Source organism: Homo sapiens, chromosome 4, assembly GCF_000001405.40.
Source record: "Homo sapiens chromosome 4, GRCh38.p14 Primary Assembly".
In the NCBI taxonomy this organism is placed as follows: Eukaryota; Metazoa; Chordata; class Mammalia; order Primates; family Hominidae; genus Homo; species Homo sapiens.
The window spans coordinates 156,614,190-156,686,278 of record NC_000004.12 but is presented as its reverse complement, the minus strand read 5'-3'; the positions used below and the strand labels follow the sequence as shown (position 1 = coordinate 156,686,278).

Sequence of the window (72,089 nt, the reverse complement as noted above, 5' to 3'; positions counted from 1 at the left end):
TGTCTGCTGATGACATGGAGATTCCTTCAAGCTAAGGGCAGCTGGAGCTCTCATTTACACACACACACACACACACACACACACACATTCTCTTTAGTTGTACACATGTTAAGTATAAAGAATTTCTACAGCTTTTATTAAAGCAATAAGAAAAGCAATTGATTTTTCTACTGTATCTGCAGTGGTCTTCTGGATCTCAAACATTCAGTTTGTGCAAAGTAATAAATGTCAGTGCTTTAAAAAGGAAAGTATCATGCTTCTTACTGTGCTCTAGAAATAGTCAAATGCTATGGAAAAATTTATTGAAGACTTGTGACTTTCGTAGAAATTCTGACTTTTAAATGTTTAGAGGAGATGTGCTTTCTCATGCCTGCATGCTTAGCAGGTTACTACCCAGTCTTTCACGTTGTAGGTATGTGAATTGCTTCAAATAAATGGATGTCAGATTGCTAAAAACTTCTGAAACAAAGAAAATCAATGCATGCTATTTAGATGGTATTAGAGAAAATGGAAGGTGAGTAGGGAGGAAACTTTACAGGAAGAGGGAAGTTTTCATAAACAATCATGTTTAGATCTCTTATGTGGAAGATTAGCAAAAGCTTAGTGGCTTTGAAATCTAATAATCACATAAAGCTCCCCTCAAAGCAGTTGCAGCTTTTGGTGCCAGGTTTTCCTGTATAGATCAACTTAAAGTGATATATCAAGATCAAGGTACATTTCAAAGAGAAATTCTTTAAAAACAAATCATGGTCACTGCTGATTAATCATTCGAAATCATAAATCTTGTGTGGTGAGTTAACAGTGACCAGACGTAGTCACTGAACTAAAAATGTTTTTTCCTCCTCCTTGTACAGTAGGTAGTGATCACCATGAGGTTTTAAAATCAGCCCAGTCTCAGCGCAGCATCTTCTGTTGTCTATGGTTTAGACTAGAGCACTGAACTTCAAACTTTTATTCATTCACCCCTAAAGGAATTTCATAAAACTATGGATTACTTTACACATTTAGCTGATCATTTTAAAGGTAGAATGTAAATTTAAATATAGCAACTTAAAAAAAATTTCAGCATATTGTAAATGATTGCAACAAAATTAAAACTGTTAACTTCATCTTCTGAAATGTTGCTTAGAGAATTTAAATGCTATAGGAACTTGATATGCATCATCATCTATTTTAAAAATATATACATCCTGGCTAACATGGTGAAACCCCGTCTCTACTAAAAATATAAAAAATTAGCCGGGCGTGGTGGTGGGCACCTGTAGTCCCAGCTACTCGGGAGGCTGAGGCAGGAGAATGGTGTGAATCCGGGAGGCAGAGCTTGCAGTGAGCCGAGATTGCACCACTGCACTCCAGCCTGGGTGACAGAGCAAGACTCTATCTCAAACAAACAAACAAAAAAAGCATTTATTTTTGAATGTCTTCTATTGATAATCCTATCATACTTCTATGCAATAAGAAAGCATGTACGTGCATATGTATGATTGAAATGTAGTATTTTCAGGTTTCCTGTGATTACAAATCTGAATACTATTCTTCTCTGAACTGAGTTTTCGTTATAATTAATTGGTACACCTTTCATAAAAACTACCAAAATACATTAAAATTCTTAAAACTAAGGAAATGTAAAAATAAAAATTTTGGTAGTACATCTCTTAATGAGATGGATGTTGTTTAAAAAAACTAATTTATGTATCTAAGTATGACTTCTTGCTAGATTTAGACAGTGTTCAAATGATGTTCTAATTATGTTCTTTTTCTTCCCTTAGATGTACATATTCAGAAACTTTGATACATAATTAACTAGATAGGAATAGAAAAAGTTTTCTTATTAGAATTTGGCATAATTATTTGAAGTTTTTCCTATTTACTATTCCAAACTATGTGGATTATTAAAAATAATTTTGATAATCCATCACTACCAGTTAGGTTTTTTGATTTTGTGCAAAGCAAACAACTGGAAACTACCCGACTTACAAAAAGATTCTTTGCCTGTCATTATTTATTTCCTCTCTCAACACCAGCATAAACCTCTTTATACCACTTTTTGGCTTCTCAGAAACTTTTTTACCCTGCATTAATGTGTCAGTATCTTTGTGATGGGCACAGAACTATCTTGAAAGGGAAATGGAAATGAAGATCTTGTACCTCAATTGAAATTTTATTCTCAGCAGCATCAACTCAAGATAGTACATGTGGGAGTTTAAGAACATGGATGTTGAAAATCTGGAAGTTTGTTTTTATGTAGACTAGATGCATGGAAAGTCTTTACATAGACTAGGTTTATGCATACAACTCTTCTAAGACAGCTGATTTAGAGCATTTAACATACCATGAAGAATTTATCTTCTTTAATTTAGGTTAGGTAATTGTGTACTCATAATCAGAGTTTAGGTGGTTTTTATTTCTTTCTCCAGTACACATAACCTCTTCTCAAGGAGGTTAAGAGGAACTCAGAAAATATCAACTGCTCCTGTCAAGATATTATGGTACAATAAAACAGTACTACATCTCTAAAGAAATCTCATAGTTCCTGTCTACAATCTGTCTTTCAGGATAGCATTATATAAGAATTGTTAAAAAATAAATTTAATATTTAGAGAAAGAAATAATATTTATCGAAAGATTTGTTTATTCCAAGTATAAATGGAGGAAATACTGGAAAATATTTATCTTTAAATTTGCCAATAGCTTAAAATAAATTCTGTATGTGAAAAATCCAAGTAAATTAAACCCACTTATCTTTACTGTGGTGTTTATTTTGACCATATCTCTGGTCAATATTCATATTTCTAGATTAAATAACATTGTAAACCTTTATTCCCTCTCCGAAGTCTATTTATGTCTTTAAATTTTGGTTGCTAAACATTTTCCATCTCTTTGAAGTTTTTGCTGCTTGTTAACAAAAACTTCCTAGCATACTCACATATTTATAATGAGAAGCATGTTATTTTTGTGCTATGATTGGCTGTTTCCATTTCCATTTGAAATGTACTTTCTAGTGATGTTTAATGTTTTGTTTTCTTTTGTGTGTGTGTTTATTCTTTTGGCTGCCATGGCACATGAAAACATTTTCTTCTTAGAAACTGTGACAAGAGCTGTTTTATTTTTTAGTGTCATAATCAAAATCCATGATTTTATTACTAAAATTAATGAACAACTAACATACCTATGCATGTTATTCTCTCTATACATATAATATTATGTAGACTTCTTCTCATATCTGTATCAGGAAAATATAGAGAAGTTGCACATTTTGCTCAAGACTATACTTCTAGATGATGGTTGAGATAGGATTCAAATCCAACTGAAGTGAGACAATCAAGATTCTAGGCCAGGTGTGGTGGCGCACGCCTGTTATCCCAACATTTTGGGAGGCTGAGGCGGGTGGATCACTTGAAGTCAGCAGTTCAAGACCAGCCTGGCCAAAGTGGTGAAACTTCATCTCTACTTAAAAATACAAAAATTAGCCAGGCGTGGTGGCGGGGGCCTGTAATCCCAGCTATGTGGGAGGCTGAGGCAGGAGAATCGCCTGAACCCCAGAGGCAGAGGTTGCAGTGAGTCGAGATTGTACCACTGCACTCCAGACTGGGTGACAGAGCAAGACCTCATCTCAAAAAAGAAAAGAAAAGTTAACTCCAAAGATCTTCTCTTTTTTTTTTTTTTTCGAGATGGAGTCTTGCTCTGTCTCCCAGGCTGGAGTGCAGTGGCGCCATCTCGGCTCACTGCCATCTCCGCCTCCCGGGTTCACGCCATTCTCCTGCCTCAGCCTCCCGAGTAGCTGGGACTACAGGCGCCCACCACCACGCCCGGCTAATTTTTTTGTATTTTTAGTAGAAACGGGGTTTCACCGTGTTAGTCAGGATGGTCTCAATCTCCTGACCTCGTGATCCGCCTGCCTCGGCCTCCCAAAGTGCTGGGATTACAGGCGTGAGCCACCGCGCCCACCACCAAAGATCTTCTCTTAATCATAAAACTGGAGTTAGAATTCTTACAGCTTTGGAGCCATTCTTCCATGTTTCTTAATTTATCCATGCTATGTCACTAGCATTGTGACTTTATCTGCAGACTGATAGTATCAAATAGTAAGAATACAATTTTCAGGTACGTCTAAAGCCATATCTTCACTAAAATAAAAATTATATATTTATTAGTTACATATTCTGATAGACTGGTAACTGAAATGTTGTTTTGTTTCTTTTTTCCTGAGTCTTTAACTTCATACCTGATTAATAGTTGAATCTCTTTAAGATTATGAACTTCATTTTTTATTTTTTATTTCCCTCTCATGACTCAAGTCCTACCCCTGAACTCTTGCTGGATTAAAAAGACTTTACAATTTTCAGATGTTGGGTTTTTTTTTTTTTTTAACTTTTTTTGGCCAAATGGTATCTGCTTCTAGGTGATCATTACTGTATTTCGGGTACCATTGTAATATCCATTTCTTTACTTTTTCTTTATTATGACTCCCTGTGTATTCCTGGGATTGCATGTTCCAAGTGCCCAGCTTCCTATTAGCATTCATAGATTTCTCTTGCTTCTTAATATCTGCTTTACCCAGTTATCACATATTGTTTCTGCTTCTAGTAGTTAGGTAATATCTCAGAATTTGTGAAAAGAACAGGGAGTAAAATAAATGCACAAAAGCTTTCAGTGTAGAATTGGCAGAATATAGGATAGAGATGCTGAAAAGCGTATATAAAAAGTAGAAATTCAAAGGCAGATGGCATCTGGTCGGGTATTACAATGTCTGTAATTTAACTTTAAAATATTTTAGCATAGATAGTGTAATGCTGGATTTTTCTTATTTAGGTTAAGTTAGAACTCAGTTGCTGAACTCTGAATTCTAATATGAATGTAAACTCCAGGTGTTGTCAGCTAGTGCTCTAATGAGAAAGCCCATGTTCCAGCTACTACACATGCTCTTATCTCTAGCTTGATCAACACATCAGGCTTTTCTAATCATGGTAAATGTCAGAAAGGTTTTTCATTTGTGGCTACAGTAAATGACCACAATAAGTGTTAAAATGTTCTCTTAGTGGTGAAACTAAAGGTATTCAACATATGTGGATGAGCTTAATAATTTTCAACACATGTTCACTCTTTTGAGAACAGTACATAAGAATCCACTAGGCTTACAGCCTTTATCATTAGACGGGAAGACCTAGCTCAGTGGATTATAATCTGTGTGGTCTCAACCCATTTATGCTCTTAAAATTTATTAAAACCTCTAAAGAACTTATATTATGAAATTAAAAATAAGAAATCAATAAAATATTTATTAGGTAATTCTTAAATATTGATAAGAAGTTTATTACCTGTTAAACATAAACATTTATGAAAAATAATTTTATTTAAAACCAAAAATATGGTAAAAGTGGCATTGTTTTATATTTTTGAAAAATCTCTTTAGTATCTGGATTAATAAAAGACATCTGGATTCCCCTGTGTTTCTGCCTTTAGTCTGTTAAGATATGTTGTTTTGGTTGAAGCATATGAAGAAAATCTGACCTCATATCTCAACTGACTTATGTCACTGGAAGAAAATGTGCTTTACTATCTTTGCAGATAATTTGGATGTTTTTTCCATTGATATTATATCACAATATAACACGTGGTATTTTACTGAAGATTAGTTACAATGTGGAATCTAAAACTATATCCATGAACATTGTGTATTCTGTTCCATTAAAATCCACTTGTCTATCTTGCACTTTGAGTGGGTCTTGTATCCACGCGTGATTTTGTAGCATCATGCATTGGTAATTAGGAAATGTTGGTTGACTGACTATCCAGATATTACAAATGTTAACATATTTCATTATGAATATAAAGAAAATCACAGTCATTAATATTTCCACTAATCTCATCAAAAAAATTTAAATATTGGGATACTGTCAGTATGGTGAAGAAGACAAGATTTTCAAAATGCTAAATTTTTCTTGAAGGCTCAAATTTTATCACTGGCAGCAAATGCTGTCAGTTGCTATCTTTGAAGCAACAGGCTCACTTCATTTTTGAGACTATGTCTGCCAAGTACCCAAGACTGAATAATCATACTTTGCCTTTCAGTTCTTTCAATAAAATATTCCCTGATTAAAACATCCAGTTCAGCTTTAGCTCAAGTACACATGTGCTTTTCCTTGAGGCAACCATTGTACTTCAGTGTGAAGCATAAAGTCTTTCTACACACTTTCCATTTTTCATTTAGAATGTTAAAAGACATGTACTCAAGGGCCTAGATTTCATAAAACTAATCAATTTCATTGTTTTCTTAAGGAAGCCCTCAAGGAGCCCTCTTGCCTCCTCCACCCCATGAATGCTATGGAGTCAAGAACACAAGACTTTCCAGCACAGTTCAGTGCTGTCTTGATTTGTATTAAGGCTCCAACACTTTTACTCACTGCTGCTTTTGCATCATCAATGTAAATGTTGAAACACTGAAAGAAAGCAAATAGCATCTCAATATTATCACAGAATAGTTTTGACCTTGAAGATTCCCCAAGAAACCCACAGGGATCACATTCTAACAACTCCTATCCTAGCTATAATTTTAAAATCGCATTGTGTCTAGCCAGCACCAGAGAAAATTCAGATTTCCAGTTGTTGGTATTAAGGTAAACATAATCTTGCTTCTGGACTCTCACTTTGGTTAAAGTGAAGGTTTCCTGCTTGGTGGTGCCTGAACCTCTAAGAAGACAGAGAGCTAGGCTTCACTGAGCTTACAGAAGTGTGAACAGCTAAAAATTGTTGGTGGCTGGTCATTTCTACCAAAAACAGCCGAAAAGAATTTTGCCTGACAAATCTGAATAAAGTCGGTTTATAACATTTGTGAAATCACTCATGAAAAAGAAAGTGTTTCCCATCTGCACTCGTTTACTTGTAAGGTATAGATCCCAGGTTCTTATAGCAACACAACCTACCACCTAGGGTTATCAAGAGGAATAAGAGAACTATGTCTTTTTATTCTTTTAAGCATGTAGAAACTGGTTATTTCAATGCTTGGCACATAATGAGCCCTCCCTAAGGCTGGCCACTACTCATATCATTATTGCCATCATCACTATTATTACATGTCACTTGGAAGGAATTTGAATTGGTCAATAATATTTTTTGCCTAGCATGAGAGCTATACAGAGGAAGGAAGAGGAATATTTTAGGAAGTCAAAAATAATTCACTTAGCTTGCAACCCAGGAATGCCCAAAGGAGAATGGTAAGAAATGAAGGTGGAGAAGTTGGCTAAAGAGTCCTTTGCAAGTTGGGATGAGGCTTTAGACTCCAATTTTGCAGGTGTAGGTAATTGGGAGGCCATTAAAGGCTTTTGAATGGTATGATTGGGGTCTGCTTTATCAGATTAATCTGGTAGCAAAATGCATCTTGCATTTCGTAGAGGTAATTCAAGATAGATACAGCACCTGGACACATGGAATGTACCTTGCCATTTTGACACAATTGTCTATCAGATTTCAATGTTAAAAACATAGTGTGAGTCAAAGTTTAGAAAGAGTAAGCCTCAAATTAAGGAATGTTGCCACTGAAAGATTAATGTGATTGGAAATTCTTTGGGTTATAGTTAGTTTTGAGCCAAAAAAATAAAAATAAATGTAAGGCAAACGTTGTCAAATTGTTTAAGTTTAGTGCCTACACAAGCTTTTCTCAGTACTATTTTAATATCCTAGAAGAGCTATAATAGTTGGTCACAAAATTATTTTTTAGGCCAGATACATATGAGTTGGGCAAGGGATTCCTTTGTTTATCATGGTGTCCATATAGTTTTCTGATGTCTAAGAGAAAGGGTTGGATTACATAAAAACAGAATGTTAGATTTGATTTTCTTTTTCCCTTTACTTATAGATATTTAATTACTAGTAACTAACCCCATATTGCCTATACCCAAGGAACACAGTGATAGTGAAATTTCAATGCTTGGCGATGAAGATGTATTTAAGTCATGACATAAAAATAGCCACGTGGTTTTACTCACTCTTCCTGAGTGAAAAAAGAAAGCAAAACAAAAGAATACTCCCCAAACTCACTAATTCGCCATTGTGATCCCCTAGAATATCCCCTTTCTAGATAACAGGTCTCAGTGAGGAAGACTGAGGTGATGAGGTGGCACATTTATTTTTTTTTCTAGCCACAGGAGAATCAACCACATAATTATGTCAACCTATTTGTCTTTCTCTAATATTTGTATTTAAACATAAATTTGTGTTCATCATGTGTGGCTGAAAACACTGCTATTTTCCAGTTCAAATATGGCTAACGTGATTAGAGTCGTCATGGAGAAGAAAAAGTACTCTAAATGTGACTGACTAATTAAGTCTGGTTTTCTAGTGTGGAACAAGAATGTACTTCCCAGCGGGCTCCATGTATTGGCATCACCCAGCTGTTTGAAGAATTTTCTTGATGAAAGCAAAAACCGAAGGAGAACAAGGAAAAACAGGTGGTGTGTCAACAGCAAAGTTTCAGTGTGACATCTGCAGGTGGCTCTGTGGATCCAGGGTCAGGGAAATTGACTTCAAAAGAGTCTTCCTTGGGATGCCAAGTCTTCAGAAACTAAATGAGAGTGGAGAGAGTTAAAAGAGCCTTAAAAATAGTAAAAAGGGGAAATAAGGCATATCAAGGCATTCATAAACTTTAGAAAAGGATTTCATTCTGTTCAAATACGTCTATTTATCTCTCATCTATCCAATATACATATCACTCTTCTTTTTGGTATAATATTAAAACTGCAGAATACTGTATGTTTCGCTATGTCCATAATCACACACGCACACACACACACACACACACACACACACCTCAAAACACCTATGAAACCTTTTATTGTCTTTTATTGTCATCTCACACCAAACCAGTAGGGTGTGCTCGTAACTCAACATTTTACTCGCCACAGCCCCACCCTGACCCTGTGGTGTTTTTACTAACGGTAAACAAAAATAGCATATGTTGTAAGAGACAAAACGCCCAATCTGCATGTTGCTCTTGCATTTGGTGTCATGGCTTATTAAAATGACATATTATGATATACTTGCTTTGGTTTCTCTGCTGAAATGTTGATCAATGTGTTCCTCAATGAAATGAAATGTTCATCAATGTCTTCTGGTGAGTAATCCCCCAGTCACCAAAATTTCTGTCTTGTCTCCTGAGTCTTTCTTTTGGACAGCTGGCATTATTCAGAATTGGTTATAGGAATCCTTCTCATAAGTAAATACTTACACAGAATGATGAGAAACTAAATTACACTGCTAAATCATGTCTATATTTCATCGCGTAGTACTTAAATGAACAATGCAGAAGCCATCTAGTAACATATTCCACTGCTTTTTACTTTTAAGAAGCAGACCTCATTTTTCTTGCTGGAAAGTGAAAAAATATAGTTTGACAAAAACTGACCTGGAGTAGAACTAAGAGACAAAAATTAAGCATGAATACAAACAGTTCTTTCCAGGATAAAAATAGCAGAACATTGCACTGGCTTTCCCATTTGACTTTGTAATTTGTGGATGTAGAACACACTTAGTGGCCTTCATGGGCTGTACATGTAAAAAAGTTGGCTGAAGGATGCAGACAAAATGGATAATATGAGCTCATCTGTCTCCAAACACTGTTTGGTTAATGACTGTGTAGACTACAATTGTTTAATTGTACCTGGAAAAGCTAAAAAATGACTAAGCTTAAAAATGTCAAAGCGTATTCGCATTTGGATTGGCCAATAGTATATTTGCCCATATTTCTATGCAAGGTCAAAGTTAGGAGAGGATATATCTAGATATTCTATGACACCCCACAGGTCTCATAGATGTAATTCTTCATTGGGAATATTTAATATGCCTTTTTAACAAGGTGAAAACAAAAGCACACAAAAAGAGGTTATACCAAATATGAGGCTTTTTAATTATTAAAACCTTTATTTAAAAATGAATTTGCTGCAGTGTGAAAAATGCAAGTCATGATATGCTATCCATGCTTTTCCTTTCACCTCCTTCCTTGCAGTTGTCAGGTGAGAACCATGCTAGTGGTTCTGGCCAATGGACTGTTAGCAGAAATGACTTGTGTCAGGTCTGGGTTGGGATAGTTTAGAATTGGTGAGTCTCTTTTAATGCAACCAGTCTTAAAGGCACATGTTCCGAATGGCTGGATATTACTTACATTAGGGCCATCCAACACATATCAGTCTCTATGGAGTGAGAAATAAACCCTGTGTCTCTTAAGCTTTGAGATTTTGGGGTTTGTCTGGTAGCAAGCATCAAGAATCCTGATTAAAATATAATGTTACTAGTTTTTAAATAAGTATGTAAACTATATTTTTATATAATTGTTACAAATAAAAGTGTTTAATTCAATTATTGCTTATTTATTTACAAATAGATAATGTATTAATAGAGTTCATGATTTAAAAGTGGAATGGGCTATAGAGTGAAAAAGCCCTTTTCAATTTCTGAACCCCTGATCACCGATTTCCAATCCGTAGGGACAGACAATGGCAATAGTTACTTATATCTATTTCCAGAGATATTCCACATATATTGTATTCTTTTTTGCACAGATGAAAGCATACTATATACTATTCTTTATTTTTCTTTTGGTTTACAAGAAGTCTTCATATATTAGGAGTATTGGCCTTTTGTCTATGATATGTATTGCAAATGATTTTTCTCACAATTTCATCTGTCTTATGACAAATGCTTTTCTAATGAAAAATCATTTATTTTAGTTGAATTTATGTATCAAACTTGGAAGATTTCTGAGATGATATTTTAAAGTGCTTACCTGCTTTTGTCTCTATCTTTTGTTGTTTTATTTCCTCACAGTTAAAATCTTGATAAACCTGAGGAGAGTTTCTAATTATGCATCCAACTTTAATGTTTTCCTAATAGCTACATAGTTGTCTCAATTCTATTAAATACTTTGCTCACTGATTTGAAATGCAACTTTTATCACATCTACTTTTCCATAACTTCTTGAAGCTATTTCTAGATTCATTAGGTCATTATATTGATGTGTCTCCCTATTTGTGTGCCAGCATCAGTCTTCAATTCATGCTAATAACTTCTACACTCATTGCTTCAGTGAAATTTCTCTTGTCCAAAGAAGATGTTTAATACACTGTGGAAGTCCTGGCCATATGTGGCAGTTGAGGAAAATGGGATGAGAGCTATCAAACAAGTAGCAGGTGGTGTGGAAAGGGAAGGCCTCTCAGAATCACTGTATTTTTATTTGTTTTTTGAGACAGGGTCTCACTCTGTCACCCAGGGTGGAATGCAGTGGTGCAATCTTGGCTCACTGCAAGCTCTGCCTCCTGGGTCCAAGCAATTCTCCCATCTCAACCTCCCGAGTAGCTGGGATTACAGGCGCCCGCCACCATGCCCAGCTAATTTTTGTATTTTTAGTGGAGACAGGGTTTCACCACATTGGCCAGGCTGGTCTCAAACTCCTGGCCTCACGTGATCCACCCGCCTCGGCCTCCCAAAGTGCTGGGATTGCAGTCGTGAGCCACCGTGCCCGGCCAGAATCACTGTATTTTTAAATAGTAAGCCTGAATTATTATTTTTTCTTCTTTTTAATACTTTGGGCTATAGAAGTGAGGTTATATAGAGCACTGGGAAGGTAAGCTCATTGGTAGGTACCTACATCTTCCTATATCTTCCCATTGCTGGTAATTTGAATCTGCTGATATCGCCAACTCAAGTTAGGAGTGGAAAGTGTCTGGTTAACCTTTTTTTTTTTTGGCTCAGAATGACTCATTTTCCCCCCAAAAAATTAATAAGAAATATTTCAGAGAGATTATAGTAATACACATTTTTAGTTGTTCAAAGTTCTCCTTGGAAACTGACTGAATCAGGGTAAAAATATAGACTCATAGTTTATCTGGTATAGTTTACATCACTCATTCAATATTTTGGATATCTCAAGTATGAGAAAGACTTTGAGAAAAGTAGATAATTTTAAATAAGAGCCTAAACAGGCTAGAAAATATTTTTAAAATAAGACCTAACTCCTAAAAAGGAAACTCAAACAAAGAAATATTGTTTCTTTATGATTTTCTGTATGGTTTAGAAAATGTTAAGGAAATTGCACTCAAGAGCTTGACTATAAAATTTTAGGCTTTAAAAATGAAGTTATTCTGAATCAGCTGTAAGTAGAGCTAGTGATCTTATTTTCCTTGTAAACAGGCCACTTATCATCAGTCTCTTACCTTGGACTTTGTCCTTGTTTTTGGCTGTTTGCTTTAATCTGACTGAAATATGACAGAATAAATTATTAGTGTATAAATGTTCACATAATTTCTTCTTTCCTCAACCCATTGAAGAGAATAGCAATCATCCCTGTTTTGCTCCTCTTGAAGAATAAGCCTATCAGTTCCCTGTTGTATAACAAACCATCTCAAATCTCAGGAACTTACCATAATAAGAATTCATTTAGCTCATCAATCTACGGCCAGATATTTAGGCTAGGCTTGGTGGGGATATTCTCATCTTGAGTGGTTTGATGTACAGGTCTGGTGTACACTGGCTGCCAGCTAGGTCAGCAGCCATATCTGAACTGACAATCTCCCATCCTCCAGCAGGCTAGCCTGGATGTATTCTTATAGTGCTGTCATAGAGCAAGAATGAGAACAAACCCAGTCGGTCAAACTATTTCCCAACCCTCTGCTTATGTCCCACTTTCCAAAATTTCAGTGGCTAAAGCAAATAACATGGCCAAGCTTAGGGTGAGGGTAGCGGGGGCTATAAAATTTCGTGCCAAAGAACATATTCATAGAGAGGAGTGAGCAACTGGGGTTGTTCATACATCAATTGATCACATTGAAAAATAACAATGTATTGAAGGAAGAGATGTTAATTAATAAGTAATCATAATTAATAGTTGATGCAAAATGATATAAGGAGCGGGAAAGAGAAGAAATGAAAGCATCATGAACTGGGAGTAGAGTACGATTTTTTTTTCTTTTTGGGCGGGGAGGGAGCATGCACGAGAAAGAAACCTGCCAGGAAAGTGGAATGGAAACAAAGGGTACTTTAATGGGTGTTTCTAAAGACTTTTTATTTGCAGTCACTTTAATGTCATCCAAGAGGTCATAAGAAGAAATTCCTCTTTAATCACTTTTGGCTCTTGAGCTGTAATTTGTATGTGTCACAGCTCCATGACTAAACTGCATTGATCTCTAGATTCAGAAGTGGTTACTGCAGACACTGCAGCTTGCATGCCCACAGTCATACTCCTCTTTTACATTTTTAACAGATACATTATTTTGGTCCCAACTGCAGTGTCATCTGGGAAGTCGAATGCCTCTTTGAATGTGCCGATTGTTAAGTACTATAAGCTCCAGACCTATCCTCTGTTCTTTTCTTTATGATTGTTATGGCTGGAATTCTGCAAGCCATTCTTTTCCTTTGCCCGCTGACTCCCTGTTAGGTCCTGCCAATAGGGAGCATTAAAGGAAGTGAAGAAGAGACAAGCACCTTCCAGATTGCTTGCTCTAATAATTCGCTCTTCATCTCAGCATTTGGTTTGAGTAACAGCAGTTGCTACCAGTTTCCAATCTTTTCTGTATTTCAAGAACTAGCTTCATCATGCCAGCTCAGAGGTATCAGTGCCAGATGGCTCAAGTTCCCTCTACAGAAGTCTGAGTCCCAGCTCTGTAGGATGTTCCTTTGAACTGTTAAGGCACTAGCACCAGCAGCAAACTTCTGTTTTAGGCTTGAACTGGTATCTGACCGAAAGCAATTTAATTAACCTCAAGGGGCCTTAGTTAAAGAGGTTCTAAGGTTGCTATGATTTCTAGTATTGTCTCAATATATTTGTCTATGCGATGCACTCCCCCTTCACGCACAAAACTGATTGAGAAGTGAAAATTTTGAAGTGTTTAATTTAGGAATTATTTCCTTTGTTTATGTTATTCTAGACAACTGATCTGATAGACTTCTTAGATTCACTAAATTATCAGGTTGCTAAGAAGAGGAACTCTTTAATAAAAAGTAAATGTAAAAGGTAGAACAGAACACATTAATTTGGAGTGAAGAGAGCTTGCCTATGTAAGAGTATATTGGAAATTAAAGACAACACTTGTAATAGAAGAGAAATTTTGATGAACACTAAATTCACTTTTTCCTCACAACTGCAAATAAGCCTTTTCTGTTTCTGATTCAAAAAGCTTCCAAGAGTTTAATTTTAACTTTATAACTTTCTAGATTTGTATTTCCCTAGTTAACAGTAAATCCTTTCCAATTGTCTTCCTTTTTACATAATCCTCTAACAAAATGTACTTATAACTGCAAAAATTTGCAGTAATGTTTCATGGTGGTATACATCCTGAGTAAAGTGGCTACTGCTGAATTTATTATTTATATTAAACCATGAATTGTTTTCCCAGTGCTTATGGGTAGCCCCTTTCCCTAGCAATTAACATAAATTTTTGGTGAACAAAGAGCTTATGGAAATGGAAAAAGCAAAATTCATATTTGCTGGACTTTCTAGAATGGCATGGGGATGTGGAAGGAAAGGAATGTGACTTTGCCTTTCTTTTGACTTATTAATGATTCTGCATAGTCTGTGTGCCTGGAGACTTTAATAGCAGACACATTTTTATAAGCAAAATAGCATGCTTTATATTGGCAATGCTATCATGCATCTCATGGGCTTTCAGCTGTATTTTTCATTAGAGAATTTCCAATAGATTTTATTTAAAACTCAGGGATAAATTGTCATATCAGTTTTAAAATAGGGAAAATTATTTGGAAAAAAACCAGTATAATCATAATATAAACAGCAGTTTAGTACTAGAAAGCCTTACATATTAGTAGCTTTTTGTTTTTTTCTTTGTGTTTTGTGAAAGTAATATTTGAAGTAATATATTGAATCTCAAAATAGGTATAATTAAAATTCTAGAATTTGCTTGTAGGCAGCTAAGTATAGTGAGATCTATGAAATTTATATAAAATGTCCAAAATGTAAAAAATGATGTTGAATCATTAATAATCCTATATGACTTTTAATCATTAACTTTAGGAATGATAATACATTCATCGAAGCACTTACATTTAACAATCACAAAGAACTCCAAAAAATAATAAATACATTATAATACTCTTAGTCTGTTTCCCTTTCTGAGAAAATGTACCACCTCTCGATTCTTCTTCATATCAGTTAAGGGCTCCATCAATCACTCAGTTTCTTTGCCTTGATCTTGGTGTTATCCTTATGCTTTCTCTTGCTATAATGGTCCATACCCAATGTAACTTAAACTTTTAACTAAACTACTTCCAAATATATCACAAAACTGATGAGTTTTCCCTGTCTTCCCATCTATTACTTCATATGTCACTTTGGGTTTGTCTGATGTTTCCTCACAGTGACATTCAGGTTATGCATTTTAGGCAGAAATATCACAGAAGTGAGAAGTGATTCTGTGTTCTTCCAAATGAGGCATAAGGTAGTATGGTGATTTGTTTGCCTTGTTTATTTTATTACTGAAGATTTAACTAAAATCATTTGATTAAAGTGGTTTCTTTCAGGTTTCTCCTTTGTAAATTTACTAATTCTCACTTGTAATTAATGTATATATTGTGGGGAGGTACTTTGAGACCATGTAAATATTGATTTTCTCACTAAATTTTTACTTGCTGCTTTTAGTGTTCATTGATATACACTGGATGAATGAAGTATTCCTGTGATTATCGGCACGTGATTATCTGGTTTCATCATGACTTCTGTATTTATTAGTTGACATTCTCTTCTAATAGGAAGCTTTCTTATCTCACTCACTTAAAAATTAATTAATTATTTCATTGGTTCATTAGTTAATAAAGTATGGGCAAAATAATTTCTATTTTATTCATTGGGTTTTCTGTTATTTTGATGTTAAAATGGCATAAGGGTATTGGAGCAAAGGAATGTGACGTCTTTCTTTTGGCATATTAATAATATCAGTTGTCTATGCACTTGGAAACTTAATAGCAAACATATTTATAAGCTAAATAACTGATACATTTATTTAAAAAGGCTAGAGGATAAATAATTTCACAAGATGATTTGAATATATAAGATTCATATGGAAGTTTTGGATCTAAAACTTACAGTAACTAATATTAAAATTTAAATGAATTGTGTTAAAAGCATATTAGCCAAAAAAGTAGAAATAACTAGTTAATTAGAAAACATGTCCATGTTTTCTATGAAGAATAAGAAAAAGTAATAATTAAAGATGGTGTTTAAAAAGAAAATGCAGAAGAAGGGAAAAGTAATGAGCTGGAAGTTACCTTAAAAGAAAATATATAAACTTAAGCCCAAATAGACAGAAGGGCAATTCGGAAAATAGCATGAGAGAAATGTGGGTGGGATAAGATGAAAAGTTTGCCTGTCTGTATACCTATATAGACATATTAATATCTCTCTCTCCATGTGACTGGCATATAGGAGAGAGGAGAACGAGATAAGAGACAGAAGCAGCATTTAAAGAAACACTGGTCAGGAAATCTTCAACTTTGAAAGAAAACATCAACCTACAGATTCAAGATGTACTTCAGACCTAAGCACCGTAAGTACAAAGAACATCAGACCAAGGCCTAGTCAAGACAATGAAACCCAGAAACATACAGCGCCTGTTAAAATAATACAGAGGAAAAGACAATAGCGTCTTCAAAGGAGCAACAACACTGGCAGCTTACCTTTCAACAAAATGATAAAATATAGAAGACAGTCAAATGCTATATTTAATTGGCTGAAATGAGACAAAAATGCCACTTGCAGAATTTTGCTCTCAGCAAAATATTCTTCAAAATTAAAAGTGAATGTTATTTTCATACCATATACATAATGGAATATTATTCAGCCTTTAAAAAGAATGAGATCTTGTCATTTGCCACAACATGGATGGAACCGGAGGACATTATGTTAAGTGAAATAAGCCGGGCACAGAAAAACAAATGCTGCATATTTTCACTCATACGTGGTGGCTAAAACAAATTTAACTCGGAGAGGGTAGAATGGTAGTTACCAGAGGCTGGGAAGGGTAGTGATAAAGAGGGGATGTTTAATAGGTACAAATAAAAAGTTGGATAGAAATAATGTGGTGTAGGGTTTGGTAGCACAATGGGGTGACTATAGCTAATCTATTATATATTTCAAAATAACTAAAAGAGAGGAATTGGAATATTCTCAACACCAAGAAACAATAAGTGCTTGAGGTAATGAACACCCCAATTACCCTGATTTGATCATTACACATTATATGCTTGTCTCAAAATGTCGCATGTACTCTGGAAATATGTACAACTAATATGTATCCATAACAATTAAAAATTTTAAAAAGAAACTTAAGGAATCATATCTGCTAAATTTCAAAATAATACTAGGAGATCCTCCTCTATTCTAACCTTTTGTGTTACCCATCCAGGCCTCAAAAGAGGTAAAATTAACATTTTCAGTGATATGATACTTTTCTGCTAGCAGACATTCACTAAAAGAAATGCTAAAGAAAAATTTCAGGCAGAAAGAAAACAATTGTAAACAAAAATTTAGATGAATTGCAAAAATGAACGAAGAAAAGGATGAATATAAGGGAGTAACTATATATTGATATTCTTTATTAAAAATGAATACTAATGCTATATGACACTTAATATGTGCAGGATTAAAACACATGGCAAAGTAGCACAGGTTAGAGAGGGTAACTGCAGACAAAGTATTACAGAGCCTGTTATGGACTACATCACATCACCTTCTCTTCCCCTACAAATTCCTATGTTGAAGCCGTAAACCTAAATGTAGCAGAATTTGGAGACAGCTTTTTAAGGATGAGGCATGTAAGTGAGGTCATAAAGGTCTTACAGGAATGGTGCCCTTATAAGAAGAGGAAGATACACCAGAACTGTCTCTTTACAAGCACAGAAGAAAGGTCATCTGCAACCAAAGGAGAGAGGAATCAACAGACCCTGACTATACTGGCCCTTGATCTTGCCTTCCAGTGCCCCACACATGAGAAAATGCATTTCTGCCATTTAAGCCACTTCCTCAGTGGTATTCTTTTATGACAGCCCAAGCAGACTACAACAGAACCCTTGCATTATCTGGGAATGGGAAAAAGTACTAATTAAAGTAGATATTAATAGATTAATGGTATACAGTGTAGCAGGCTAAGAATGAAAATAAATAAATAAGAATGTAATAACAGGTAAATATTGGGTAAAAATTGAAATTAAAGCCTGATTATTCTCAAAGAAGACAAGGCAGTGTAAAAACAGATCAAAGAATAGATGAAGCAACTTGAAAGATACTGAGATAATGATTTAAACCCAAATATATCACAATTTACATTAAAAACAATTGAATATGTCAATTAAAGACAACGATTATTAATGACATTTTCTATGTTCTTAAGAAGGACATAGGAAAGTTAAAACTAATGTTATAGGAGAAGATACATCATAGAAACACTAACAGCAGTTAGAAAACTTTTTTTTGTAATGGCCCAGATTGTAAATATTTTCAGCTTTGTGGGACACATATGGTCTTTGTTGCATGTTATTTTTGTGTGTTTTGTTAATCCCTTTAAGAATGTAGGAAACATTCCTAGCTTACAGGATGTACAAAATCAGGCTGTGTACCAGTCCATCTGCTATGGACTCAATGTTTGTGTCCCCACAAAATTCATATGTGGAAATATAATCCTTATTATGATGGTATTCAAAAATAGTGCCTTTGCAAGGTAATTAGGTCATAAAGATGGGACCCTCATAAATGGGATTGGTGCTCTTATAAGAAGAAGCAAGAAAGCTAGCTTACAGTCTTTCTGCCATGTGAGAATACAGCAAGAAGCTGACAGCCTGCACTCAGAAGAGGACCCTTATCAGAATCTGACCATGAACTTGGACTTCCCAGATGCCAGAAATGTGAGAACAAAATTTTGTTGTTTATAAGCCACACTGGCTATGGTACTTTGTTACAGCAGTCTGAACTAAGACACCATGCATTACTGATTCCTGATCTATAGACAAATTAGTGTAGCTATGTTAATAAATGAACAATATAGGCCCTAAGACACAAAGTATTACTAAATGTAATGGGCAACATTTCATAACAATATAAGGTTAATTTAACAAGAAGATATAGCAGTCTTAAGAATGACTATATGTAACTATTAATATTGTCTCAAAATATATAAAGGAAAAATGGACCGAACTAAGGAAAAATGGAAAATTCTACATCTTAGACAAATCGTTGTAGTAGCTATTAGAACACAAAACAAAAATCAATAGAAATATAGAAGACATAAACGGAATGTCTAACACACTTGATCTAAAACACAATTATAAAACACTGATTCCAACAATTTTATTTCAAAAAGATTATGTCAATGGAATTATACAGTATATAACCTTTTGGGACTGAATTTTTTCATTCAGACTACTTCCCTAGATGTTCATCTGAATTTCTGCCTGTGTTAATAATTTGTTCCTTTTTAATATGTAATTTTCAGTTACTTATATGTTTATTTTTATTGTGATAAAGAACACATAACATGAAATCTACGCTCCTGGCAAATTTTTAAGTATATAGCACATATTAACTCTAAGTACGTTGCTGTACAGCAGCTCTCCAGAACTTTCTCAACTTGTGTGACTGAAACTCTATACCCATTGAACAACCACTCCTCATTTCACACTGAAAACCATTTTACTTCCCGCTTCTGACTTTGACCATTATAGACACCTCATCTAAGTAAAACCATGCAATATGTGTCCTTTTGTGACTGATTTATTTCACTTAGTCCTCAAGGTTTATCCATGTTGTCGCAATTGTATTTTCTTCTTTTATGGCTGAATAATCTTCCATTGTATACATATACCACATTTGCTTTATCCATTCACCAATCAATGGATATTTAGGTTGTTTCTACCGCTTGGCTACTGTAAATAGTGCTGGAAAGAACCTGGGTGTGAAACACTGAAACGCTAGACAGAGGCTCCTCTCCCTCCCGAGGGAGAGGCTGCCCAGCTATATGGACCTCTAGCTGCTGCACCTCCTGTCCTCTGGAACAGCAGCAAGCCACAAGCCACCCAGCTCTCTTGTGTTCTCAGTGCTCTCCAGAAACCTAGAGCAAGCTGATCCCCAGCAGTGCTCTGAGACAGAGAAGATATAAACCAGTCTCTTGGGCAGCCCCAGGAAAAGTCCAAACTTTGCATACATGTTTCAATCTTCTCTTTCCCTCCCAGGGAGAAACCAGGAACTAAGAGTTTTCTCCTGATCATGCCATGCTGAGCTGGGAGGAGGGTGGGTGGGGAGACAGTATGGAGAGTGAGTGCCGGGGGTTTTCCTACTGCCTTTCATGTGGCTGCTTTCATGCTCCCCTGGGGTGCAGCTACCTCTTAACTGTTCTCTGGATTTCTCAAAAAGGGAATTGGTCTATGTATTTGTAGTTGATTCAGTGCCTTCTTGGTGGCAGGAGACTCCCAGCCTTTCTTTCTGCCATCTTTCTGATATCAATCCCAATTTTACCCTACTTTTACCCTAAAATGTTAGTCTGCCATGATTTTAGGGATGCTGGCAAAAAAAACCCTGAGAATCCTAAAGCAGAGACAATGAACTTTATTACCCACATTAAAGCAAGCTGCACAAGCATCAGCTCCCCAAGCAGCAATTCCTATAGGATGTCTTGAAGAGGGCCAGGCAGTGCTTGTACATTGACTGAATTGTGTTACAAAAGAAGATGGATGAGCTTGGAAAACCGGAGTTGTTCATACTAGATATTAAGAATGCCTACTTGCTTTTCTAGATGGAAACAGTCTTCCAAGACTTTAAGAAAACTTGCCTTTTGTTCTGGAGGAAGACAGCGTCTCTATCTTCCAAAGCTGTTTGCTTCACAAACATCCTTGAGAATGTAGTCCGGAAATAAAAGGAGTCAATACTTCTGTTCTTAAGATGTGAAGAAACATGAGAGGCCCATGGAGAATCATCATCCAATAATATTAGCCGAAATTGCAAATTGTAACACAATACAAAGGTGTGAAAATATTCAGAGGGTGTTTTCTGGCCATAGAAGAAATAATCTAGAAATCAGTAACAAAAGTACACCTAGATAATCCTTAAAATGTTTGGAAACTAAAATGTACTTTTCTAAATTAGATGTACGTTAAAGAGAAATCACAATATTAATTAAAATAACTTATTTTCATTTAGTTAAAAATATTAAAAGTTGTGGAATGCAACTGCAGAAGTACTTAGAAGGAAATTATAGCATTACATGCACATATTAAAATAATAACTGCTAACAATTATCTCAGTTCTATTCTCCAGGTCCAGCAGAAACCATGGCATATTAACGCCAAAAACCCTAAGATAATAGAAATGATAAGAAACAGAAATCAATAAGAACCAGAAGCAAATAGCAAAACCCAATAAACCAAAATATTATTGTTTGAAAAGGTTAATAAAATCAAAGAACTCCCTAGTGATATAAATTATGAAAAAAGTAACTCAAGTTACCAACATAAAGAATGCAAAGGTGATATCATTATAGATCCACAGACTTTAAAAGATAATAAACAAATGTCTTTAAGTTTAAATGAAAAAAATCTTGGAAAATACAACTTTCAAAAATAGACACAAAATCAAACTGAAAACCTCAATGGTCCTTTATCTATTAAAGAAATGGAGTTCACAATTAAGACCTTTCTACAATGCAATACCACATAGCAACGAAAGAGAATAAACTACTGCTACACACAATAGGGATGAATCTCATAGACATAATGATGAGAAAGAAAACGAAGCTAAAAATGTAAGAGTACAAAATGCATAGCATCATTTATATGAAGTTCAAAAACATGCAACACTAATCTCTAGTGATAAAATTAAATATGGTGGTTACTTTTGTGTATGTGGTAATGATTACATGGGGGCCTAAGGAAGGCTTCTGGCGAGCAGACAACGTTCTGTAGTTTGGCCTTTATCTTGGGTATGTGTGTGATGATCGGGCAAAAATTAATCAAACCTACCTTTAGGATTTGCATTCTTTCCTGTATATATTCTATAGCTCAATAAGCATTAAAGTCAAAATACAAACTACCAAAAAAGTATAGAGAGGAAATGGCCTGATTTCTTGAAGTTAATGTCTAAGATTACCAAAACGTTGTTCTACCTTGCTCTGTCTGTACTTTTTATATCAACACTGCATTAATCTTTTGGGGAAGATTATAAAATAGATAATCATTATTAAACTCCATTTGTGAGATTGGATTATGTCAGTAAAGACTTAAAACCCTAGTTTATTTTTAGTATTTAGGCCATCTAAATTCACTAGCTGACTTCAAGGAAGGAAAAAAAAATCAGGGTTTATGAGGAGTCTCAGCAGGGAGTGTTTATATCCTACTTAGCACTGTAGGATGCTGTGAGTTGGAAAACATAGGCAGATCCAATTAACAGATTCTGCACTGTGGCAACTGAACGATATTATGCTTTGGACAGCTTTATGTGTGAATGTGAGAACATATTCTTAAGAAATGCTGTAACTTTATCCCATATAACTTCATAAGAATTTCTCTATAGGCTTGGGATTTGCAATAAAAATAGAGATATGTTGGCTTCTTGTTTGTGGAATTTTCTAATAAAATTTATTGAGAATCATTATTTAAGGGGATAACACTGATTTGTTCTTACCTGATTTTGAAGAATGAGAAAGAGCCCATCCGCCTGTGTAGGACAAAGGAATGGAATGTGTTCTTTCACTGCTACTGTCCCTATCCTAATCATTTGGACCCCCAAACAATTGAGGGGCTTGCACTTATATGTGTGACAAATCAACAGAGACTGCTGCATGTGGCCAGCTGCTTTTGGATGAACTGTTGGGCTACTCATCTGACTTTCCTAAGTAATCCATTGTGTTTGAAAGGACTCATTCATAATGGCAGACTATAGATTACTGCAGAAGTGTGAGTTTTCAAAAGGAAATATAATCTACTTATGAGTCCCAGAGTTAAAATTTAACCAATGTTCTCTTCAGAGATTTGTGGAATTTGGATCAGAAACATTACTTCTAGAAACTTATCCTGATATTTCTGACTTTCTTCTTTATACAACATGTTTAGGAACGATGACTCTTAAATTGATATTTGTAGGTCTCTAGAGATTCAGAGCAAATGCCAAAAAAGATTGCACAAGCCAGAGGTATGGAAACCTCAAAAACTGTGTGGTGGCACTCATATCCATTATCTGATCACAAAATCTCCTACCACTACATTTGCTAGTTTTTCTCATTGGCTAACACATATTCAACAATGTTTGCTAATGTTTATTTTAGGGATTGAAATATAGCTATCCCTGCTTTTTTGTTTTATATATCATTATCTTCTCCAAAGGTTGTTAGTGAGGAAATCAAGATGTGTGTGTGTTTGTGTGTGTGTACACACAAATATGCTTGTGTGTATATGTATATGTCTTCTACGTTTTGCCTTGTAAAGGGGTTGAGGATAAAATGAGGGTGCAAGTAGGAAAAAGATTAAAGAATAATTGGAAAATTTGCTGGAGAGTATGGTATACAAAATGGAAGAACAATTTTTCCAGAGTAGTCATCCTTAGTAAATATATCTTGTGAAATTCAAAATGTCAGAGCTTATGCAAATGAAAAAGAACTCTTAATTATTATTTCTGGATCAATCACATTTAGGGTAAAGTATTTCAATGGAAATTCTGTGTGTGTTGGGATAGTCATTTTTTAACTCATATAATTTTGCAGAAAAATAACCTGTATTTAAATTACAAATAAAAATACAACAAAAATTATGAATAAGGCATTTAAATAAGAACAAAAGGGGAAACAATTGCTAGAGGGTAGTTTCTGATGTTGAATTTGGGTATCAGCTTTCTAAAACATTTGCTTTGATGAGAGAAGCTAATGTTTCTAGTGAAAAGTAGTTTAAATTTTATTCTCCAGAACCGCTAGTGCTTTCTGTAGGAGGCATGATAGGGGATGAGTGATTAAGCAAAAGAAGAAGAAAAGTACAGTGAATATATGGATCTTTTTGCCTTCTAAAAAGGTAATTGTATAGTTGACAGGATTTTTCCACACTCAATTGAAACAGGTATCCGTTTTCAAATAATATTACTTTAGATTCTTTGTGATTTGTTTAATTTCAGAATCTTAAAAGTAGGTTGTATTACCTAAGGAATACTCATCTCTCAAAAAATGTTATTTTAAAAACTGTCAGTAATTCTTCCTCAAGTTTTTTTTATTTATTCCAGAACAGGGCTGTGAACCAATTAAAAGTTTAAAGAGCTATCAAAACTGCAATATCCCAAACAGCTCAGATTCAATCTGCAGAAAGTAATTTCTTTGAGGGGAAATAATTGGAAAAATATTTCATATGCTACTGCATGGTTTTCATTGGTTTACCATGTAAATTTCCATAGACATTTTGTAACACAGAGTGGTGTTTTTAATGTGAAAGCAGGAGGGCTTTGTTTGCCAGGTGAATATTTCAGAGCTTGCAAAGCTCTGATAGAAAACAGCTTTAGATTTGGATAGCAGTATGTGTGAAAAGTTATGATGCAATCAGAGAGAGGCTTTCTGTGATAGCACTGATTTATACATAATGTTAGAGATGATCATACAACCTGTTGTTAACAATTGATTCCACGGTTGTCAACTCAGTAATTTTTAAGGAGGTGGGATGATGACATATGATGAGCCTTCTGATTTTGAACAATAAATACTGCTAAATAACCTGGACAAGGGGATTTTTATTTTAATGAAAAAAAAAGTAGAACTGCAACAGTGCTTAAACTCTCTGAGGATGTCAACAAACCAAATTCTACATTGTAGTCTCACCCTGGCCACCCTACTTACGAGTCTCACCATCCACTTGTAGGCATCCTTCCTCTCCTCTACTTTTTCTTTGTGCTATTCACCCTCTAACATTTTCCAAAATTTAGTGAATTTCTCATAGTCACTGTGGTTTTTTTGCAGTCTTTCTTCACTAGAAAGGGCAGGGATCTCTGTTATGTTCACTAATGTATCTCATACTTAGGATGGTGTCCACAACACAGTTGATTCTCAGTAAATATTTTTTGAAATTAAAGTGATTTTTGTACATACGTTGGTAGAGATGAAAATAATAGATAACATTTATTGAGCCATTTCTATGGGCCCGGTACCATGTGCCTTAACAAGGTATAAGTTAAGTCTTTTCTTTTGTTCCATTTTCTCATTTAATCCTCACAAATAACCTTATGAATTGAATTTAAGATGGGGGCTGAGGCTCAGTGAAGTTAAGATCAAATGGCCAGTAGGAAGCAGAATCTGGGATTGAACTCATTTGTCCAACCCTAGAGCTTTTGCTCTTCACCACGAAGTGTACTTCTTTAGATCATATTTCATTCTTTCCAATGCTTGAATTTAAATACCTATGTGTCAATTCTACTTAGATGTCAAGGACTTCCAAATCATAATGAACAATTCTAGCAACAATTGACAAATTTGTCTATGGAAAATTGGCATTCCATGGTAATTGAATTGTACCACTGGCTTTGTTTGCTAGTTCTCAGAGTACAGAATTTTGGCAATTTTACTTGGTGAGCACACACAGAGCCAGAATGTTGTCACCAACTGTTTTGTCTTGGCCAGGAGTGACTCTTCCAAAGACAGAGCTTCAGAAAAATGCAGGCCTGTAATTGCTACTAGAGTCACAGTCCTCTTCTGGGGATATATGTAAGTCTTCTTGTTTGGATGACATAAAATTCTGTAAATTGGCGGAGTGGTCTTTTTTTTTTTTTTCATTTTCACAGTTATTTCGACTAGGTAGTAAAGCCACAAGATTAAAGAATTAGATTTGCTTGGGATCTAAAATAATCTCTGAGTGTAGTGCCAATGTTTGCTGATTTTATGTGATGGGCAATGTAGCATTAAGGGCAAGTAAAAAAGAGAAAATCATTGCTAGTTTCAATATCCATTCACCATCAACAGCTGTTGGCTCTAGATTTTGTTAATATTTACATTGAAAATTGAAACACGGATGTGTTAATTACTTATTAATTTGGTCAGTGTCAAGATCAAAAACCAAGTAATTGATATATCACAATCACTGTAAAACAGAGAATCCAAGTCAGATTCTGAATCAGCTGGTTTTTGATCTTGATCTTGAGTAACTCGAAGACATTACTTTCATTTCTGATGTGCACTCAGCTTTTTACTTTACCAATCTAATTTATTTAATTGACAATGTGTCTATTACACTGACATGTTTAAAAGACTGGCTGATGCATAATCGTAAAAATATGACATATATGCTAATTGGCCATGATTTGGTGTCATAAACTGTGGAATGATATATATTAGAGAATGCTTTGTCCTTTTTGATGAAAAGATACTGATACATTTATAACATCACAACATGTGAAATTAAATAAGCAAGAGGTCATTGGCCTAAGACTGTCTCCGTGCTTTGAGTCTCTAACAAACTGCAATCTAACTTAGTATGTAAACAGACTGAAACCTAACTAGGAGCATATTTTTATAAGAACTAGCTGATTGCAGCCAATCATAAACAGCTGAGCTACAGCCAATCACAACAACGAATTGATCAGACCATGCCCAGATAAGACAGATGCCTCATCATCCCATGCCCAAATAAACCAAATGCTTGGCTGTAGCCAATGAGGTGATTTCTCTGCTTTGCTTCCCTGTTCCACCTGTCAAGGATTGCTGCTCACACTGCTGGGCAGAGATCTTTGAACCACTTCTGGTTCTGAGTGCTGCCCTATTTGTCAATCATTCTTTGCTCGAATAAACTCTTGTTAAATTTAAATTGCCTAAAGTTCTTCTTTTAACAAATACAACTATTTTTCACAGGAATATTTTTGAATATACCATTAAGTTCTTACAAATGACTAATAACTCTCTTATTAAATGAACATAAATTTTTAAAAGTTCTTAATAACATGACTAGCAACTAAGACAAAATTGGTTCCTGTCTAAGAAAGGAATGTATGACAGTTATTTTTAAGAAAGGCTGTAAGTGGCATTATATTACATCTTAATTATTTCATTATGTAACATTTGGATATGTTTTAATAATGGGAGTATATTTATGTAGACTTTATTTACTGTAGTCTGTTATGCCATAATATAGTACCATCAAATGAATTATATTTTAACTTTCACTTATGGCTTTTTCTTTCTATGTATGTATGTGTGTGTGTTTGTGTGTGTTTTTGTGTGTGTGAGACAGAGTCTCGCAATTACTGCAACCTCCGCCTCCCAGGTTCAAGCAATTCTTCTGTCTTGCCTCAGCCTCCAGAGTATCTGGGATTACAGGCATGTGCCACCACACCCAGCTAATTTTCATATTTTCAGTAGAGACGGGGTTGCTCCATGTTGGCCAAGTGGGTCTTGAACTCCGGACCTCAAGTAATCCACACACCTCGGCCTCCCAAAATGCTAGGATTAGAGGTGTGAGCCACTGTGCCCGGCTAATCTGTGTATTCTCTGAAACATACAAATCTCTGGTTGATTTTTAAAATAATTTTTAAAGATTTTTAAATGTGATTGACCTTTTCACTTATAATTATTGATAGTTAAAATACTCAAACTTTTCTATAACAATGTCAATTTCATTCATGTTCAAATTTGCTTTTTTGAGTAGGAAAGATGTATAGTTTTAGATAAGTCATAGGAAATGGCCTAAAATCCTTAGAATGTCCAGGAAATTTGTCATTACTCATGAATGTTAAATAATAATCAGAAGCCATGATCTTACCTATGCAAAATTTGTGTAATTACTCCTTTTGACTGCCCTCTGGGATTTCTCATAGCCGTGTAACTTTCTGGTCAAACACATCGGATATTTTTCTAGAACGTTTTGAGTGTCTTCTGAATATGAAATGAGATGCCTATAAAGTGCCTAATCTAAACTAAAGCAAACTCAGAATTTTAGTACATGGCTGGCAGGTTTAGGGTAGTAGAAATGGCAAGGGCTTGGAAATTGGCAAGGTGTAGGTGTATACTCTAACTTAGCTACTTACTAGCCATGTGACTGAGGGGAAGTAACCTTACCCTCTGTCAGCCTCATTTTCCTTATTTGTAAAAATGAGAATTATAGCACTTATTGTCTTATGTTGTAAAGATGAAGATGAACTGTTGACTTCATTTATTCATTCGATACTATAATTGAGGGCCTACCTTGAGCCCAGCGATGTTCTAGGTTCTTGGGATGGATGTAGAAGGTAAGTTGCTGCCATAAAGCTTCAAGTTTAGTTTATTAAAGTACCTATTACATAAAATCCTAATTGAATATTTTATTCATTCACTGTCTTGTCGAGGCATTCTTTCTTTTCTTCCTGTTTCTTAGACATATGCTTCTTTTTAAGCAATAAGAAATCATCTGTACTGTTTTTTTCTCAACCTCCAGGGGTTGGGGATTCCAACACCTAAGACTCCCTGAAACTCATAGTTCTATTTTGTGGCTTCTTTTTGTACTGTTTTTATCAAAAATAGCCAAAGTAAGCATCTGCATTTGTGTTCTTCCAAAACATCTATTGTTACTAATCTCATTTTAAATTTTGTGTATACTTCCCATAGATACACTTCCCATAATATCTCATAGGTGACCATTAAATGCTAGACATGGTTAGTACTTTATGCCCTAAGAGAAATTGTTTTATTCACATCTGTGTGCCCAATGCTGCTATAGCTTCCCTCAGAATGCAATAAAAAAGTCATGTAAGAAAAGTAAACTTCAATAGGTACATAGGAGAGCCAAACCACTTATCTATTCCACAGGATAAAAAAAATAAAACAATCACACAGAAAACACTAGATCTGAATCTGGTATTCTGAATATGTCAGGAGAGTATATAAATTACATACTGTATAACATGGTTAATTGTTAAGAGATTAGAGAAGTTAAAAGAAGAGAGAAAACTGTAGTTAAATGTAGACTTTCGATATACTTAGATTAACCCTTCTCTTCTCTCTTCCCTTCCCAGCCTCCCCATCTCCCACAGGCTTCCTTGACAAGAACTTTTACTTTTTGTTCTTACTCAATTCATGGCTGTTATGGTAGCCTGAAATTAGTTGAAATAATAATTTTGAACTAACTCTGATAAACATATTTACTTATAAGCCCTATTACACTCAAATCATAACCATATGTTATTGCAAAATCTGACTGACTTGTTACATTGGCAGCAAGAGTGGAATAATATATATCTGAAGCCTGGAGCCATCACAAAAGATTTAGAGCGCCACCCTCACTAAAAAAGTGAGATGCCAAATGATATGAAATTCCAAAGAGAAATTTCACAGAAAGGGTGAGATATGGAGGTTTTGGAAGAACATAAATGCAGACGCTCACTTTGGCTGTTTTCCATAAAACAATACAAACAATAGCCACAAAATCAAGGTGTGAGTTTCAGGGATACTTAGACGCTGGAACCCCCAACCCCTGGAGTTTGAAGAAAAAAAGACTACAGATGATTTCTCATTACTTGAAAAAGTAACGTATGTCTAAGAAACAGGAAGAAAAGAAAGAATTCCAGGACAAGTCAGTGAATGAATACAATATTGAACTACCTTCTTCAGTGTTTATTTTTTCTTTAAGCTATGGTATTTGAACTAATAGGGATGATATTAATTGAGGGTAAAAATGAGGGAACAAGCAAACTGAATAGATCTAAAATATAATGAGTATTATTTAAAGTTTTGCTTACTGTTATACATATATATATATGGGTTTTTTTCTCTCTTTTACTCACGTGCATGCCTGTACATGTCTGTAGGAGAACCAAGCAATTTTGATTAAAAGAGACTCCAGTAATCACCACTGGCAAAGTTCTTATGGTGGGGAAGGGATGGTCAATGAACTGAATTCATTTGCTCAAGGCCACCCAGCAGAAAATGACAGGGCAGGACTGTGAAATTCTGGACATGCACTCTTGTGCTCTGCTGGCAAAATCATTTTATTTCACATTGTTTACCCTGAGATTCAACCCCCAGACAACTCAAACATCTGATAATTTATCTTTTCTTAGGAAAACATACATTTTATTAAGAATTTTAAAGAAATTAGCATAGAATTGCACCTAACTTTTTAACATTAATCTATCGTTAATGATCTCATTTAAAATTTTGCGTATGCTTCCCATAGTTTTTTTGAGTTGTTTGGCCCCAAGGCTTGTAATATATTCTAATATCCTCAAATTCATTTTATCTTTCTTCACCTTATTTTCTTTTGTCTACTTTAGCCTTTTTCTTAATATTTATTTCATTTATTTTTATCTTTTTTTTTTTTAAGATGAAGAAAGCATTTCAGGGGATTCATTTGCCGCTGACTACAACTTTGATCATCTCCTATACGTTGAAATAAGCATGTTTTCATTGTTACTTTCTAAATAATGTACATTTGGAGTTTTGTTTGCTTCTGATTCAATTCTTCCACAGGACTGAATTGAAGAGAAACAAAAGCAGTTAATGGTTAGAAATATGGGCTATATAATTTATGCTTTATGTAATTTTTTGAGATGTTCTTTATGGACCAATATTTATTCAGGTACTTGTATTTATAAAGACATTTTGAAAAGTTGAAATTACTTACAAAATGTGCATCTTTATAAATGTATTATTTTATTGTTAATATTACTTTGCATTTTTCAACATTATAATATTCTGCGTTTAAAGCTCACTAAATCATGTTTTAAAAGAAATTAACCTGCTTTAATCAATTTACTGCATTTTATACTGTAGCTCTTAGTTTTATAATAATTTTGTCCTCTCCTGCTTTCTTTTCAGTAGTATTTATGTAATAAATAATTTACCACCATTTAATTAATTAATTAGTTAATTATTTGAGACAGAGTCTCACTCTGCTGCCCAGGCTGGAGTGCAGTGGTGCCATGTTGGCTCACCACAACCTCCGCCTCGAAGGTTCAAGTGACTCTCCCGCCTCAGCCTCCCGAGTAGGTGGGACTACAGACACTCGCCACCTTGCCTGGCTAATTTTTGTATTTTTACTAGAGACGGGGTTTCACTTTTTTGGCCAGGCTGGTCTGCAACTCCTGACCCAGTGATCCACCCGCCTCGGCCTCCCAAAGTGCTGAGGTTACAGGCGTGAGCTACCGCGCCTGGTCCATCATTTTATTTTTAACACTTTAGTGTCCTTTTGAATTATGCAACCAGCAGACATCTGCAAAGCAGGACATTGCTATCTAGCAATGCTTTACTTCATCTTATCCAATAATTTAAAAGTTCAAAATTTTGCTATTATATTTTCCCCAAACTCTTATAACCTATGTATTTCTAATTTTCCAATCCAATCTTTTAGAACCCATTTATACCTAGAAAGAAAGCATTTCTATCCCCAAAACCTCCTACTTACAATTTTTTAGTTTTTTGTAATGCTAACGCATTTTAATTTTTTTTTCTTTGAGTGGCGAGGTTAAAACCTGATTAGTAATGGCTCAAATCTCAAACAAATGTTTTGCTTGGCACCCTCCAGTGCTTTTGTTACTAGTTGAATTATCTCTGTATATTTAAAAATTGCAATGTTGTAAACGAATATGTAGATTTCTGGCTTTTCTTGAAATTTGTTGATCTGGCCCACATTGCAAGGTAATGAAGTGTTGGAGTCCAGTAGCTTCCGCCCTCCTTGAATAGTATATTCAGTCATGCGTCACTAAACTGTGGGTATACATCCTGCGGAAAGTGTGGTTAGGCAATTCCACTGTTGTGCAAACATCACAGAGTGTACTTATGCAAACCAACATGGAATAGCCTACACACACTCAGGTTGTATGGTATAGCCTATTCCTCCTAGTCTAAAAACCTGTACAGTCTGTTACTATACTGAATACCATAGGCAATTGTAACACGACAGTAAGTATTTGTATATTTAAACACAGCAGGCCGGGCCTGGTGGCTCACACCTGTAATCCTAGCATTTTGGGAGGCCGAGGCGGGCGGATCACGAGGTCGGGAGATCCAGAGCATCCTGGCTAACACGGTGAAACCCCGTCTCTACTAAAAATACAAAAAATTAGCCAGGCGTGGTGGCGGGCACCTGTAGTCCCAGCTACTCAGGAGGCTGAGGTAGGAGAATGGCGTGAACCTGGGAGGCGGAGATTGCAGTGAGCCCAGATTGCGCCACAGCACTCCAGGCTGGCGACAGAGTGAGATTCCGTCTCAAAAAAAAAAAAAAAAGCAAAGATACAGTAAAAATATGGAATCTTACATGTCCATATCTTACGGGTCCACTGTCACACGTGGTCCATCATTGACCTAAAGGTTGTTACGCTGTGCGTAACTGAATTTGCTCTCTAGTACAGAGTCCTCCCCACCACTCCCTATTCATTAAGCCTGGCCCTCTTTATATATCTGCCTTATTTCTCAGGCCCTGTGATCACTTGAAATTGTGATCATTAATCTAGAGACTTTCACCTATATTATTATTATTTATATGATATATGTTATTTTTAGATAAAGTTTCATGATTTCCTACATATTTACACATGTCATTGAACTAATTTAACATTTACTGTAAGTCTTATTACATGATGAACTATCTTTTAAAAATTATGTTTGATCAATTTTTAGCTGTTAAAATGGTTTTCTATTAATTTTTGTAAGCAACATACGTTAGCGTAATCTCTTTTGAGCTCTTGCGTATTTGTAAATATCTTCTTTTTCTTGTGGGCTGTACACATAACAACCACTTGGTAGGATATCCAAGTTGTGGGGTTTTTTTGTTTGTTTTACCATTTGAAAGAAGTGTTACCTGATTTTTATTAAATTTAAAAATGTTTGGGTGACTTTAGTATATTTTCTTTATCATTCTAACTTCATTTTTTCTTTTGGGTATGCTAAGATATAAGTCTCTATAATTTTTATGCTCAAAGATTATTGAGCGTTTTTGATCTATAGGTTGGTCATTTATTTAGGGTAGGAACTTTTTCTTTCATAAATCTTTCATTATTCCTTCTGTTTTAGACATTGTGGTTTCTTTCACAGTAACCTCTACTATTGTCTGGTTGTATTCTTATTGCATGTCTTTCAAAATTATATATTCTTATGTAATGTTTTCCTTTCTTTACACCAATTTTCCTCTGCGTTATTAGGAAATTTATCTAGCTGGTTCTCTAAATTAGGATTTTATTTTTATTCTTTGTCAATTTTAATTTTTATCACCTCTAATATATATTTTATTATTGCTACTATGATTTTTCTTCACTAACTCATCTTATTTTAAAAATTATTTTCTTCAGCCTAAAAAAGGTGGTATAATCAATATACCAAAAATTGTACCTCATTAAGGTATACAATGGACATACCTGTAACACAAGTAACTATCACCACAAAGTAATACACATATCTATCACCTTCAAAAGTTTCCTTGCATTCTCTTTTTTGCAGTAAAAACACTTAACATGAGATCTACAGTCTTAACAAAATTTTAAGTGAGCTATACCTTACTGTTAACTGTGGGCGCTATGTTGTAACAGCAGATCTTTGAGACTCATTCATCTTGTAGAATGGTAACTTTATTCCTCTTGAACAACCATTCCTCATCGCCACCTCTCTCATGCCCTGGTAATCACCATTCTGTTGTCTACTTCTATATAGCAATATTTTCAATGTCACATATAAGAGGAAACAAGCAGTATGTGTTCTTCTGTGGCTGACATTGCACTTAGCATTGTGTCTTCCAGGTTCATTCGTGTTGTCACCAATGGTAGGATTTTCTTCTCTTTTTTAGGGCTGAATAATATTCCATTGAATGTACTTACCACTTTTAAAAAAACTACTCATATGTCTTTGGACATTTGGGTTGTTTGACATCTTGGCTATTATGAATACCTGCTGCCATGGACATGAGAGTGCTGCTATGTCTTCAGGTTCCTAAGTTCAATTATTTCAGATATATACCAAGAAGTGGAATTGTTGGATCATATGGTAATTCTATGTTTAAATTTTTAAGGAACCTCCATACTCTTTTCTATGGTGGCTGCATCATTTCAGATTCTCACTAACAGTGTACAAGAATTTCCTTTTCTCCACATCATCATCAACACTTGTTATTTGTGTCTGTATTTATGTGGGTATGTGTGTTTTGATGGTGTCCATCCTAATAGGTGAAAGGTAATATCTCATTGTGGTTTCAATTTGCATTTCCCTGGTGATTAGTAATGTTAAACATTTTATTTTTGTTTTAAATTGTTTAAAATTTTACTTTAAGTTCCGGAATATGTGTGCAGAATGTGCAGATTTGTTACATAGGAATACGTGTGTCATGGTGGTTTGCTGCACCTATTAACCCTTCCTCTAGGCTCTCTCCCCTTGTCCCCCACCCCACAACAGGTGATGGTGTGTGTTGTTCCCCTACCTGTGTCCATGTGTTCTCATTGTTCAACTCCCATTTATGAGCGAGAACTTGTGGTGTTTGGTTTTCTCTTCCTAGGTTACTTTGCTGAAGATAAGAGCTTTCAGCTTCATCCATGTCGCTACAAAGGACATAATCTCATTCCTTTTTATGGCTGCATAGTATTCCGTGGTGTATATGTGCCACATTTTCTTTATCCAGTCTATCATTTATAGGCATTTGGGTTGGTTCCATGTCTTTGCTATTGTAAATAGTGCTGCAATAAACATACGAGTGCATATGTCTTTATAGTAGAATGATTTATATTCCTTTGGGCATATACCCAATAATGGGATTTCTGGGTCAAACGGTATTTCTGGTTCTAGGTCCCTGAGGAATCGCCACACTGTCTTCCACAATGGTTGAAGTAATTTACATTCCCACCAACAGTGTAACAGGGTTCCTATTTCTTCACAGCCTCGCAAGCATCTATTATTTCTTGACTTTTTAATAATCACCACTCTGAATGGCGTGATGTGCAGTTTCTACATAGTGTCATTGGTCTTTATATTGTGGTGTGTTTTTACAGTGGCTGGTACTGGTTTTTTTTTTCCATATTTAGTGCTTCCTTCAAGAGCTCTTTTAAGGCAGGCCAGGTGGAGATAAAATCCCTCAGCCTTTGCTTGTCTGGGAAGGATTTTATTTTTCCTTCCCTTATGAAGCTTAGTTTTGCTGGATATGAAAAATTCTTTTCTATAAGAATGTTAAATATTGGCACCCACTCTCGTCTGACTTGTAGGGTTTCTGCTGAGAGGTCCGTTATTATTCTGATGGGCTTCCCTTTGTAGGTGACCTGGCCTTTCTCTCTGGCTGCCCTTAACATATTTTCCTTCATTTCAACCTTGGAGAATCTGATGATTATGTATCTTGGGGTTGATCTTCTCATGGAAAATCTTAGTGATGTTCTCTGTATTTCCTGAATTTTAATGTTGGCCTGCCTTGCTAGGTTGGGGAACTTGTGGATAATATCCTGAAGTGTGTTTTCCAGCTTTTCTCCATTCTCCTCTTCTCCTTCGGGTACTCTCATCAATCGTAGGTTTGATCTTTTTATGCAGTCCCATATTTCTCAGAGGCTTTGTTTGTTGCTTTTCATTATTTTTTTCTCTAATCTTGTCTGCATGCCTTATTTCAGCTAGGTGGTCTTTAAACTCTGATATCCTTTCTTCCTCTTGGTTGATTCCACTATTGCTACTTGTGTATGCTTCACAAAGTTCTCATGCTGTGTTTTCCAGCTCCTTCAGGTCATTTATGTTTCTCTCTAAACTGGCTATTCTAGTTATGCGCTCCTCTAACATTTTATCAAGGTTCTTAGCTTATTTGCATTGGATCAGAACATGCTCCTTTAGCTCAGACAGTTTGTTATTAACCATCTTTGGAAGCTTACTTCTGTCAATTCGTCCATTTCATCCTCATCCAGATCTGCACCCTTGCTGGAGGGGCATTGCATTCGTTTTGAGAAGAGGCACTCTGGCCCTTGGGGTTTTCAGCATTTTTTTGTTGATTCTTTCTCATCTTTATGAGTTGTCTAGTTTAGATCTTTGAGGCTGCTGATACTTGGATGGGGTTTTTGTGGGGACTTTGTTGTTAGTGCTGTGAACATCTCTTCATTTTCTTGACCATTTGTATGTTTTCATTGCAGAAGTATATATTTAAGTGTCTTTCCCATTTTTAATAGGGTGATTTCATTTTCTTTTGCTTTCGAGTTGTGGGAGTTCATGATATCTTTTGGATATTAATCCCTTACTAGATATATGGTTTCCAAATATTATCTCCCATTCTGGAAGTTGCATTTTCACTCTGTTGATTGTTTTCTTTGCTGTGCAGAAGGTATTTATTTTGATATAGTCTCATTTGTCTATTTTTTATTTTGTTGTCTGTGCTTTTGATGTCTATCCAAGAAGTAATTTCCAAGACCATCTCATAAAGCTACACTCCCACATGTTCTCTTCTAGGATTTTTACTATTTCAAATTTTATGTTTAAATCTTTAATACATGTTAACTTGGTTCCTGTGTGTGGTGTGAAATAAGGATTCACTTCTGTTCTTTGATGTGTATACACAGCTTTCTGAAAGCTTCTTATAGAAGAGGCTATCTTTTCCCCATTGTGTATTCTTGCCACCCTTGTGAGCAATCAGTTGATCACACATGCATAGGTTTATTTCTAGACTTTATTCTGTTCCATTAGTCCATATATCTATTTTATATCAGTACCATACTGGTTTCATTACTGTAGGTTTGTAATATGTTTTTAAATCAGAAAGTGTAATGCCTCTAGCCAATCTATCTCACTTTTAAAAACTTTGGACCTTTTAAAATATGAATCTTTTAAAGGCTTTTGCACTTGTTTTACATGAAATTCTTCTCAGTCTTTTTGAGTTTTTCTGCAAATGCCATACTTTTTGAACAATTATTCTGGCTGCTTGGTGACTTGCACAAGTATTTAGCCTACAGAATGAGCTTTCCTTTTCCCTGTTCTGCAATGTTTTCTAAGACCCTTTAGTTTTCTTTCTTTTTTTTTTAATTCTTATTTGAAATAGTAGAGATGTCTGCAGGTCTGGTGTTTCTTATAAACACGCCATGTTGACTGCCCCATCCTTAATTCACTGATATCATATAGATTTTTCTAGCACAACTAAATCAACTAAGTCATTGTACTATCTGATATTAGTATGCACAACTCCTAGCCCAATTCTGAATAAAATCTTATCTTTAGAATAAATATTAGATTGCAAAGCAATGGGATATATAAAAATTACATCCACTTCTTAAAAATTTATTGAGAATTTTCATACCATCTACAAATCTTAGCTTGGAGGGTTACATTTTCTAAAATGTCATAAAATCACTCCAATCTTTTTTTTAAACACATTGTATTCTCTTCCTGTTTACTTTCTTTCTTTAGGCTTTATTTTCCAAAAGAATGAAAGAAGTATGAGTGTGTGTGTGTTGAGGTGTTGGGGTGGAAGGTAGGATTAGATTTAGATTAAGAAAGAGGGTGCTTTGGATCAATTGAATGCACCATCTGTTAAGTAGTGGGGTAACTGGTTTTCTTGTTGGTATGTATCTTGCGCAGCTGACCCAGTGGACAGAGATGAAAAGGAAGTTACCAGGTCTTTCCATTTTTCTTTCAGTGGGCAGGTTCTCCACACTTAGACCATCAATTGTACTTTTTGATTTAATCCAATCTGCTTTGTTGTATATAGAATCTCTTCTGAATTGACTTTCCTAGTTTTCAGTTTGGGTTTTATCATTTTTCTGGCTTTCTTAGGCAGTGTGTAGGAAAGTTGTGTGAAATGGCCTTAGGGATAGCTATCCTGATATTTTCTAATTTGATGTTTTGTTTTATTATTTTAATTTGGAAAAGACACTTTTAACAAGCTTGACAACTTTGTTAATCATCCAAACTAGTAACAGGAAGGCCAATGAAAGGAGGTGTAGGGAGTTTGGCCGGGAGCAGACAGAGTGACAGTAATGAAAATTTTGATGTTACAGCAAGATAAATAATTATAAGTAGCAGTAGAAAATGTAAAAGCACATTGAAAATTATATCCAGAGATCTAAATAGGTTTTATAATCAATCTATCATTAACAATATTTTAAACTCTATTAAAAATTATTTCAAATGTGATAATGTGACTAACAGTTTGGTTATAGAAAGATAAACATTTGAAAATTCCTTTTTTAAGAAAATTAATTTTTAAAAAATGTTGTAGATACACAGTAGGTGTATCTATTTAAGGGGTACCTGAGATGTTTTGATACAGGCATGCAATGTGAAATAAGCACATCATGAAGAATGGGGTATCCATCCCCTTAAACATTTATCTTTTGAGTTACAAACAATCCAATTACATTCTTTAAGTTATTTCAAAATTTAATACTTCATGGGGCTTCATTTTATCATCTAAAATATTCACAAAAGAATATCCAATTCCTGTATATTTTTTACTGTATTAGATATTATCATGTATATGTGTATATACATGCACTATCCATGCACACACACACACACACACACACACATATATTTACATATATATATATACACATATTTGCCTTTGACTATTTCTTGTTGCACTTTAATTTAGAAGTGAATATGACTGGTATTAAGATCCATGAGTATAGGTAAAAACATGACACCCCACAACAAAATGGGGAAACATATGATAGGGTTTGTATTTGATATTTTCCTCTACCATCTGGAAAGTATGCTGAAATTTTTCTTTTTGGGATTTCCAGACAGTCTGACTAGTCTGACATCTTTGTTCAAAAAAGATAAAAAGTTCCCTTAAAGCTATGTGGAGCTGTCTCGGCAGTTGCTGTAGTTTCCATCCACCTACTTTTTTGCTTCGTTGTTTAAGGCTATGTCCCAGTGACTCTGAAAGTTATAACCTGCCTTATTTCAACTTGCTTAACAAAAGCTTTCAGGGCATCTTGCTTTCATCTACACCATGCACATGGTCACATTTTTTAATGGAAATTCCAGGGCTGAACACTGCCATGGCATTCTTTTACCTCAGTACTTGGACGGCAATGCAGAGAATGGAATACCAAGGTTACAACATAATTGTGGAAAGCTTCATACAGAGTTTTGAACCGATGTCTATGAACCAATGTGATATCAACATCCAGATCAAAGTCTGTCTTAAGTCTCACATGGTCTGAAGAGATTTTCCACCAAGTACAATGAAAATCCATAATGGGAAGAATATATTTTTGTATTTGCAAGTTGTGTGTGTGTGTGAGAGAGAGACTTCATATATATGCATCTGTGTGTATGTTTGAAGTGAGAGAGGAAGGGAAAGGGAGACAGAGATAGAGAGAGATGTGTGCCTGGATGGACTGAGAAGTGTCACCACAGCTTTGAAATAATAATTGGACAATTTAACAGTACACAGAATTTGCAAAGCACTGAGAAGTTTTGGCATTTGATATTAATTGAAGTTACAAATATGATCATCTGTTCTGTTGAAATGTTTTAGCTATGTTGTCTCATAGTAAATTCTTAATACTGCATTCCAATGCTATGTAATGGTGGAACATCATTCTCAGCATCATTTGATGATGCTCCAGCTTTAAACTATTAATACTTTAGCCCGCAGCATCCTTGAATCCAAGCTCAACATATGTGCTTAACATACAAATTTATTGATGGGTAGTATTTATTTAAAAATTACAATCTAAGATCCTAAATATTTCATGCCAGATTTTATAGTTATTTAGAAAAAAATGGGCAAGATTTTACCTGATGTCAAATATCTAAAAGCTCTGACTCTTTGTCAGGAATTCATTATCTTTAGAGAAGAGGTAGGCTCCAAATGAATAAATATAGTCTAAACTATGTCAGGTTCAAAGAGGCTGTCAGAGTAGTTTTGTGTGAGGTAATTCCAAGATTCTGCCTAATTTATAACATAATAAGTAAAGATAATCTTTCACCAGGGGTATGAGATGGAAGTTGAAGAACTGTATTTTGGAAAAATAATATGTACCCTCCATATTTCTTTTCCTTTTTCCTTGATTTACTTCAACAATAATGATATGATGTATTTACTGAGAATGATTTTTTTATAGCAATGCTTTAGAAATGAACTGGAAACCAACTTCTCAGAAAATTTGTCCCTATGACTACAATGCAGATGAGAAGTATGTGTGTATTTTGGTTCTTTGACTCTTGATTCGTTTCTCAAGTGTTCTTTGAAAAGCGATAAATTCACTTATATTTTCAGAGAGCAGCAAACCTTGGAATTAAATCATCATGGAAATAAAATAAAAAGCAAAAGAAGATGAGCCATCCTTAAGGGGATTCTGGAAGGGTCCTTTGGTAAAATGATTTTTTCAATATCCCAGTGACATTACCAGCAATCTCACTCAATGGAAAATAATTGTAGTATCAAATTTTCTCAAGGAATGAAAACATCTCTAATATAGTGAACAGGTCATTCAGTCCACAGAGGTGGCATCGGAAAATGGCCCTTCTTTTCCTTTTGTGAGCTTCCCCTTTCCTAAATGGTAGTTTCTCAATCACAACACCTAGTTGCTTGCCACAGAAATGGAAATTGATCTCTGCTAACTAATCACTGATCCCATCTCACTGGCTTTGGTGATTGTCCAGTTTTGCCATATAATCCAGGCAGAGCCAATCAAGGCATTTTTGGGGGAAATTATATGTATACCAGGGGAGAAAGGATCTCCATTCCTCTGAGATTGCAAATACTAAGTATCACGTAAAGCTACAGCATTCCAGAGCTATTTTGATTGTTCATGGATGGAACGTGGCTAAAAATAAATGATTTGAGTGAAAAACAGAGGAGTGAGAGATTCTTAATGACATTCTTCACAATTCTGGATCTAGTTGTGACTAAAGGTTATACAATTACTTTGATTTCCTAATTAAAGCAGCCAATAAATTATCCTTTTGCTTAAAAAGAAAACACTGGTTTTTCCACTTAAAAAGAAACCACTGTTTACCAATATAGATATTTTATTCCAAATTTCTAGCTACATGCTGGCTCAGATTCAAAGAGTATAGATTATTGGAAAGATAAAAAGAATCAGAGGGAGTTTATTTTGGAGCATACATTATTGTCAGGGAGCATATTTCTAAGAGGTCATTGAATTGGGAAGATTTAAAGAGACCAGGGTAAGGCCGGGCGGGGTGGCTCATGCCTGTAATCCTAGCACTTTGGGAGGCCGAGGTGGGCAGATCACGAGGTCAGGAGATTGAGACCATCCTGGCTGAAATGGTGAAACCCCCTCTCTACTAAAAATACAAAAAAAAAAAAAGAAAAAATTTAGCCAGGCGTGGTGGCGGGCGCCTGTAGTCCCAGCTACTCTGGAGGCTGAGACAGGAGAACGGTGGGAACCCCGGAGGCGGAGCTTGCAGTGAGCCTAGATCGCGCCACTGCACTCCAGCCTAGGCGACAGAGCGAGACTCCGTCTCAAAAAATAATAATAATAATAAAATAAAAAAAGAGACCAGGGTAGAATGTAGAGACACTTATTGGATTTGGGGTGCGAGAAGGCAGAGGAGATGTGAAGAAAGAGTGAACGGCATGAAAATCAATCATTGCTATTACTAATATGTTGCTAGTAAGAGCTCCAAGGAAATTCTGTTCAGCTTTCACTACATTTTAGATACTTCTCAAATAGTAAATAATGAGTCTTCAGAGCTTGTTCACTTACATTTCTAAACTTTGGATTTTGGCAATAGAAAAATCAGGAGTTAAAGGAATCTGGGCTATAACACTGTACTCCAGAATTTTTGTTGTTTTATCTTCTCTTTCAAACTTAAACCGTGTTGACAAAGTAATTGGGTAAACTCCATTGGCTTTCCTGTTTAATAAAACGAAGGCTGTAGTGTTGCAATCAAGCCATACTAATAGGTTTCTTACATTTGAAGGTATATTTAAATGATAAAAATCCTTTAACAGAAGGTATTGTCTGTACTTTCTACATACTTTACATATAACCTAATCTTAGCAATGAGGGGATTTAATGTTACATTCATACAAATAGTCGCCTTTATCATATAATAAATATTCTGAAGTCAATTTTAAATTGGTGGCATCAGCTAAAGATAAACTACTTAGTTTCTTCTGCCCAAAATAATTTGGAGAAAATTATAATAGTTTTTTCTGTAATTATAATAAATTCAAATTAAAGGTTGTAGTTGTCCAAAATTGACCCTTTGTCACTATGCTCTATGTGTGGTGTCTCTAACTGGCTAGATGTTGAGCAGAATACAGAACTTAGAGTACTGACAAATGGTCTAACCAAAGTAAGGGCTGAGATTCCATAGGGAGTATTAACATTTATGGGAAAACTGACTGTGAGGGAGTGGAAGATAATTAAACCAGGGCTAATAGCAACAGACTTGAATTTCAGAGGGCCACCTGGATATCTTGTTCTCAGTCACTTTCTCTCATGTTTCATTTTCCTCATTTGAACAGGTCAACAGTCATTAAAATTTTTCATAACATCTGAAGCAAATCATTGCATTCATTTCTTTGTAAGGTTTAAAAATCCACATATTTTATTGTTAGCATTCAAAACATTTACTTTTCACCTTTTTTTTCTTTTTCTTGATTTTTTATAAAGTTGAAATAGTCTGGGAATCATTAAGTGCCAAATGCTTTCATCAGGCCCATAAACAATGGAAGATTCCATAGAAAATGCAGTTACTTCTTGGGAAGTTTCAACAAAACACATTTTCACTCATTTAAAGCTCAGGAAAATAAATCTTGAGGTCCTTTATGAAAGGTACACTTTAGACCCTAACGAAGCTGACACAGTACTGGATTTCACAGAAAAGGATTACAAAAGCTGTGTTACAGGCTCAGTAAATTCTGGAGGTTGTTGGAAGAGTTGACATGCATCTCAGTATTTGAGCAATTCCTTTTTGTCTCACTATCTTTGACCTAGGAGGTTAGATAAAATATGAGAACAGAAAATAAGCTTTTAAGAAACTATCTAGTTTTAATCAAACAGAAGAACCATTGAGGTCAGGTTATTAACCAAGATAAAGGCCAAACTGTTATGCCCTCGTTTCTCAATATCTTACAACTGTAGACTTATTTTTCTTTCCCTAAAACATATTTCTATCATATATTTATATTTGTGACATTTTCTATAATGCGATAATTCCTTGGGTTTTAATATGCAAACTAATACTCTTTAAAAAATTACCTGATATGTATAACTTAATTATTGGTACAATTAAGCAGTAACTGTAAAATTAGTGAGTAAATACCATTAAACCAGTTATTACAAGTATATATGCTAATATGACAGACAGCAGAGAACTGTACCCTGAAAATGGACTCTCCTCAACATTCCCTTCTAGCTACTTGAAAAAGGAAGGTCTACTGAATCCCTACTAGTAGACTCCATTGATCTCCATTGATTCACAAGAATAATAGTGTGAAACTAATGAAAACATGATGGCATGCAGCACAGACGGAAGGCTAGTAATTTTCACAGTATTATAGTCCAAATCCACCTGTCTCAAAACAACTCGTTAAAGTGTTAGCTCTCTTGTCATCATTTCAAACCACTCAATTTGATGTCTCTAGTAGTGTGTGCCAGGAATCTGCACTTAACAAGTTGCCTCATATCATTCTGATCACTTTTAAGGCTTAAAAGCTACTGCTATGTGTTGGGATGGGTGATCAAGTTTGGCTGGAACTTGCCATGTCTTTAAGCTGAGGAGCGAGTGGATCAGAGAGCAGCTGACCTCACAGAGCCATGGTTCAGTGACTCATTCAGACATGTCCTTGAGTAGTTGTTCTGGATTTCCTCGATGGTAGCAAGGTGAACTCATGAGGTGCTGGTCCAGAAAAGAACACGAGTGACTATGCCCATTGTCACTGCTCAGAAGTGTTCTGGAATCTTGTTTCCCGCCCTGAAATAAGTTGATGGCAGTTATGGCATGGGCTGATCTACCCAGTCAGCAAGGCCAGATTGCAGAGAAACTCAGAGTCTAGGAAAATGAATGTCTAGGAACATTCCTCAAATAGTCCTACCAGAAGACACAAAGATGATGCATCCGGATGAAGAATATATCACTGAGATTAATGGCCCTGGGTTGCAGCCAAAAGCATCTCAGAGGTTAGTTGAGGACAAAAAGAAGTGTGTCTTTCAATCCATCTCCAGCAGACTAGACACTTGAAGCAAGAAGTGTTCACAGAAGTGATAGGGCATTGAACTAATGCTTGAATTTAATTTAGCCTGTAGCTATTTATTAAATATGTCTAGCCTTTCTCAGGCAAAGAATTGGTGTCAAGGGCAATGAAAGTTAAAGTCAAATTAATCAAAACGCAAGTGAAGAAATTTCACGAAATATATATGGCATTGTGTGTTGGGTGGGGAGCAGAGGGGCAGAGGTCTCAGGGGAATTTGGGCTTGTAGAGGGAGTAGAGGTTGGCAAAAGGGTCCCTACCTTGTAAGATAGGTCTCTTCTAATAATTTGCCAGAACTTGAAACTGTGTATTGGAATAACTTTCATACTTGAGAATCTACTGCAGGTAAACTGGTCATTGCTTGACTTTATTATTACTAATTTTTATGGTATATATCTACTTCACTGGTTGATGATTCCATTCTTGGCTATAGAGAGATTTGGTTCTGCTTTTCTAATGTGTCAACTGCAGATGAAGTGCTTGCCAAATATTTAATAATGGGTTATAAAGTCATTTATGTTGGAGATTATTACTGCCACAGTCTAGGAAATGGAAATTCAATGAAATACAAATGACTCTACTGTCTCAATACAATGCCAGACTTGAATGAGATAATTTATGAACAAGAAAATGGCTATATTAAAAAGCATTATTAGATGAGAATGATGTCCACACAGTAGCTGACACATACTCTGCAATATCAATAAGAAGGAATTTTTCCACTAAACGGGATTTGTAACTGGACCTGCGTCTGGAGTTTGTTGTATTAAGTAAAGACAATAAATATTTCCTGCCTCCTTCCTTCCATCCTTCCCCTTCCTTCCTTCCCATCTTTTTTTCCTAACCCCCTTCCTTTCTTTCTTCTTGAGTCCTAGTTTTCTTGTAGATGACTCTGTTTTATGGTTCTAAATGTGGTGGGAGATAAGAAAGCATTGCAACAGGAGTCCAGGGACCAGGCGTCTTTTGGCTAAAAATCACCTGTATGATGGGATTGAGTAATCTAATCTCTTCAGGCTTGAGTCGATTTACTCATAAGAGGAGCAAGATTTGAATGACTATTCCATGAAATTAAACAAGAACTTGCTGAGTAGTGGGATGAAAAATGGAAAAGGCAGAGGGCTTATTTCAAGGAAGCTTCTGTTTGTTAGAAGAGGTGAAACTAAAAATAAATGTAGCTCACATGTCTCTTGAGGCCATCCTATCTTTTGGAAATGAAATTAAATGGATTCGATGGCCTTATATATTATCCCATGAAAAATATCTTGCCTTGCATATTTTTGAAAATTCCTGGAAGTTATATGTCAACATTGTCAGTTTTGGCTTAGGCGTTGGGTGTTTCTATTCCCACTGAACACTTGATTTAACTTAAATATAATTTTCTGTGTCTATTATCTTTCATCTGTACTAGGCCTAGACATAGAACTCAACCCGCTTCTTCTGAGAGAGGCAGCAGGGCATAGAGGTTGTTTGATGACAGTCTTTGTGCTTAGGATTGAATTCTCACTCTGACAGTACCTGTATAAGCTGGGCAAGCAGTCTATCCTCAGTTTACTCCCTTGTAAAATGGGCTAAAAATTTTTCTTATTCATACAGTGTTTTGTGAAAGCAAATGTGATCATTTAGACAAATACCTTCCATAAAGTGTGGTATAACGTAAATATTCAATACACTGTTATCATTCTTTAAAGTCACATATACTGGTACTTGTGCATATAGCATATGCCGTAGAGGCCTAAGAGTGCTGAGGACAGTTTATTGCATTGCAGCAACATAAACCATTGACCATTAGATAGAATTGTTTGCTAAGAGCACATCTGTTGATTTTTTTAACCATACCACAGAAGTAAATTGCAATACATGGCAATAGATGCAGTACTACAAGGCTCAAAAACCAGGGGGTTAGGGATTCACTTTGTCTTGGGAAAAGGGGCAATGGAAGGCTTCAGGAGAAGGTGATAATTGGCAGATGAATAGGGGTTTATCAAGTCAGTAAATTACAGAGGGCATTACAAGTTGAGATAAAGAAATGCACAAACCCTCTAATTTGGCATTCAAGGCATCATTTCACAGAATGTTTATTAGACATCTAACATGAAAAATATTGCTTTGGGAGCTGGAGTTACAGGAGAAGATAAAACTGTCAAAAAGACTGTAAGGATGCAACGTGTTATGAGAATAGATGTCAGGTCCTTTGGGTGTATATAGCAGGAAGCCTTAACCTGGTCTGAAATTGGGTTTCCTTGAGTATGTCATATTGAAGTTAACACAGCCAATGCCTCAGTCAATGCTATCAGTCCTACTTTTTGACAGAAATCTGCAGAATCCTGCACTGTCTTATCACCATCACTACCATCACATTGCTCCAAGAGACCATTGTCTTTTACATAGTCTACTGCACAGACTCGTAACTGCTCTCTCTGCTTCTCCCCTCCCCTCTTACAATCCATTCTCAACACGGGCACTCCAGTGATCCTGGTGAAACCTAGTGTTAGTCTATGCACTTCTTAGCTCAAAACCCTCTGATGACTCCTATTTTGCTCAGGGTAGAGTGGGAGCCCCCCCATAGACCATCTGATCCTGTTACTTATCAGTAGCCCCTGACCCTTTCTCCCTTGCTTATTGGCCCTAGCCATGCTAGCGTCCTGCTAATCCTCAAACACATCAAGCATGCTCCTTCCTCAGAATCTTTGTGATTGCTGTTCTCTCAGCCTAGAATGCTTTTCCCCCAGATATGAGTATGACTCACCCTATAATTTCCTTCAGATTCTTTCTCTAATGCCACTTTCAAAAACTACACAGCAACTACACAGTAAAAAAAAAAACCATCTCTGCCATCTCAGTATCCCATTTCCCCTCACCTTGAATTAGTGCTGCCCATGGTACTTATTCCATCTGACATACTTCATACTATTTGTTTATTTATTCGTTGCCTCTCTTCCCTTCCTAGAATGTGAGCCCAATGAGCTCGCTGATGTAACACCTGTGTCTAGAATAGTGTTGGGTACATAGCAGGTTCTTTGTAAGTGGTTGCTGAGGGAATGAATGAACATATGAGATGTGTTTGATAAAGAGGCTTGTGACAAGTGAGGTGGAGGGCTGGTTGGGGCAGGCTTCCAGCAGAGGGAACAGCAAATTCATTGGCTTTGAGCCGGAAAATGCAGCAAGTTGGAATGCATACAAGACATGCAATGTGGATGGAGTACAGAAAGCAGAGGAAACTGGAACTAGAAAATTTTTTCCCCTCTATAATCCTACTGTGATGATTAAAAATAAGATTCATTTATTATATTTTAGACTTTGTGGTGGAAAGTGGAAGGTACCTCAGGAATATAAAATGACTAGATTATAGCTGTACAATAAAATATTTTGTCTGTCAAGAATGTTTGCCTTACTGTTCTGAAGTTGTAGATTTGATAAGCTTTCTGGAATTATTTGATGTTTTCATTTGATTAAAAAAACTTGGGGACAAATCTATTCGGATGCTAAAAAAGAAAATATGGTTTTTCTTAATCTGCATTTTTTCTGTCCAATTTTAGAGACTGCCCTTTCTTTTCATTTTGCATTAAATATTCAGCAAGGCATTTTTGAAATGCTTTAAATTTTTGTCCTCTCTTTCCTTGGCTGTGACGTTCTTGCCTTGGCTGTGAGGTTCTTTCCTTGGCTGTTTTTTTTTAAGCAATCCGACAAGTTTTCTTCTGACTGATAGCCCTGGTGGCTGAGTGATGAGTGCATCTCATCTGGTTTGGGGACCAGTATACAAAGCCGTGCCTGAGGATCATGGAACATGGGCTGGCTGCTGCCATCCACAATATGAAATGAAAAGTTCACTTTAGAAAAATACACGTGGTGAAAGAAAATGTTCTTTTTACTTCAACATGGGAATAAAACATAAAATAAAATACATTCCCCCAAATGAGAACTCTGCTGAAATGGCTGATGTAGGGGAAAAAGAAATGCATAAATTTGCTTCTGAAGCTTGAGAGTGTTGCTAGAAGAATGTTGAAAACTTTGGAGTTCCATCGTATTATTTCTTGTAAAAATGTTTATTGATTTTCTTACTGAAGCTTAGATCATGTCTACATGAAGCAGAAAATTTACTTTGACTTGGAGTTTCTTACAGTCTAGCCAAGAAGAGTTGGAAGACACAAAAAATTGAACATTAAGTCCTAATTTGTGTAATTGTATCACTGAAGCCTGCTGGGGCCTTACTAGCATGGCTGCTGCTGTAGCGGCTGCTGGTGGGGAGGTATCAGTAAAAGAGAATGTGGCTGGAGGAACAAGGGTGGGGTAAGTCACCTGTCATTTGGCTTTAGAGAGGGGGTTGAATTTTTGCTTAATGTGCCTTAACTCAAGGATGTGGGAGAACCTGATCTTTCATCTGACAGATTTGCCATGATAAGAGATCAAGAATTGCATATGGGATGCCTTATCAGATTTTATCGGATTTGTAGACTATTAGGTCGAGTTTGCAGCTGTGAAATTCATTTATTTGGTGAATAATGCCTGTCCACAGTACTGAGGGCATAGTTCTGGATAAGTCAGCCAGGGCTTGGGATGAGCTCTAAGACTAGCAGGGAATAGTATTGTAAAGCAGGAAAATCAATTTGGTGCTGAGCACCAGGGTGGAGGTGGTTTATATAAACTGCAAGATTATGGGAGTATGAAAAACTAATATTTGAGAAAATGGGCCATCATTGAATGTGAATGTCATAATCAGATCTCTGTTTTGTTTATTTTTCTTTCAAGCAATTCAAGTACAGGTAACTCAGACAGTACAGAGAGGTACAGAATGAAAAGCAAATGTCATATAAATTTGTTCCACTCTTTAGAAGTAATGATTTCACATTTCTCTTCTTCCATAACAAAGGTTTAAGAAACACCTTCTAAAGCTGCTTAATATAGAGACTTAAGTGTTGCATATAAAGTTTAAAAATAGCCAAGAGAAAAATCGTAATATCATGATATTAGCAACAAAATGTAGCTGGCTGTGGGAGAAAAGTGTCTGTTACCTTTCACAGCAGTAAGTCAGTAGAAAAAATTTGGAGTTCACTGACTAATATTTAGAGATAAAATGGAACTGTGTGGGAAGATCAAAGTCACAAACTAAAACACTACAAGTAAAAATGTTTTCAGATGGCTAATGTGTTTGGAAATCAGGGTGGAGAATGGATTGTGGAAAGGAAAAGGAATCCCAAAACAGGGAGTTAATTTTGAGGCAGTACCACCAAGGCAAGTTGAAAATGGAGAGACCCTGGCCTGGGTAGTGTAATGTGGACCCAGAGGTGGAGAAAGGCAATGGCGAAATCATGGAAGTAAAATTTCATGGAAGTATTGGAAGCAGAAAAACCACAGCATTGAGATGGTCATTCATACAAATGATGATATTCCTCAAGCTGTTAGGGAAACGTAGTGTAGGGAAAAGAAAAACAATTAAACCCCATTCCAAATATGTAAAGGAATATAAAGAACTGACCTATAATCTAAAGGATTCAAAAGGATGTCCTCGGAGAATTCAAGCTAGCGTCACAGTGCTAAAAACAGTCGCTGGAGACTAAAGAAAGTGCTGACAGTTTTCCTTACGTTTCAGGTAGAACACTGTTGCAGATGGTGATGTTACCATTTGAAAGTAAGAAGAAAACTAGTATCTCTTTACACCAAGAGTAAAAATAGAGAAGATGCTTACAAACTGCAACACATAGAGTTTCTTGAAATCACAGTTTGGGAGTGGAGGAAAAGGCTGCTTAAGTGTTTGGAAAGGGAGAGTAAGGATGAAATAGAGTGGGGTAAGCCTGAATTAATCTGTAGTGAGAGCCGAACATAGAATATATGTATTAATAATATGTATAAATTAGGAAATAACTTGACCTGTAATTCAAGTATAATCTTAGTGTATTTTTAAAAAAATTTTACACATAAATACAGCACATACTTAAATTGTTCATGAAATATTTATTTAGTAATTTATTGAGTTGTAATTTCCTAATGTTTACCTTCAGTATTAAGAGGGAGTAGACCACATGCAGGTATGCACTGTCACCACCCTAAGGCATAAATTGTGTGACCTTTTGTACAGGTAGATAGACATGTATTGCTAGGTGTGCTCAAACCACTTTCCTTTGATTTCTATAAATTAATGAATAAAAGCACTTAGAAGATTTTCACTGAGTTTAGCTACATTTTCTTTCCTCAATGGGTTTCTAATCTTTCCAAGTTGAAAGTTTATAGCTTTGGCTCTGTTTGATTTATATGAGCAAAAAGAAAAATCTTAACCGTATTTTTTTTTATAACTGGAGAAGCATATTTCTTCTATTTTCATATAACACACAAATAGCTAGACAGATCTTGCTTAAGCCTTCAAAAGAAATTCCATTTTAGACTAGACATTAATGTGGAAAATTTGAGGCCAAATGATTTAACTTTTTAAAATCTTGTAACTAGGAGAGAGAGACAGAGAGTGAGAGAGAGACAGAGAGAGAAAAAAAGGCAAGAGTAAGAGAAGAGGCAGAAAGAAACACACACAGAGAGAGAAGTAAAGTAATTTATAAATTAATTGGAATATTTGTCTGCATCATTAAACTTTATATGCACATTTTACAATTTCATTTCTAGTTCTCTATAGTGCTTGTTAATTTGCATAATGTATGTTTTAAGTTTCAGTTGAACAGTTATTTTTGTTTCTGGAAAGCATGCAGGTTAATATTTTCTCTGAATTGTATAATTTAAACATAATTTTTTATACTACGATGAAGAAAAGCAGAAGATGCAGCAGGAATATATGTTAGTTAAGCACTAAACAGTTACAAAATATTGGGAGAAAGCAAAAAAGTAAAGACCTGATTCACCAGACACAATTTCTTCTGTGTGGAGAACACCCATGGACTTCAAAGGGTTTACTACACAAAAACCAGACTCACAAGATGGGGGAGGGAATGAAAATCTGCCAACAATTGGTAGTTGTAGACTCTCCGCCAAGTTTTAAAAACTTAGAAGTTGTCCCTTTTGATTTTTATCAGTGAAAAATGTCTGGAATGACCAGAGTCACTTCTAAAGTTTTTCATGTCTTTGTATTTGTACAGACTAAAATAAGTTAAAAAAAACTTTCTATTTTCAATAAACATTTACCAATTATAATGAATAGACATGAAGTGTTAATACTTATATTTCCTTCAGAGGCAATAAAATGTTTTTTTATTTTTATATATTTATTAGCATGTTTTGGGCTTGGGAAGACTTTGGCAATTATAGTGTAATTTCTTTTATTAACATAATTTAAGATGTATTTTTACTTGAGTGTTTCACATGTTGTGCCTTCTTCTGCCTAGGGTATGATGCATTTCCTGACTGTGGTCGGCTTTCCATGGGTGAAACAGAAAAGTCTTCAAATATCCTCACCAACTGCTTTCCTAGATTTTTCAGCCAGTTACTTGACCATATTAGGAAAAGAAAGGTGAGCTTGGGCTTCAGGACATAGAAAACAACATTAGTTATGCTGGAAAGTATCACCAAAGAAGTGCAGCTCAGACAAGCTGTATTCTATTTTGTTCTTTTGAACATAAACACCTATAAAGGGACCAAAAGAAATCTAAATGATCAACGGGAGCAATCCTGAATAGGCAACAACAATCATTATTGCCAAGTGATTGTCTTATCATTTGTCATCAGTTTTTTTTTCAGAGTAATTACATTTAAATGTAAATGTGTCTTATTGTCTTCTATTTACAGTGTTGCTGCATGAGTGTTTGCAGGTGTGTGTTTGTGTGCAAGGTTTAGGATAACTTAGATGCAGATCAGAGGTGATGGCTTTTACAGAAGCAGTTGATCTCTCATTCCTTTGAACCTAGAGCCTAGTATCATGTAAAGCCAGTTGGCAGAAATGGGGAGGAGATATTCATCTTTTTTTATGATGGGAAATCAATTATTTGGAACACAACAATGAACTATTCATTGGTTTAGTCCACACATTGTAAAACGACCAATTTATTTCATTTATGTACCTTGAATTTAGGATTTCTTTTTCTAATCTGTGTACAACGCAAAAATACTTTTGGTTTCTCGTAGACATAGCTTTGGTAGAATTCTGCTGCTCTTTCTATTATAGTTTGACAGCTGCAGTAAGCACACACATCTGCCATATTGAGGTCAAGTGGTACACTGTCATCTATCGTAACAGCTGTTGTTGGGGGATCGTTTCAAGTATCCAAAGGATGAATGGAATATAAATGATCACTGCATAAAGTATATAAATTTGGGTTTATTGGTTTTGAAACTGATTTGTTATCCACATACTCTGTAGTTTTTTTTTTTCCTAGTACTCCCATGAGGCTCAGCATGAGGTTACAAAGAAAAAAGAAGTCCTCATCTAATTATCTAAATATTTAAGAATGCTGAAATCTTGCTGGCGTAACAAATCAGTGCCAGAAAAAAGTCTCGTTAAATGAACAGTTTCATGTATGGTTCCTACTTAAAATATATCACAATCTGAACTTAAAATGCACATATAAAACTATAATATATAGTACATCATATATGTAATACAATATATGAAATACATAAAACAGTATATTAATAGGTCAAATTTTAACGTTATATGATAGGCCTAATATTGCTTTAATATCATTTGTAAAGTCTGTCTAGATCTATGTTTTTCTCTCTCTATCTCTATCTCTAGATTTGGATCTCTGTCTCTAGGATAGACTAATATTACCACTTCTAAACATCTATCCTGGAATATCAGGTCATCTACATCTATGTACTATGTGTGTGTTGTCACCATTTTGTTTCTACAAAAACAATGCTTTTGATCAAAGTAAACAGAAAGTTTAAGGAGTTCATATTTAAATGGAAATGTATAAACACACATACACAGTCCGGTAGAGCTTGTAAGTGGGTTTGTCCAATGTGATTAGAAATAAAGAACATATTTTAAGTGAAAGGAAATTATTGGTTATGTGGAAGAGTTACAAAGATACAGAGATGTTTTGGGGGCAGCTATCAGTAAAGGAAGGATTATTGTAGGTAATCATATGGTTTGGCATTGTATAATTTTTTCACCATTTACCATTCTTTGCTTGTCTGACATCATCACAATCATTAATTTGTGAAGAAAGTTTCCACGAATAGAAGTCCTCAACACTTAGAATTTTTGTAACCTGCATTTTAGTCACATGTAGGGAGAAGAGAACTTTTATGACAGGATGATGCCATGTTTGATTCGCTTTATGCTAATTCTAAAAGAATGGATCATTTGAATCTATATCATATTTGTGGAGCTCTTGGGAATATGCAGATTAATAAAGGCCATGCTACTGAAAGTTACCTTTTGTTTCTGTTGTCTATCCTCACTCTTCAGTGATCTTATCCAGTTCTCTACCTTAAAAGACTACCTATACACTGATGACACAAATGTATATCACTGGCCCAGACTTTCCCTTAAACTCCAGGCTTCTTCATCCAACTGCCGTGAGACATTTCCTCGGTCATCTAAATGTAGAGAATCAAGCTATTGATTTCTTTACCTGTCTCCCTGTTTTCACGGTCTTTCCTATCTCAAAAATGAATAGATAAATAAATAAATAAAATCATTTGTTAAGTTCTAGCATTTTTAATGGGCCTCACATTACTATAATGTTATTGTAAAGTCTTAGTGAGGACTAAATTTATTCAAAAGAGTGTTATTAGAACAAGAAAAAATGAATAGCTTTACTGTCTTCTCTTTTACAGTAGAGCAGATGTTAACTTTTTTCTTGTTACGATGGTGGTATTAATTCAATATCAACACTTTTCCTGTTGGTAAAGAAAAGCTTTCTGTGCAGACAGACTAGGCAATATGACTTCTAAACAAATTCTCCCTGCTCCTTTGCAGGCAAAAAGGAAATTATCAAAAAACTACATTTTTGAATATGCACAACTGAATTAAAATCTCCAATGGGTAATTGAGATAAAATGTTCTAAAATACTGAGGAGTGTCAATATATATTTCTACATGACCTTGGGTTATTTTCTATTAATATAAGGTGACTTATAATTGCTTTACCAAATTCATTATTTTAAATTAGGATTATGAAGACACATCTTTATATAAAGAATGTGAAAAAGGAATAAACATGCCAGATTAGTATAGAGCCAAGATAACAGTATTTTATAGCCAAGAACATATAGATTATTTTTCTTATTTCCCTGCCCTGGGCAATTTCTGAGAAAAATCCAGAAATAGAAGAACGCTGAAGTGTGAGGTTATGATAACCTGATTTATTGAAGAAGGTAAGCAGTCCAACAGAAGACATTTTTTGGAAGATACAAATCTTGTTTTTCAGACCAAAAAGACAATTTCGCTTGCAGACACCTTCATATGCACACTGTGAGATGTTTTGGATTTTGTTTTGCAGACTGATGAACCATTGTGGGGCAAGTTACTCATGACTTCATCCCTATTACAAATGACAGTTAAGAGATTTACTATGCATATGTAATGATTTGCCACATATGCATAGAATTAAATATCCCAGGCTTCTCTAATGTTTCATGTAAGATCTGCTGTTTTGCTTGGTATATGATTGTAAACGTGGCAGAGTTAAGAGATTTTAAGAACACGTGAAAACAACCTTAGTGATTATGAGTATGTGAAGACTTATTCTCAAGAAGTGATTGATAGATGTGGGAAAGAGCACTATTCTAGGAATCAGGAGACCTGAGTTCCTGGACTCAGCTCCAGTTCATCCAAATGACATGCCTGGGTGGCCTCCCTCTGGGCCCAAGATTGTCTCTTTTTTGAAATGAGGAGAATAATCATTGTCTTGCTGAAGTGCAGGTTGTTGTAAATAATAAAAGGCATAATAAAACAGTTGATAAAAGGCTAAGGAGAGTTCATACATTTTTCCATGGATAAAATGACAGTTCACTCCAGACAGTAGAGCAGATTCAAGGAGAAAAAAGCCAAAACACCAAGTTCAATTATAAAGTCAACACACAACTGATAAAATTAGACACGTGCAAAAGGTAACATAAACATGAAATATTTCTGTTGCTGGAATCAAGACAAGCCTGGCCAAAATAGCATGCTTAAAGCTAATCAAGAATGGTTAGTTTTAGAATGTTTAAAGAGAAATTGTGTTCTGTTGAAGAGAGGTGGTGTCTTGGGGTGAGTTTCTTAAAAGTAGACCCTGAGATGAGGCTCCATGCACTTTACCTATTAGGAAAAGTTCCCCGAGAAATGTAAAGTTTTGAGTAGAGAAGCAAGAAGTAAGGGAAAGAGGTCAAACAAAGGTGTGTTATCAAATTGAGACCTGCAAAAGGTAAATCTGGTTCAGTCCCACAGGGGAGATCTTGAGATCCTGTTGGTCATGTCTAGAACTTAAAAGGAAAACAGTATAAGAGAAAATAGTTGTAACTGTGAATTAGGGATACACCCTGAGGGAACACACTGACATATAAATCTGATAAATTGAATTCACCCATATTTTCTGTATGGTTCTAGAGATGAATGGATGTTTTTGAATATTCATTCATGTAGTCATCCATGCATTCTATGGATTATATACAGACATCTACTATGTGGCGCATGCTGAGTGTGGCAGTAAGGTGTACCCTCAGAAGGTTACCATATACTGGGGAAGACAGAATCAGAGGAGAATTTGTAATAAACAAGTGTTATGGTACCCTCAGGGCTTTACCCAGTTTTTGTCACATATTAGTAAAGAGGCAGGAAAGCCGAATGAACACTCATCACTGTGTGATCCTGAAAATTACCCAACACTTTCTCAGCATGCTATGGATCTGTGCTGTGGAGGTAACATTTGTGCTATGGAGATAACAACTCTACATAAATGATAGTTTGTTTTTGTAAAGACTAAATGAGACAATGCTGTTAGGAATTTTATATCTCTTTCTAGTGAATATTGAACTCATACAAGTAATCTCAATTTTTCTGATTCTACTTTTACCAAAAACTCTGAATATACTTTAGATCTGCATAGAGATGGAAAAGTACTGGTAAAGAATATGAATGGCTTAGTCTTCTGGAAGTCACATTTCACACTGTAAATTGAACTTTAGCTTTATAGACACATAGTACAGTAACCGTAAAAAGTTGTTTAACATCTTCATTGGAATTTAAGGCAGGGTGGATTCTGGTGGCTGCAGGAATCTTTTGTTGTTATTCTCCCAGAATATTCTCCACCGTAGAGGCTTTTCTCACTCCTGAAATGGTACACTGATGGAATGAAGATTTGGAAGTCGGAGAAAGGAGACTGCTAATTTGCTTAGAAATGCTGGAAGTCAGAATACTTGAGGCAGATGGACTGATGGGATGGTACTTTAATCACCTTTTACATTCCCATCTTAGAGTTATGGGGATAGCCCAACAAACAACATCTGTTAGTGGGCAGATGAAACTGGTGGCAATTTACGAGTCGTATATACTCACAGCCCAGGGAGAAGGGTATAGCATGATGTGCAGGGTCACATGAGGGTTGCACTTGGACAACCAGAAGTTGTGGGAGACAGGCATTGTGGTATTGTAGTATCCAGAGGTTGGAGTACCCACTGGTTCCAGGAGGATGTGACTAGCTTGTTTGAATAATTTCGCTGGCAGGGAACTGAAACCTGCTACTGAGGGATAAGTAGGGAGTGCACCTGGTCCTTTTGATAGGGAGGGTTTTTTGGCTAGTGGACCTTATCCATAGAGTTGGGAGGGGAACGTGTATTTAGGCCCTTGGAAGGCCTTTCAATAGATGTCAAGATGGCACATATCTGAGCCTTAATTTTGGGCTTTATGCCACAGAAGGCCAGAGGGGAGGAGTCAAAGAGAAGAGGAGCCTCCTTGAGCAGTCATGATGAAGAGAAATTTTATGGAAATTACATGTTTTCAAGATGCTTTGCTCAAATTATTGTAGGTGCGCAAAGTAAAACCTCTTTCTCCATCTCTTCTCTAACATATCCAATAGCATCAACTTCAATAATACAGGATTTCGTGCAAGTAGAGCTTCAATGAGAAAGCAAAGAAGTGCTGAGTCTAGCTCTAAATTTGGCATGGGGTTAGAGCAGAGACTGCCTTTGGGGACAGTAGTCATGAGTCATATTGATCACTATTTTATGAGCTTGGTTTTCTGAGTCTATTAGCTGCTTTCCAATTTTGTTAGCACCCTGAAGGTCAGATCCTGGCTGGCAGTCATTTGACAAAGCAAATGCCAACTAGTGGGCCTTCTCAGCTGATACCTTCTACCGGGCCATGTACTTTCTATGTCTGACATATGACCATTCTAAATTAAGTTTGCTAATACTGAAGTATGCCAGCTCCCTTTCTTCTCTGGTACATTTTTCAGTTTCGGGTTTTTGGTGTTTTTTTGTTTTGTTTTGTTTCTTTTTTGGTAACCTCTTTAAAGATTGCACAGCAGAAAACAAATATTTTAGAAAATAAACTATCTGACTTTTTCATTAAATATTTTCACAGAATTTACTTTAAGCAAAGTTTTATCCTTTAGCAACAGATTTTTATCTTTCAAATGTCTATCTTTAAACTTGTGCTGGAAAATTCACTTAAAATAACATGACTAACATTTCCAAGAAATGCATCCATGATTGCATTGAAGTAAACAAAGAAAGAAAATGAAAGGAGGAATATTATTGTTATTCTTATTCTCATTAAAAATATTCAGAGATAGGTGAGACAGAGGGTACATAGATTTAAGATAAGGTTAATGATGTAATACATATGATATGGTTTGGCTGTGTCCCCAACTAAATCTCATCTTGATTTCGATTCCCACAATTCCCACATGTTGTGGGAGGTACCCAGCCTGAGATAATTGAATCATGGGGGTAGGACTTTCCCATGCTGTTCTTGTGACAATAAATGAGTCTCAAGAGATCTGATGGTTTTAAAAATGGGCGTTCCCCTGCACAAGGTCTCTCTTTGTCTCCTGCCATCCATGTAAGATGTGACTTGCTCCTCCTTGCCTTCTGCCATGATTGTGAGGCCTCCCCAGACATATGGAATTGTAAATCTGTTAAGCCTTTCTTTTGTAAATTGCCCAGTCTCCAGTATGTCTTTATAGGCAGCATGAAAACAGCATGATATGTAAATACAATATATTTACATAATTATTTAAAAAGTCCTCTTGGAAAGTCTGCTGGTATTTCTAGGCTGTGGATAGTGCCTTCAAAACATAATGAGTAGTAGATAAAGGAGCATGAAGAGATGGAAAAAAAAGTAGAAGTAGAAATTCTATATATTTTTTTGAAACAGGGTCCAGCTCTATTGCCCAGGCTGGAATACAGTGGCGCAATCTCAGCTCACTGCAGCCTTGATCTCCAATGCTCAAGCCATCCTTCCACTTCAGCCTCCTGAGCAGCTGGGACTACAGGCATGTACTACCATGCCAGGATAATTTTGTTTACTTCTTGGAGAGACAAAGTCTCACCATGTTGCCCAGGCTGGTCTCTAACTTGGGCTCATGCAATCCTCCCACCTTGACCTTCCAAAGTGCTGGATTACAGGCGTGAGACTCTGCACCCAGTGTGAAGTAGAAATTTTAAAGCGCAGATGTTAGAGGAAGTTCAGGGCAGGGTCTCAGAAAACTGTGGGTTTCCTAGTTGCCTCTTTCTATTACCTTTACCTTTCTGCCAAACTGTCAAAGATAATTTTTTTACATTTATTTGACTCATCAACAGTTTTTTAATCTCTCCTCAATTCAATATATTTTAAACTCTGTGGTATACAGTAAACCCATAGTGTAATTTTAAAACTTGTTTAACTTTGATCTACTTTGACCTTTCCTCCAATTCTTGTCTGAGGATGTGGTAGACATTTGTTGTTTTCAGATTGCAACCTCTCCTCCATCTTTCTATGGCAACAGTATCTCATCTGCCTAGAATGAATGTTTCCTCACCATGTTCTTTCCATGTGCTGCACCCTCCCTACACTTCAGGAACTCCTAGGAATGATCAGGATAGCCAGTCCCACTGGCCACAGTTACTAGTTCAGGAATGAGCTCATGACCCAAGTCAACCATTGCAGTCAACTAAATACAGTTCTAGGCCTTTAGTTTGAGCTAGTAGGTTCTTTCTTTCTGCTAGATTCAGTCTTCTGGTCTGGCTGTAAACCTGCAGCTTATGGGGACTGCTACATGGACTCAAATAATTGAGCCAACTCAGAGAAAGAGGGCAGAAAAATGAGCCTTGGAAGATTATCTGAGACCTTTAAGGAATATGAGCCAATATATAACTTTTTTTCATTATTTTACTTGAGAACCTAGTTTTAATTTTAAAATGGAGACTTCTAATAATGTTATGAGTCATTTACTTTCACCTAATCCCCCTGATTTTTTATTTTTGTTGCATTAAACTAGTTTGTAAATTATACCCTACAGGTAAACTAACACTTTCTTTCCCCCCAGTAGTGAATTCTAGCATTAAGCAGCTGAGAGGAAGGTGTTAAAGTCGATGGCCTGAGATCTTTTCACTCCCTTTATGGTAGAATGGTGGATGGTAGAAACAGTACTGGAGGAAAGAAAAGAAGATAGGTGACTCCTTAAAATCTCCCTGTCAACTTAACTGCTGAGTAAAAAACTAACGTTATTTGCTAGTAAGAAACACATTAACTCTTAACTGCTTTTACTAGGATGCCCCAAGCTAGGGATTGCCTAGGAAAATAGAACCTGGGATTTATCAGGTATGGCTTCTAGGGGATGGGAAGGTCATGTCATGAAAGCTGTGCCATTCCCTCAAATTGTTTAATATTTTAAAAGTTCTGAATTTATTAATCTGAACCAGAATCTGGGAGCTGCCATTGATGATCCAGATAGGTCTTTGCGTTTTCTGAGCCTTTTCCTTGACTACATCCTTGAAATTATTTAGTAAAGTTTGATAGGTAAAAGCTCTGATTCCTGAGAGTCTGATTTGACAATCAGGTCCTGTAAATTAGCTCAATGACCTAAGTGGATAAATAGAAGTTTTACTGCATTAGTAAAGCTACTAGCTAAGCTTGGCCTGTAAGGGAGTTCAGTGAGGGTCTCTCTAAGTGTCTTGCACAAGCATTAAAATATATTTAATTTGTGTCACACAAGAGCCTGGGTGATTAATATGCATGGCTTCTGCATCTACCTTTTGAATAATGTTAGAGAGAATTTGTTGAAACGGGAATTTTGTGGCCTCATTGTTAAACGAGTCCTAAAGATCACCAACAAAATCATCATGGCAAATATGACCACATTCCAGCAGGATAGGCCTCATCATCAGTGCAAGACTTGAAAAAGAGGTGAAGAAAACAGATTTGGAAACTTTGACCTTTCATTGATTTCTAGAGTACAACAGTTGGAGTTGAAAGGGCCAAGGATATCAAGAATTAAGTCTTTCTTTGAAGAATATGAATCTTTGGTGTGCTATAAATTCCTATAAAAAAGGAAGAATGTCCTTTTCACCTGAAGCCTTGTGGGAATGGCTTCACAAAGGCTGGTCAGAATTTGGGAATTGATGGAACAGATACATTCCTCCTTATTAACTAAACTGCTCCCCATTGCATCCGCCTCTCACTCCCTCTATCAATAACAGGGGACAAGAAGCCACAAACAGCCTGGGATTGGGTAGTGGGAGAGAAGCCAGTCGAGTGAAAAAATAAAGCCCACCAAGCAGGCTGATAATCTGAAGGAGATAAAATCCTGGAAAAGAAGAAGTTCAACCCTAAACTAAATTATGCGTTCTTTAAAAAAATGCTTGGATCTTAATACATTGATCAGCAAAAAAAATCGATCTGTAACAGTGGCCATAAGTGATCAGAGGACATTTTAGTTTTGTGAGGGAGAGAGAATAGTTATGAAGATTATCCATGTTTTCATCCATGGTTGAAGGAAGAGCCAGCTTTTAGGGGGGATTTGATGGATCAGTGGGGGTGGGAGGATGGGGAGTTAGGGGGCAGAATAAGATACTTTTCTGACTTGAATACTTTTTTTTCTTAATATTACCAAAAAACATACTTGTTATGTTCCTCTTTCTATAATTTTTGGTGATATAACTGTGATAAAAGACAAATCTCAAATGTAAGTATATAAATTGGGCTAGGAGATGTAGATGTATTTAAATAACTCCTTCTGTTGGAAGGGCCCAAGATCATGGGCCCTTCCCAGGGTGATCTATGCCCAGTGACTGGTAGACATGGGATATAAACACTTAGGCCTCTTTCTCCAGCTAGGAGAATCTGGAGGTTCATCTCAGCCTTAGAGCTCTGCATAGGGATGGCCGAGGCCAATGTTGAGACTGTATCACAGCCATCATTTTTTTTTGTCCATTTCTCCTTCCTTCCCTTCCCTTTCCTTCACTGGTGCTGATTCTAAGATTTCTCATAAATCTTTAGCATACTACACCCATCTCAGAGCTGGCCTCTTGAGGTAGCCACACCGCCACAGGAACCATTGTAATCTCTGCATCAAGTTCAAGTTCACAAATAAGCAAAGAGGTGTGTACTACTATTTGACACTTAGGTGTATTGGAGCACAATTTGACATGAGTAAGGTTATTAAGGTTTACATTTATTTTCTTAATTGTGTTCAAATGTAATTCCTTTAAGTTCCTGGAAGAAACACTTTTTATTTATATTGGTATAAACTATGTGGAAGTTTTTAGAGGAAATTTAATACTGTGTAAAGTGAAATAAAATCATTTTTACCTTCACTGCCTTAAAAGAGACATAAAAAATATAAATCTAATTTAGAAGTTTCAATAGTTTATTAGTTTTACCTATTTAAGCTAAATTCCTTAAATGTAGTTTTTCTTTTGGGAGGAAACATTGTTTTGTGTGTGATGAACACTTAGATAACTTTCAAGAAGGATATAAAACTGATATATATCTTCACTCGCTTGCCAGATAAAATAAGAAATTTCTATTCATGTTCATTGACTCATTTATTTTTTTGGTTAAATTCTGTTTACTTATGTCATTTGTTTTAAGTTTTTATTAAGGTGACAACAAATTTCAAACTGACAGCATTTAAAATAAATATTCACCATTGCCAACATAGCTTTTTAAGAGTCTGCAAATAGAAAGAAAGGTAATTTTTTTCTGTATTTTCCAGACTTGTGACAAAGAGCTAGGTGAAAACAGGGGAAAAAGGAGGAAAATAAAGAAGCACCAGACTAAACCTGAAGAAAGGGGACATTTAAAAATTCTTCCTTTTGTGTTCAGAGCTCACAACATAGAAAAAGATATGGTTAAAAAAAAGTCGTGATGCTCATAAAAAGCAACATTTTATTTTCAAGCCAATTACATTAATTATACAATTACCTTGTAGCCAGTAAGAATCACATATATATGAAAGCAAAATATTGTTTAATTGAATAAAACAATCTGATACATATGCCCAAAAAACAATAGAGTAAATAAGAGTTTTCCCAACAGTGGCAAAGAGAATAATTTTCATGTTGAGTTTTATTGATCTCCGGAACAGTAGCTCCCCTGAGCAGAGAACCATAACAGAATTAAGGAAAGATATTTCCATTCCAGAGACCAGACATTTGGAGGACAGTGAGTATAAATCATGAACCTAGCCAATTATTTTATTTCTTATTGGATTCTTGACTGTTTCTTACTTTCATCATTTCGTGAGTCATGACTAACAGTGCTTGTGCTCATCTACAGTAATTGATTCTGAGAGAAATTTCTCCAAGGATTCCTGCAGTTCTCCTTTGAACATACGAAGAGGGAACATTCTTTCAGTCCTAGAAGTTGCTGAAGCAGAGATGGAGAACCCCAGACTGGAGGGCTTTGATTTCACCCTGCACATCTAAGGGCATAAATTGGTTCCAGGTCAGGATCATATGAGCATAAGTCTGAGTTGGGTGTCTCTGATCATTCCAGAATTCCATTGGAAGGCAGACTTATATTCCTGAGAAGCAGGAATGAGAAGCACAGTGGAATTTTGCAAAGGAAACAGAACTTGAACTCAGCAGTCGTAGGTGCCAGTCCTTGACTAGCTATAATATTGGGCAAGTCATATAAATTCTCCAGGCACAGTGTCCCTTTTGGCAAACAACAGACAGAATATAAATATGTGTTGCCAGGTCAGTGGACATTTCAAGGACAGTTTGATTTTAATGTGAAGTCATCTAATTTTAAATGCTCTATTAAATTTTATTTTTTTTAGTTGTATAAGCTTAAGAACAGGTATCAGACAAGACTTCTTCAGGACAGACAAAGCACTATTTCATTTTTTTTTCCTCTGGCCTTCCCAGCTCAGATTCTCAAAAAATAAAAGAAATTAAAAAAAAAATTCTGCTTTCAATCCCTGCTTTTTTCTATTTTTTAATTATCACACCATACACTTCAGTTGGTCTTCTGCTCCACCACCTCATGAAAAGGATCTCTATTAAAAACTCTCAAGACTTCACGTCACTAACGAAGATGGACATTGTTTTTTCCCCTATTTTACCTGACCTGTAAGTAGCATTTGAACATCTCAAGTAACCTTTCCTTCTTGAAATCATCATTTTATTTGGCTTCATTGACACATAATCTGCTTTCCTCTGATCTTTCTGGATGCTCTTTCTCAATAGCCTTTTGAAAAGGTTTCTTCCTCCTCCCTCTGTCCTTTAAATATTGTATTTTCAAAACTTGCTCTAGCCGTTTTCTTTTTTCAAACCATATTATCCATGCGAATGTCTTTGAGTACCCTTTATACAACAAAAGAATCCCAAATGTGTACCTCTATGGACTATTAGAATCAACTGCTTTCAAAACATCTAATTTTTAGGCCATTCAAACTCAACATGCCCAAAACTCAACTAGTGATCTTTTCCTTAAAAGTTGGTTCTCCTTCAGGATTTTATATCTCCACACTTGTCATTCATATCTATCTGTTGGTCAAGTTAGAACTCTAGGACTCAACTGCCATTGCGATTGCTCTTGTACCTAGAATTTCTAATCCATTTGCTTCTACATTTATTACACATTCTACTTCTCTCCATCTGCACTGCTGTCACCTTGGTCCAAGCAACAATCTTTGCTCTTGAAGTCACCTCCACTCTTTCTTTTTATTTATTTATTTATTTATTTTATTTTATTTTATTTTAGACAGAGTCTTGCTTTGTCTGCAGGCTGGAGTACAGTGTTGCGATCTCAGCTCACTGCAACCTCCACCTCCCAGGTTCAAGCAATTCTCCTTCCTTAGCCTCCTGAGTAGCTGAGACTACAGGCGTGTGCCACCATGCCCAGCTAATTTTTGTATTTTTAGTAGAGACCATGTTGGCCAGATGGTCTCTATCTCTTGACCTCTTGATCCACCCACCTTGGCCTCCCAAAGTGTTGGGATTGCAGGCGTGAGTCACCATGCCGGGCCCACTCTTTCCTTTTTAATGCATTCAATAGAAATAGTGATCTGTTAAACAAGAAACTGATTATGTCTTTTTCCTGCTCAAAATCATTTATGGTTTGCTAGCTATTTTGGAGCAAAATATTTTTTCAATTTCATGGTTATAGAGCCTGTCTGATGTGGCTTCCCTTTTTCTCACTAGCTTTACCTTGAATTGTTTTTCACCTTGCATACTGCCCTGTGGCTTTTCTATCAGCTCCCAGATTTAACTAGGGTTCTTTCTGCCTCAGGTCTTTGACTTGGACTACACATTCTTTTCTTGACACCCTTCCACATTTTTACTCACTTGTACTCATCATTATCTCCACCGCAAAGACTTTACTGACCCTCCAGACATGGTCAGGTCTCCCTTGTTTGCACTCTTGTAGCCTTGTATATCTCTCCTCTTGGCACTTAACCACAGCATATAATCCAATCTGTGTCCTAGTTTGGTTACTGTGCATTCCCAACTGGTCTGTAAGCTCCATAAGAAATGGTACTACAATTTCTGTTTATCATTATATTCCACATGTCTAGCATAGTTCCTGGTATTTAGAAAAGGTGCAGTCAATACTAATTGAATGAAAGAATGATTTTGAATAAGTTTTCCTTTCAGATTTTAATATTTTTACATAATTAGAAATTACAAAAGTATGTTTTGTGATTCATAATAATAACAACCTGTTCTTTCTCCCATCCAGGTCTTGGAATGTGGCATCATGAATTCTATTCTGCTGTCTATAGGAGACACATGCCTGGATAGATGTTTATTTTAATATCACTCTTCAGGAAGTTAGAGAAACATTTATTTCTTTTTCCTTAAGGCATTGACTTTGGAACAAGTGTTTAGATCTGTAATTTTAGTGCCTGGCATCTTGCCCCTGCTTAGGGGAATGACTGGGAATGGGGTTGGGGAGGCTACATACTTCCATCATCTGTTTATCTAATAAGCTACTTTCATTCCAATGTCAGCTGTAATCTGAACTACCTTTCTTCCCTCTTTTCTATTCCCCCATTGTTACCTGTCCTCCAAATGCTTTTCACTCAATCCTCTTCAACGGCTCTACTGATGAAGAACTTTCACTTACACACACAAAATTTTGCATAGAAACTTCTGGGCTCTTGAAAACCCCTTGTGATGTAGCAACCATCTCAGATCACTTTCTTGTAAACCCAGCATAGATTCCTGGTTCATTACTTAGAAGACCCTGTGACCACCACTTCCAAGTTCTTTGCTTCCTTATCTTTATGCCATATTCTCAGTGAAGCCCCATGTCTTTTTTCCTATCATTATCTTGGAGTATATAGCAAGACCCCTGAAAGCATCTTCAGACTCACAGACATGAGCCTTAGCTGGGATTTCAGTGGCGCTAGAAACTGTGAGAGCATAGCTCTGGTTAGTGTCCTTCTGAATGCCCCCTGGAGTATCTTTGTAAAACTTCCTGTCACTCCTTGGAGACTTTTACTCACTCCATTGCTGTCCCCCAGAAATCTGAGAGGGTCACTTTGTCCTCTTCTTCACAAGGAAACTGACATATAAACTTGGTTATGTTTCTCCCATTTGAAAAACAATTAGGCAACACTTCCTGGGATCTCCGTCCATCTCGAAACATTTTTCTTTATAATTACTTTACCCCTTAGTAGGAAAGTGTGAAATATTTGACTAGACTTATTCATTTCACATTCTTTTCCCAACCAGCTGAATCTGTCTGTCCTTATGACTTCACTTTATGGTGGAGGTTGTCTATACTCCCTTAACTGCTGACTCCTAAAGATGGTTGGAGATATAGATATAGATATAGATATAGATATAGATATAGATATAGTTATAGATATAGATATAGTTATAGATATAGATATAGATATTATTTTCTCCTTTGACTTCTGAGCTATTGTTAATGCCCCTTGCAAATGTCTTTTTGAATTTCTTCCTTCACTTGAGATCTTTGACACTCATTCTTTCCCAGCTGTTTTTTCTATTCTCTTCCCCCTCTTAGTCTGCTTTAATAGGGTCTCTTCTCCCACATTTTAAAATATGGGATTGCTAATGACTCATTGTCAGTTGTTTTCTTTGTTTTACACAGCATCCTAGCAACTTTATCTGCACTCCTGTGTTCGATTACTATCTACACACTTTGGCTGTCTCCTGTGGTGGTGAATAGCTTGAGCTCAGGGAGCAAAGAACTTAATTGGAATTGTGATGTTGCTGCTTCTTTCCTGAATGCTCATGAACAAGTCACTTCACATCTTGTAACTTGGTTATTTTATTTGCTCCTCCCCAATACCATTGAACCGCTTGAATTTGTTCCACAGAGTAAAAACCAGAAAACAACTTTTCTAATATTCTTTTTTTATAACTGAGACTGAAAGATACACCCAAGACTCTGTCAATCTGACTACTTGTGTAAGCTCGGGATTTTGGAACTAGAGACACAGACAAGCAGGAGCATCTGGTTTGAGTGGGGTTAGGGACATCCAGTTTCAGATGCTTCAGTGGCAGAAGTTCTAGTAGTAGCATCTGTGGTCTGGCTTTGGGGAGGAGACTTTGGGTGCTTGGACATCAGTGTGCAGTGGTGGCAATAGGGCCATCTCAAGGGGAGCAGGGCCTCCAGTGAATTTGCAGCCTTTGTACCTTGTGGTTTGCTGTGTAGATTCTAAGACCTCCTGTGACAGCAACAAGCTGACTAACTACCCTTAATAGATTTCTTTTCTGCTAAAATAACCAACACGGTTTTTCCACAAGAAGATGTCATTTCTTCCCTGTCTAATGAGAATGTTTCCCTAGAATGGCTTTGCCAGGTGCAAATACCTTGTAAGGGTAAAGAGGATTCTCCTGATGACATCACATCATGGCATCTCATAATTGTCAATCAGTAATGGCTAGATCTTGTTAGTGACCCATTTTTTGTTTTGTTTTGTTTTGTTTTATGGTTCACGAGCTAAGGTTGGCTTTTATGTTTTTAAGTGGTATCAATTTAAATGGTTTTCATAAGTGCCCACATTATATCTTAGATTTGGTCTCATCTTAAAATATTTACTGTTTTGCTGTTTAAGAAAAACTTCGCTGGTCCTTGATCTAGGCTCTGAAGATAGAAGTCTTAAATTCCTGGAGGTAGAAACGATGGATTGGCTTTGTTCTTTACTACCTAATTACTTTTGGCTAAACTTGTCCCACAAAAGGGACTTCTTTCATGCACTATTAATGTGGCTGCTATTCAAAATGCAGGGAGGGGGTAGTATGTTTGGAACACAGGCACCCCATGAGATTGTCATGTCCAATGATAAAAATTTGTGAAAGATTATAAGCCAGTCATTAAAGGGGTGTGCAAACATGTAAAAATAAAAAAGATTGTTGCATTAAAAGTAGACCCTCTGGTTTCAGATCTCTGAGGAATACGTTTGGGTTACGTCAACGGGTAAAGAACCTTAACCAAATGAGCAGATGGCTGAGGGCAAAACAAACAAACAAACAAAACAAAAACATGTTTACATGAAGGAGGAGAAATGTTATAAATTCTAAATGCACCCTTGTGACTACTTGCAGTATTTACACGTTTTTTTTTCTTTCATGTGTCATGTATGCATTTGACTATTCTAGCATATCTCCCCCTTTTGCTTTTTCTCTTTTATATAGGATATCTTCATGGTGGGAAACTTTATCTCTTAACTCATAGTTTACAGAATATCCAGCAACAAGAGACACTTACGACAAAACTAGATTAGTAATGATCTTGGATAGAATGATCTTGGAATAATGATTATTCAGAAGTCCTGGATTTGGCTATTTTGATGGAAGGCTGTAATATCTCCCTCTGAGGAGGGCATAAAGAAATTTTTATTAGTGGAGTGATAATTGAATTATATTTGGAAGAATATATTTGCTCTTGCCATTTGCACATTTAAGTACTAAAGTAGGGTGTAAATATAAAGAAGTACTCTTTAATGGACATTTACAAATTATCGTTTGCCACCTGCTACCTATAAACACTCTTTCTATTCCTAGAGTATTTCTTACTTTGTAAGCTCATTATTTCATAGAATTAAAGTCACAAATCCACTCCCTCAATACCTTGCTTCACTACTGGAGGGTTATCATGCCAACCAGCTGGAGACTTTAATTTAGAAGCCAGTCTTGCAAATAAGGAGGTGACATATGGGATTTATCATGAGGGGGACAGCAGTTACACTGTGTGTCCAGAAGTTGCAGGGGTTCTATCAAGAGGATCCAGTGCTCAGTGACCGAGGTGAGAGAGGCAATTTTGCGTGGCTGGACCCTGTGGTGGAGGCAGTGGTGTAGCCAGGAAAAGATTTCTGCTGGTCATTTGGACTTTGTTTCTGGCTGCATGCACTCCACATCTAATCATCTGGCCCTCCTGGAGGGTCTACAAACTGTCTAATATCATTTCATTTAATAGGATCGTTTCTTATTAAACTAGCTAAAGTCAGTTACATATAGATTTTCATTCAAGAACCCTGACTAATACACTCTTCTGTAGCATCACAACCATGTTAGCTTTTGTACTGTAACCAACCAAATCCAAGACTTATTGTCTTCAGAAAATAATAATTTCTTAGCTAATTATTCTGTGAATCACATTTGTTGTTGTTGTTGTTGTTGTTGTTTTTGTTGCCGCCAGTTTTACTTAGGCTCATTGGTGTGGGTGCAGTCACCTGGCTGATCTATCGGGAACTGGGTGGTCTCTGCTGGCCTCACTCCCATGAGTAGTGGTTGGTGTTGGCTATCAGCAAATGTGAAGGTGGTGGCTTAAGCATATGCTCCCTGCAGGCTTTCCTAAGCTTATTCCTGTGTGAAAAGTGCAAGCATTTTTGAAACTTCTGCTTGTACCACATTTGATAATGCTTGTGCCTCATTGAACAAAACAAATCACATAGCCAAGCCCAGATTTAATAAGTAAAGGAATAGAATCTGTCCTTTGCAAAGTTACATCACAAACAGGTGTGCAAATGTGTGGCCTGTTTTGCAGTCTTTTTACCAAAATAGAGTTTTGTATGTTTGTTTCATTTGATTCTTGGATTCTTTAATGTACTGTCTTTGAAGCTTCTACACCTTTGAACATGCTATTCTCTCTTCTAGGTTACTACAGATTGAGCATCCCTAATCTGAAAATCTAACATCCAAAATGCCCTCAAAACTAAAAATTTTTGAACACAGACTTGATGCCATAAGCAGAAAATTCCACACCTGATCTTGTTACTGGCTGCAGTCAAAATGCATTCAAAACTTTGTTTAATGCCCCAAATTATTAAAAATATTGTATAAAATTATTTTCAGGCTATGTGTATAAGATACCTCATTATGCATATGCAAATATTCCAAAATCTGAAAAAAAATCTGAAATCTGAAACATTTTTCTTCCCAAGCACTTCAGATGAGGAATAATCAACCTGCATTTACCCTTAGTTTTTCTGGGTAAATCACTGGATTTACCCAGTGATCCCTTCCTGGGATTTACTTGAATCCATAGTTCAAGACTCTATTTCTTCCAGATATTGTGAATTGTGAATTGTTTCTTATCTCAATTCCACAAAATGTGGATGTATCACTTATGGTACTTATCACATTGCACTTAATCATTAAAGGTGCATTGAACAATTTCCCAAAGGATGGGGATTCCCCAGGTTCTAGCATAATGTTCAGCAAATGGGAGCTGCTGGAAAAACTGCTACTGAATAAGGTTTACATTCACATTACTGTGTTACTTTTTCTTCTGGGGCTCATTAGCAATGACTTGTGTCCTGGCACTACCTTTCCACAGGGCTGAGGGATTTCCAGGTTTCTAAGACATCTTTATAAGAAGAATTTACCGTACCTATGTGAGGCCTAGACCTTTATTGTGCTGATCACAATGTTAATCCATGGGTGAGCTGTGGCTGAACACATGATTAGGGACTTTGACTCTCGAACATTTCTGTAGAATGTTCTGATGACCATAATCCCTGTCTCTCCTTTTAAATAAACTAGAACAGACTATGAAAGGCAATCCTGATGGCATAACTCTATTCTGGATTATTTGGATAGTCATGACTTACATTTAGTCTGTTTTTTGCCTCAATGGGTTTCAATGATATGTGGTTTCCTCTTAGTTTTAGAAAAGTGGGAGATAGTCATCCATTTCATCCAGCTCATTTCTTCTAATAAGCAGGACAGCACTCTCATCAGCCATATATTTACCCTTTAACCTTTCAGTGAACTTGGTGAAGTTTGGGAAATACAATTCTTTCCAAAGAATGAGACTAAAAATAAGATTGCATACATTCTGGCAGCTCTCTTACTCCCAAAGATGAGAAAGCTTTTAGAACTCAGAGGACTATTTAGGGACTTTCCCATTATCCTAAACTGGCCAAAATATTTTGTTATTTTCCCTTTCCCCTTCCCCCAACTTTCCTCCAAATCTAAGCCAAATCAGATAGTCCTGGAGAGGGAGGATCTCCTTTCATCACCCTCTTTTTTGTAGGATAATGGAAAATGCTCTGTTGGTCAGATCTGGGCTCCTGGCAGCTGCTGTGTTGGCAACAATTAGGGAAGATTTTGAACTAAATGTCTGGCTGCTGAAAGTTTTTGGATTTGGGGTTTGATGTTATCGAAAAAATTCATCTGGTCAGATGCAGAAACATATTGTTTAATCTAGCAGGAATGCAAGCAGGTTGTCCTTCACAGTGCATTTCAGAGCACTCTGTCTTTTTTGTGGTGAAGTCTACAGAAGTTGCTCTGTGTAATTCAAGACGGGTATGTCTGGGGTTGGAGTACTCCACCACATTTCAGTTTAGTCTGTTTCAACCCTTAGGCATTCTGAAGAGATTTCTCAAATGAATGAAACAGTGGTTAAATTTCCTGGTCTCTATTGCAAAGTTTAAATTGTTATACTGATCTTAAGCTAATTCTCTCTCCATGTTAAGATTTCAGATATTTAGTATAGGCATCATTTTTATACACACACACAAAATGACCTTAATATGAGGATCTATTGCTATTACTCATTCACAGTACTTTAATTGCCTGACAAAATGTTATTTCTAATAATAAACTATTTTGACCCAAATTAACCAATCTATTTATGTCTGTTTTGTTATTTGTGCTATTTTAATTGTTGATAAATATATAATATGCAAGTCATCAAATTAATGCACACTTTACTTTTTAAAATATAAAGATTGTAGTGAGTTGGACACATGTCTCTTCTAAAACACAGAAACACAGCTTAATTTTAGAATCCTTGTTAAGGAGGAAAACATGGGTAACCTTGTCTACATGCTGTCTTCATCAGTTCAGGCTGCTATAAGAGAATATACAATTGCCTGGGTGGCTTAAACAATAACAATTTATTTCTCACAGTTCTGGAGGCTGGAAAGTTCAAGATCAAGGTGCTGGCAGATTTGGTGTCTGCTGAGGACCCGCCTCCTGCTTCACACACAGCAATCTTACTGTGTCCTCACATGATGGAAAAACAAGAGAGCTCTTTTCACATCTTTTATAACGGCACTAATCTTGCTCATGAAGACTCCACACTCATGACCTGATCATCTCTCAAAGGCCCCACCTCCTAAGACCATCACTTTGGGTGTTTGAATTTTCATTAATGAATTTCCGTGAACACAAACATTCGGTCCATAGGAGATGTCTTTGTACATGACATGTGATTGTAAGGCCAC

The 72,089-nt window shown here is 36.0% G+C and overlaps 1 long non-coding RNA gene across 6 annotated transcripts, besides 1 other annotated feature; it reads left to right on the top strand.

The window, feature by feature from the left end:
• Positions 1–43,775: 43,775 nt before the first annotated feature.
• On the top strand, positions 43,776–63,254 carry LINC02272 (long intergenic non-protein coding RNA 2272). Of its 6 annotated transcripts, none has more exons than XR_001741905.2 (5): positions 43,776–44,014; positions 49,673–49,868; positions 51,408–51,532; positions 61,430–62,596; positions 62,711–63,254. It is a non-coding gene; the product is annotated as a long intergenic non-protein coding RNA 2272 (long non-coding RNA). The 6 variants fall into 6 exon arrangements; XR_001741906.1 differs by having other exon boundaries at positions 43,802–44,014; positions 61,430–61,531; positions 62,520–63,254; XR_001741903.1 differs by having other exon boundaries at positions 43,802–44,014; positions 61,430–61,531; positions 62,148–63,254.
• Positions 51,580–52,081: an enhancer, noted in NCBI's record as "NANOG hESC enhancer chr4:157555350-157555851 (GRCh37/hg19 assembly coordinates)". NCBI's record gives its function as "activates a minimal SCP1, AML or CMV promoter by ChIP-STARR-seq in primed H9 embryonic stem cells {active_cell/tissue: H9 hESC(primed)}" and the evidence as "EXISTENCE:reporter gene assay evidence [ECO:0000049][PMID:30033119]".
• Positions 63,255–72,089: the final 8,835 nt, after the last annotated feature.